The sequence below is a fragment of the Anoplopoma fimbria genome, chromosome 15, assembly GCF_027596085.1.
Source record: "Anoplopoma fimbria isolate UVic2021 breed Golden Eagle Sablefish chromosome 15, Afim_UVic_2022, whole genome shotgun sequence".
Classification (NCBI taxonomy): Eukaryota; Metazoa; Chordata; class Actinopteri; order Perciformes; family Anoplopomatidae; genus Anoplopoma; species Anoplopoma fimbria.
The window spans coordinates 16,614,081-16,686,169 of NC_072463.1; the positions used below are offsets into that span (position 1 = coordinate 16,614,081).

A 72,089-nucleotide genomic window follows, 5' to 3' on the forward strand; every position below is an offset into this window, starting at 1 on the left:
ATGTATCCGTAGTTTGCAGAAATGTATGATGGCAGCATTTTTTCCTGGCAAATAGGCTGCTCATCATCATGCTCTCTCTTCTGGACTTGGTTGCAACAACCAGTCGTAAATCAGTTTGCACAGTTAAAACTTAAGAAACGAACTTGTCAACTTTGTAAAGAGGAAGTTATTGTAGCTTCACCAGCTGTAACATTCAGTAACTTCCAAATATAACGGCTCTATGATAGAAAAAAAACAGCTATGATTGAATTTTCTTTTTAAATGCATCAAATGATGAAACAATGTTAAAGGGGGTCGCTTGTACTGATGAACCTACATAGAGTTATCACCTGAAACATTCAACAGGTGGACACAAACCTGACTCCACATGAATGATGTTGCTTCATAACTTCTGAATATAACATAATTTTCTTTTCAATCTAAATGAATCATATAGTTACAGTAACTGAAAGTTACACCTGGTAGTTATTGAGTGTGATTATTTAGATACCTCTAATCCCTGCATCTAGTTGGGGTGGTGCAACATTAAATCTACCTTAAGTAACGTATCTTCTAACAGGCCGAGTTTGACAAGCTGATGTAACTGGTTCCTGATTGCCAGGAGATACCAGGAGATGGTTTCTGCAAATTTCTCCGCTGCGGGACTAATAAAGGATTATCTTATCTTATCTAAATTCTCTGCATGTGCATAATTTGAGAAAAGCGTTCTCTCAAATATTTAGTTGCAGATTTCATAGTGCAATATGTTTCACAGCTCTCCCTTCCTTTCCGGTGTCTGAACTCTTGTGGTTGTTGGATGTTGAGCAGCTGGTAGAGTGTTAGACTGATGAAAGAGGGATGACAGCGGGGTGGAGGAACCAGAGATCGAGGCGACGTGGAGAGCAGGAGGGGGGGGTATCAAACGCTAGTCTAATGAGCCATCTGTAGTGGCAGCCCTGTAGAGGCCACTCTGACCTGCTTCACTTCAAAAATTGATAGCATGCAAGATGACACCCTCTCACCACCACAAATATCCCATTCTTAAGGTTACTTACATGGTATGGGCGGCTGTGGCGTAGTGGAGAGCAAGGTAGTTCTCCAATCAGAGGGTCGGTGGTCCGATACCCGGCTTCGGCAGTCGATGTGTCCTTGGGCAAGACACTTAACCCCAAGTTGCTCCCGAAGGCATGTTGCATGAATGTTAGTTAGAGTCTGATGGTGGCACCTTGCATGGTAGCCTGTCATCAGTGTGTGAATGGGTGAATGATATGGAATATACTACTGACTGTAAGTCGCTTTGGATAAAAGCGTCTGCTAAATGAATGTAATCTAATCTAATCTAATGGTACAGTGCATCATGTCGGGCCGATAATGTTGTGTTACAAACAACAACAAAAATGTCAGTTTCACCGAGCAGTGAATGTTTTTAGTTGGTATGAGCTATTAACATTTATAAAGTAATTATTTGTCTCAGCTGGGAGCTTCAGTGCTACACAAACTGAATATGAGGCTGTGAATACAATTACTTTGTCTTTTGGGTGTGTGAATGCAACCATTAAACAAATGCCATTTTTCTTTAGAGAGCCCATCTAACTCAGACATTGTCTTCAATTAGAGGAACAGTGTGTAACATAGGTGATTATACAATGAAGAAAAAATACTTTCTATTGGCTGAAATGAAAGTATGTTTTCTTTATTGTATAATCAACTGAAAATAAGAATCTCTATGTTTTCGTTATCTTAGAATAAGCCGTTTATATCTGATTCAAGCGAGTCCTCATGACGGAGCCAGCCGCAATGTTTTTACAGAAACTCAGAAGGGAGAAATAAATTTACTTCTGACTCCCATCAATGTTCAGAAAACACATGAGGGACCCCGTTGTTTTTGGTCTCCGGGGCCAGAAAGTAAAACACTAGAAAACTCTGTTGGTCTTGAGGAGCTGCTGCTTTTATTTCTGCACAAACTGCGACTTGCTTCACCACTCCATTCCCAATACACACACACTGGCTCTGCTAGTCTTTGAATGAACTATTCTATTCTTAAAATCACTGGCTCTTGATAGAGCCATTTCTGTTTTCAGAAGTTGCAATCTGCCACCTCACCGCTGGATGATGCGGTGAGGTGGCAAGTAAGTGAGGCAGGGTTACAACACTGCCAAATAATCAGTCCTCCATTATGGTCTTAATAATCACCCTCTGGGATACTGAACTGACAGAACGTGATGAAGACGGAAAGACAATTGGTTCTAAATACACCTAGGGGGCCCTGAGTTGTAGACAATCATAACGGTGTGAGCTTCAGGGACATGCGAGTCACTGATTCCAATGTCCATGAGGGCACTGGGTTCACTTTAAATGGTCCAATTTGATCAATCAGAGATTGTCGTTTAAGAAAAATAAGTATAATTTTACTGAATTGTACGAGCACTTTATCAATGAACCGATGAAGAAATCAAATATCGACCCAGTCAGCCCCACTTTCATGGAAACATGGTCATCAGCCTTGTCTGCTGTGCATGTGTAGGCTACAGATGCAGAAATAAGAATCTTCTCACAGCGGGGCATGATGAAAAGGACGAAGGTGAGGAAGCAAACGTCTGCCTTTACGCCGATGCAGAGCTGAACATTTCATGGAATCATTATGCTCCACGTCCTCCAACCTAATGCTTAGGTTGAACAATCCGGTGCTATTTTCTGTCTAAAGGCTGAATACCAAATGGAAATTGAGGGGGGGGATTAAACACAATGTGGTTTAAAATGTAACTTTTCTACTTTCATGTGGAGCCAGCGACAGAAAGAGAGAGGGAGGAGCGGGTGAGCTGCAGGCTAAGGAGTCGATTTGTCAATCGCAGTGCTGAATGGACGCCTCATCGATTGTGGAATTGTGATGATTACAGGGTTCGCTGCTGTGCGGTAATGCAATAGGCAAAGCCATCACGGCCTGTGCTGTTATCAGGCCGAATGATTTAGACCCTGCCTCGTTAATGATGGCCGTCCATTCTGTTCAAATGGCTGGGAATTTATCCGACGTGACTCTGTCACACATGAATAAACCGGGTAGCGCACACACATCCTTGGAGGGAACGTGTGCAAGGAGTTGGTGCACTCTGTTCTGCGAGTGCTGAGATTGCTTCTTGCATCCGAAAAAAGGCGATCCAAGCCCATAGCTGTGAATGATAGCAGGCAATTAGGGAAATTTACAGCAGGCTAAAGGCAATAGTGTATGTTTTTAATCAGGCCGTGTCTGAACATCCACTGTGCGGCTGTAGTGCCTCTGGCAGAGCATCATCTGGGTCTGTGGGACCTCTCAGTTGGTTTAAGTTTAAGATGAATGATGAGTCAGAGCACCCGAACCCTCTCACACTTTAATGCATGCCTCATGATGAAACGCTTGTCCATTAATTACGCTCATCAAAAAACGAGCCTGTGTGAAGTGTTTCTCCATGTTTCACAAAAAAAAAAACAGTCTTTCTTGGGATAACAGCATTGATTCACCACGGTCCCAAAAGTAATTAAGGCTCAAACATTAATAACTCTGGCGAGAGGGAGAAATTAAATGAAACACAGAGAGGATTTATTTCCCCATTCCAACTTCTATGGTGAATCTTATTTAATCTTTTTTCACGCAGATGTCTATTTTGAAAATTGCTGTTCTCTCAGTTTCTCTATTTTACTCATTTCCTTCCTCATTCGGTAGGACAAGCCCCAAACATTTCTGATCGATAATGTGCCAGCGGACAAAAATTATTGACTCTGTACCACTTTAACTTGCAGTTCCTTCGTTCAGGTCGATGAATTTCAATTCCAACAGCAAAGCATCTTTGTCCGAGGCTGTAACAGTCCAACAGTGGGGGCAGCAGCGCTAGAATATAATCTTCATCTAGATAAATGGCCGCAAACATGATATACAGATCCACACTGTACTGCCTTGTGTTAGAAGAATGCAAGAGTGGCTGCTAGTTTTGTCCTGAGGGTTAATTAACTGGCCATCCACACAAACGTCCCTTCCTCAAAGTTACAGCTGAAGCACCTTTATTACTGCTGCTGTGTTAGTGTGTCTTGAGAATAATGCCGGTGGCTGAGCTCCATTGTTGCTCCACACAGAACGTGGGAGTTGGTTATTATTTTGGAGAGCTGTCAGCTTGGTGTCCTCCCAACACCGGGTACCGTTAGTATTCCTGTGCTGATTCTGGCAGCAATTAGAGTATGGGTGAGTGGCTGGCTGGGGAAAATGAAGGTGTGGCTTGGAGAGGTAATGGGTGCTGACTTACAACAAATGATGATGGAAGGACAACATTAGCTGACAGAAGGTTCTGGGACTGGAGCCAGCTTGATGGGATCAGACACGCATTTGGCTTTCAAACTTAACATGGGGCTGCTGCAGGTGAACCTTTGGAGGTTTCGTGCACGGTTCTGCACTTCACGATTTTCATCCTGTGCTAGTGTTCATAGCCAATGCAGGGAGTGCCATGAATCATAGCATGGCAGAAAGTAAGGGTGTGGAGGTTGGGGGAAGTGGATAAGCATAAAGCATGTCGGATTATCATGCAGGAGACCCAGCTCTTTCCTTTTTATTAACTGTGATTCCCTCACTTTAACTAAGTGTTTTAGTTTCCTAACACCAACAGTACCTCCACAATATTTTACATGCCAGAACAATCTTTCCCTTAACCCTAACCATTGAACAAAGCGCACATTTTAAAAATGGTGGCATTGGACATGATCAAGTTCTGCAGAATCTTCTGATATCCACCTTCTTGTCTGGCGATTGGGTTGCATTAACAGGCCAGTACTAGTTTTCTGGAGATGCTAGGAGTGCCTCAAAATATAGTTTGTGAGCTGCTGCACTAACGCCTTGCTAGTGGACAGCAGTTGATTTTTTTTTATTCAACCGCTGTGTATGGGTTTTCAAGCTTGCAGTTTTAAGGGTTTTGATTCAGTCTCACCGCTCTAGTGGTGTATTATTCGACCTCAGCAGGCAGCTGGTTACAGCAAAGAAGCCCAGAAAACCCATTGAACACTACATGCACTGCACGAAAAGACAGACATACAAAGTTAGCAGCTAGCTGGTGACATAGCGGCACATTTAGCTGTGAAAGGAGTTGGTGGAGACCAAAAACAGAGATAAAATGAGAGAGAATATTCGATTTAAGTTCTTTAGGTGACAAAAACACAACTCCAGATAATTGCTAACGTTTTGTTTCTGTTTGATGTGTAAAAAGATTTTCCCCAATTGGCCAGGTAATGCAGGTTTTAAATAAATTACCTGATAAGAGTGCAGGGATTTGAAAATTAATGTTAAGCCTTTTTACAGCCTATACTTTGACTCTGATGTCTTCCCTATTTTTAGGTGTGTTTAGACCGATTTTCCCCTTGAGCTTGAATCAGTTAGTGGAATAATACAGTCTAGCTAATAATCCCCACCATTCCTCTCAGAAAAACATGTAATGTGGATAAACAGCCATTCAACTGCAAAATAATTTGCAAATCCATGCTTAGAGCTTGTGTGAGAAGTGAGAGCCCTCATCTTCTACAGCAAGATTTCCACTTTGGTAAATGCTGCTTTTATGCACATCATAAAATTAAACTTTACAACATAACAGCTGATGTGCACACACATGCATTTTTTAGTGTATCAATCAAATAAGAGAATGTGCACGTGACCGGGAGCTCACCCTGACGGAGATGTACTCTACTGGCGTAACACGGTGAAAGGTAAAGTAAAGAAAACACACACTAGCACATTTATCAACAACAGAGATGGTTCATTTCATCAAATCTGCCCACTTGTTAATTAGTTCGTAAAATTGCAGCGATGATCATAGCTACTGCAGTTTAAATCATGTTTAAGGTCCTAAGAGGTGCCAAGAAGGCCATACAGAACCGCTTAAAGTCTAACAGTTTCCTCTCAAGCATCTTAAACACTCACCTCTTAATGTGCAGGAGTGATGTGATCAGCTATTATTGTATAAATTAGATCATGTTACTACAATCTGGAATATTCAGAACACATCAGTGTACTGACTGTACTCCCTGGCAGTGTTCAGAATCAGCTCAGTTCATTTTTAAGCAAATATGTATATAGATCCATGGTCACATGGATCAATACGAGAAAAGGAAAGGAAGTGCTGTTTGATTGACAGAAGAAGAGCTGCTAGGTGGAAGATTTAAGGTCATTATCCGCTGATGATTCAAGAACAAAAATCTGATGTGCAACGTTATCTTAACCCTTAAAACTAGAATCCCATTGATTGTCACTGTGAACAAATGCAATTGAATTTCCTTTGAAACATGCCAACACCTCTGTGTGAGTTTCATCAGCAGCAGCGTTTTCCTTCAGGCAGTGGCCACACCACACAACCCAACCTTCCTCTGGACCGCAATTAAATAAAGCTGGGCAGAGCTGTGGGCCCTGATGGAATCATTAAACCTGATCTCCTCTAATTGCTAATATGTCATTAGGCTTTGTCAACTAAATGCTGCAGACATTACAGCTGGCTAGTGTAAGCGGGCAAAGAGGATAGCCAGCAATGGTTAGGAGCAGACTCACACCTGTGACTGTTTGTTACAATTTACGCATCACGGATATTCATTCATAACAGCTAACCCCGTGGGTGCCATTTTGATTTGTTGTCAAAGCCATTCCATATTCACAGGTGAGATAATTTTTCCTCTCCATCGACCCATTCCCCCGCTGTGTGGCGCCCATCAATAAGGAACCACCCATCAAGTCTCCATCTGGCCCGGTGGCCTTTAGCCGTGGTGAGGAGGAGGCTAGTCCATCAGTGACAAAACGCCTCACTGTCACCTGCCACTCCTCAGCTGAGGACAGAGGTGGGCTGGTGTAGTGGCATTTCCATAGTAAAACACTTAGAGCATGGTTTTAGTGTCACTTTGCGGTTTACTCATTATCATTCTTTATTGTAATTGTCTCTTACTCATTGTCTCAAGTGTCCGTATGTGTCTTAGAGTAAGAACAGGAAAAGAAGTTGCACCTCAGAAAGACTGCTCTCTCAAAGAAATGGTACAGGTGGGAGCTTCCAGCCTTCCTTACACTAACGTTTCATCTTTGCTCACTCTGAAATTGCATCCATAAAGTTCTTAGCTCTGTCCTGGCTGTCACCCTTTGAAGAAGAAGAGATGGAGGTACCTAGAACAAAGCTGCCTGCATCTTTGTCTTTTCTTTGTTTCCCCTTGTTTCCCTATTTTGTAGCCGGGTTGAAATTCAGGCATGGCTCTATGGATGGCCAGTTGGAAATATCTCATAAACTACTAAAGGGATAGCCATAAAAAATGTACATATCAATCTGAAGTACACATTGTTCCTTGATGATTAATCCTAATGACCCAATATCGCGCAATCCAAATGTTAGCATGCTAACATGCTAAACTAACACTGTGAACATGGTGTATATATATATCTGCTTAACAAGATTGTCATGGTGAGTGTGTTAGCATGCTGGTGTTAGCATTTAGCTGGAATCACCTGTGTGCGTATGTGATGCCTGACAGCCATTAGCATGGCTGTAGTCTCTAGTCTGTTCAACGTTATGCCCCCTAAAAAGTCAAAACTGAGGGGATAATGGACTATAGAAAAAGGCCCAAAAAGCACGCAGGTTATATAAACAATCTTTAATTTGCAACATATTCTCTTGAAGCACACGCATGCTCGGTCTGTCCCTGTCCTTTGCAGACATTGCTCTTGCTAATGCATGCGCATCCTGCTGAAAATGTCCTGCAGATGAAACACATAGCATGAACATTCACACGTGTGAATGCAAATGCATTAAATCGTCAAATTTCATTTCAATGACTAATTACAGCTGAACGGCACACATTCATGCATATGACCTCATCTTTTCTCCACCGGCACTTCAGTCAACTGTCACTCAAGCCAGCCTCATTTCCAACTTCCTTCCCGTTCCCAAGGCACTGACAACGGCCTCCGCCTCTGAATCCTCTCCTCTCGCCGTTTTTCCGGCCTTTCCATCCATCCCATAAATCATTTTAAGTGTGTGAGAAAAGTCTCATCTGCACCGCAGACAGATATAGTCTGTGCCGCCCCCCCTCAGTGTAATCCCTCCAGTGAACGGAAAAGCTTTATCCTGCCATTGTGCCACATGAATTGCATAGGGAGTTGTTGCCGTCACATGCCCAGCCCTGTAGTTCTTATCTTACAGTTGCTTTGGGTGAAACTGTGTCACACCTGTTATATAAGTATATTTACATTCAATTATTTCAAAGTGACACAGCTTCAAGGGTCAGGCGACTTTAGCCGATAAAAGTTCTTCATTGATCTTTATCAGTCACATTAGATGATTTGAATTTCAACTTCTATGCAACTTTGATGTGCCAAACTCCCAAATCTCCCATCTAGCATTACAGGAGCAGTAATCCACTGTGGCAAAACCTATGATGTATGAGAGGGAAAGGAATCGAAAAGACCTTATTTATCTATATTTGATTTGAGCAGCTTTTCAGAGAAAACTAAGTTTTACAAAGAATTGCTAATAACTCCTCCTCATGGGTGATTTATAACGCTTCTGACGGCATTCAGATGGCAGAGGAGCGGCCCTGCTCTGTACTGTACATAGTGATGTCCTTGTGTTATCGCTGCAGTTAGTGGTTCTACTCTCTCTGGGAGCAATTACACTACAAATGCTTTTATTGGGTCCTTTAATGTCGCACTGTAGCCACTTTATAATCACACTAAAAAAGCTATACTTGGGAGTTATTTTCATTTAAAAACAGAAACTACAGAATATGGATGTTGCTCACTTAGCATTTGCATTTGATGTTTTGAAGGTGTCAAAATGCAGCTGTTTTTCAGTCGAGTGAAGCATGATGCATTAAAAAGTAAGATTGTGGTTGTTCATTTACAGTAGTAGCTGTCTTCCTGCCAAGCGGGACTCTTAGGCATATTTAAGTATTTTTTTTGTGTTTTTGACAGGAACCCACCGGCTCACTAAAAGCTGCTTTTGCTGTGCTGACACATTACTTTCCAATTCATATATTTCACAGACAGTCAGACTTTTACAGAATAGTTAAAAGAAGAGTCAAAGTTTTGTTTAATGCCGGATAAACACAACGCCAAAACCACTTGGCTCTTCTGAGAGATGGAATTCCCATAAGAACTGGACGAAAATATGGTCCAGGCTGTTGTTATTGTACCTGTTTATGACCGTGTTTTGCTGTCAGCATCAGTTTAGTGCTAACTTTGATGGGATTGTCCTAAAGCATCAGACGCTACACATAGGACTTTTACTGCAAAGCTAATAAAGGCTTAACAGCCCAGCACATTAATTATAGTGTCATATAGGCTGTGTGAGCTGCTTTTTAGAAAATCTGTTTTCTAAAGCCATGCGTGTTCTTCGTTGCTCTACATACACTGGGTGCAAGCATGGTAGTTAGCACTCTGTGCTGGGCTGAGTGCAGTGTGTGCAGCTCGGGGCTACCAGATGGAGAAAGTCCTGTACCAGTCTGCCTGCTAATGAGTGCAGAGTAGCCAGAAGACACTGGCAGATGCTACATTGAGGGGGCGCTTCCGAAAAAAAACAACTTTTTGGGATGCACTTAATTTTAACCTCCTTGCATGGCCAGACAGTGGTTGTCACATTGAAAAGAATCATATTACTTTTAGGTTAATTTTACCCAACATGGTAGAAGAATCTAATATTCAGGAAGGCCAAGATTTAAATCTGCAATGCATCACACCGCCACGTTGAAGTGTTAATATTCAGCCCACAAAACCTTTATCTCTTTACATCACACACTGTTCTCATCTCCTCGCACTATCTGCAATTTGCCTAACTGCCCTCTTGCCTCCCTCAGAATGGAGTCGGTGGGACCCCTCCCCCCCCACTGCGGGATTATATGTCGCTCCCGCTCATAAATCATTCGCTTTATCATTTTTCCAGCCTCAATAAAACTCCTCTAAATGGAAATGCACCACCATCGTCGCCGGGGCTTACGTTACAAGAATAACCATATAAATCAAGTTTGTTTAAAAAAGCGTGCGTCATAACGTGGCATCAAGTTCTGCAGGCTACAGACGATCAGAAAGAGGTGCGCGCGCACACACACACACACGCACGCACGCACGCACGCACACACACACACACACATGGGAGGAGACAGCTAGTTTTCCTGCTCCAACCTGACTGGCTTCCTTCTGGCATCTGTCCATACCAAAGTGAGTTATCTACTGGGAGCTCCATCAGAGAGACAACATGGCTACAGGGAAGGTGTTACAAGTGTGACAATGTTGCTCTGTGTGTGTGTGTGTGTGTGTGTGTGTGTGTGTGTGTGTGTGTGTGTGTGTGTGTGTGTGTGTGTGTGTGTGTGTGTGTGTGTGTGTGTGTGCTTGTGCTTAGAAGAGGGGGAACAGGAGGGACTATATTTAGAGACACAATCTGGTATGAGGTTGGGCAGGATGCGCGGTAGACTGGGGTTATATAAATAGGATGATTAATATGCTCGATCATAACATCGAAACTGTGCTGTAAGTAATATTCGGCTAATCACTGTTTCTGAGAAGCACATCGGTTGTATTTAACATTTTCATGATTCTATATGGACCTTTCTGAATGGAATAAAAATCACAAATCATGCTTAGACGCACATAACTCTTTTGTGATTTAGGAGTACACGGGCTCTCCTCTCATATTGAATTAATGCGATTTTCCCAGTTGGTGCAGAGCAAAGAAAGAGCTGCCTCGGCCAAGAAATGTACATTTTGCATACATAGGATGAGAGATTGACAGCGTGGTGTGTGAGCCCCGAAGCACAAAAGAACCAATCAGTTAAAATGAGAGCTTTATTCAGAGCTGGCATATGGGAAGAAAAACCTCCCAAAAAGGAAAAATAATTCACTGCTTGACCATTTATCACAGAACTGAATGTGAAAGTGGTCAGATCGCCTCAACCTTTAAGCCCTGGTCCTGTGAGTGTGCCTAATATGGAACAAAAAAGCCACCTTCATTAAGGAAATAGTCTCTTTATTAGAACAAAGGGACTATGCTTGTAGTTTCCCCTTGTTTCCCTCTTTCCTCTCCTCTCACTGCCCTTTATCCTCGAGTTCAGAGGTGTTGATGAAATGACTGAAACTGGATGCCGCCACAGGGACTGAAGCTTTCTGAGGCTGACTGGGCCAGAGAAGGACGTGCTTCATTAGGACGACTGAAACACAGATGGCGGGGAGGCCGAGCGTTGTGCAGGCAGGTCGGGGGCTTTGACGTGACCAATCATGAGCCAAGCTCCACCTGCTTTCTTATTTGTCAAAATGAAGTGCAATCTTTTGTTTATCGCAGATGAACGAAATCAAGATTACAGTTGAACTTCTTTGAAACTATCCTGACAGACGTATTTCATACAGAGATGAATCACATTAGATCAAACGAGGAAAAGCAAAAATCAACCACAAACTAATGTCGGCTTTGATACAGCTATCAGAAGATCAGGACCACCACACATCAAAAGAAAACCCTGCTGTTTCCACAGAAACCATCATTAAACTTTAGCGAGTCACTCAGCGCATGCAACATCGCATCGTCCTATTGAAGTTTGACATTCGGTTGCTCCCCTGTAGAGTAAAGACAACAAAGACAAAAAGAAAACACCCAGTGCATCTAAACTGGCAAGAAAACACTGAAATGATGCCATGCAGGACATAATTTCTTGTTTAAGATGAACAGCAGTGAAGAACTTCTTGGATTGTGGCCCTCACTCGGGTTCAATCATGGTAGTGGCCCTCTCAGTGGCCGGCAGCGTTCTCTCTCAGCTACAGAGCCGGGAAAAAAGGAGGTTGAGCGGGGCTAACCACGTTCAATTGCCAATTTCCACTTTGCGATTGTGTTCCTCATCAGTCACAGAGTAGTCGGAGTGCACTACGGTATATCCTAGCAGAGACGTTGACAGGTTGACAGCCCGGCACACTATTTCAGCTACGTGACTTTTAGTCCTCCTCAGTGGGCTCGACTGAATGACAGATTGATCGCCTGCCTGATGGATGTCATATCCGCGCTGTACGTTGTTTATGGCTGATATTAGAGGGAGGTGTACTTTGTGACCGGTAAGGCCAGTGCTTGTTATCCATCTCCCGCTAATGAGTACTTTATTGAGCTTGGACACATTAAATAAGAAGCACTTTATCTGTGCTCTGATCGATCTGATCAAACTGAGATACTTCACTTTCTTAATTGCTTCAGCACTCCTCGTGCTTATTTACATATTTCTGAAGGGCACTTCTTCACCCAATGTAGAGGGAGGGTGCAGAGAAGTATGTTTATGGCGCTAAGAGGGTTTAAATATATTGGTGCTGCAAGTGTTTAGATGAAAGTCCCACCGTCAAAGAGAAAGTCCAATCAGCCAAATACATGTGGGAGAACTGCAATCGATCACACTAAAGTTCTATTTTAGATGTCTGCAGATAGTGGAGGACATTTTTTCTTTAAGTCTTTTCAGGAGGTTTGTACTACATGTGATGTTTCTCTGTGTAGTGGAAGTACAAACACATCTCACAGTTGGCCTGGGAGTAATCACGTGTGTTGCAAGTTGTCACGCTGGCTTTTCTCCAGCTATCTGCACACTTTTTTCCCTCTTCTGTTTTAAAAAGGAAATACATTTACATTTACATCCACACATGCATACACTTATATACAAACACAAATGCCTGTATCTATGCTCAATTGCGCATACATATGTACATACATTTATGTCTCACATGGGAGTCCAGGCATAATCTCACTGTGAAAATGCATTTGTTTCCTTTTAATTTCCCTCGTCATACATAACATGCTAGGAAAGAAAAAAAAAATCCTTCATTTCCATTATGCACTTTGAAACGAACTACATGTTTTCCGATATAATAATATACATATATTCCCATTATTATCACATGAATGCCTATATTGGACACATGCCAACGGGGTCACAGTCAAATTGAAGCTCCATTAACGTTGGTGGACCTTTATTGGATTTCTTGCCATGAAATACAGATATCTATGGGGCCCAAAAGGAAGAATCCTTAAGAACTTGGTGATCCCCACGTCCACTCATTGAATTAATGTTGCACAAAGAATCATGTTCCCCAGAGGATTAATCAAAATGACTTTGGTGGTGACGAATGACTTTGATCTCCTGACTTTTGCTCTAGTGCCAACATAAGATTGACAGATAAGGTTTAAGATTAAATGCCACTATTATAAAATACTAACCATTGGGTGGATTGCATGTAACTTGGTACAGACATGCATATCTCATTTAGAATGAATTGCAATTACGTTGGTGTTCCCCTGATATTTTGTTTTAGTTGTACTTAGCTCCACCAAGATGGCGACGTCCAAAAACACTTCCAAACTCCCACTTCTTATATACAGCTTATGTTTATAACCCAATACCTGTTAAACTACTGACTTTGTGTTTAGTGCTAGTTAGGAAATGTTGGTATGCTAAGACACTAAATTAAGATGGAGACCATGGTTAATATTACTTGCCAGGCTAAAGCCGAGATGAGAAGTGGGCTATGAAGGTCTGGCAAGCTGGCTTCTTTCTGACTACGCCCCAAAAGATATATTTTTTTTTTACATCTTGAAACTTGTATCTTCAGACTTGTCTGAAACCTATTTTAGACAATGTATCAGACTTCACACAGCTCTTGCTGGAGCTACAAAAGGCTTCATGTAATTGTTGTAAGTCAACTCAACATAAAAAGGCAACACAAACAGTGAAACATAACTGTCTCCCTTCCAGCCAGAAAGCACTCCCAAGGGTCAAGGTGCCCTGCTATGCACATCTGTCAAATGTTGTGACATTTTCATGCGATATGAAACTGACTGCAGCTTGCAGGTGCATCTCTTCTCTCACGCTTCTCTGAGTGAATCGAACCGATTTAAAAAATCCATGTGAGCTTGTTTAAACACTTTTATAAAACTGGATCTGATTACACTGCATTACATTCATGAATAACCAACTTCTCATTGTTGTCTTTTGCATTCATTACAAAGCATGCCAATCCACCCCACAAAATATTTACCTTTTCTTTTGCACTTTGATTATTTATAATCTGCACATTCACCTTTTCCACCAATGTTCTTTTTTCTCTTTCCTCTTTACTACATATTGCTAACTGTATAGCTGTTCCACATGCATGCATCGGTCCTTGCCCACATGTGTCACCACACTTCTGGCTAGACTGCACAGAGTAAATCTAACTTCGTTGACCCAACCAGTCCGGTCCATCTCACACACCCCTATTCTCTAGTCCTCTTTTTGCTCATCCTTTGCTTTGCTGCCGTCATCATCAGCAGGCCTACGTGTCACTTCAAGAACAGTTCCCATCCTCTCATTTTTCATTGTCACCCCCCGTCTGAGTGCATCCATCTCTGTCTGCGGCCCCTCGTCTGTCTCCCTCTGAATGCACTGCTATCCTCCTTTTTGGGAATCTAAATCTGTGTGTTATGTCTATAGTCCACTGAAACTCGTTCACTTTATTGTGCTCTGGCCAAGCAAAGGAAAATATTCAATTGTTAAAGCGTCAATCCTTTCTGTCGCTCAGTTTCGACACACAAACACCTTACCGTTCTAAATACAAAGTGAATTTATTGTGTGTGTGTGTGTGTGTGTGTGTGTGTGTGTGTGTGTGTGTGTGTGTGTGTGTGTGTGTGTGTGTGTGTGTGTGTGTGTGTGTGTGTGTGTGTGTGTGTGTGTGTGTGTGTGTGTGCATGGCATAACATCAGAGAGGAAAGGCTGGAGCAGTGCTCCCAGGCTCTATCAGCATGCAGCAGGCCGGTCTTTGTCAGCCCCATGCTGAATAATGTCTAATAGGAATAACCTGGGAGCCACAAAGACAATGAGTGAGAAAGGAACGGGCAGAAAGAGACTGACAGAGGGAGAGACAGAGATACAAAGAGAGGATGAGTTCACAGTGCAGTGGGAGTAAGTGATTACATATTTGGCCCAGAGTGTAGGGGGTTGAGTATGCACTGTCTGCTGGTAATGAACAACCGTATAATATATGAGTATATTAAACAACTCACAGTCTGGTGAAGATTGTGTTTGGTGATTTTTAGCAATGCGTTTAACACCATCCAACCCCTCCTGCTGGTAGGCAAACCGATGGATCCAAGGCTTTTTCTATGGATTAATGATTTCCTCCTGAAATGGACCCAGCAGGTTAGATGTAACACAGCTATTTCCTCCCCTAAATTCATAAATACCGTGTCTTGTCTCGCACACTTTAAACCTATGAGTGTCGAGCTCCAGTCTCGAATCACACCTTTTTCGAGTATGCAGATGATACAGCCTCGTGTTTTGCGAAAGAGAAAACTTCATTATATGTTGACAATTTCCTTGAGGCCAATGTGACTAGGGCTACACAATCTACATACACAGTAGCGTTTTTGCAACATTTTAGAAATAATTACATCCACGCTAACATGCATGAAAATTCAAATCGCTTGACGATTTATGTACACTGTGCGTGAGCCTGCCGGTATAATAGCAAGCAGATTGTCTACTCTGCAGTTGGTTGCTTGGTTAAAGAAAATACAACGGACTATTATTGTACCTCCTATACTAAACGGTCTTGTTTGATAATTAAGATCTAAAAAATTGGGTCAATACCTGCATTCAGTAATTTCTCCTTAGTCTGTTCAGGTGGCTGGAAGCCCCTGTTCTACTGGAGGGCAGCATTTATGCTTTCATTTGTTTACAGTTTATTTGTGAACCTCACAGGAGTTGTGCAGAACAAAATATGCAGTTAACAAAAGGTAAGTCCTCTGTCTAATGTCCATCGCATCCTTATAGCCGCAAACCCTGCCTTCAGACGTCCGTTCCGTAGGGCTGATAACGCCGCTCACAAAGCGATCAAATACCAGCTTGCCTCCTGTGCATGAAGGTAATAGTATAAAATGCAGAATTTAACTGCACAACAGCTGCTCCTATAGACAACAAGGTCAGCAACAGCTGTAATGATACATGTTGAGGTAGTTCCTCGGGAATCAAGGCGGATGTGTGTTTTCATCGGGAAATGTGTCACCTGAAAGAGGCATTACAAATCAGATAAGAACACTCTGTGACGGCTAAGACCAAATCAAAAAGTGAGTGTGAGTGTCTGTGTCATGAATAATGTGGACTCTAAAAATAGCAAAGGTTATGCGTTTTAAAATTAAAATGTATTAGTGCAGATGTAGCCAAAGACTAAATGGTAATAGATTTCTGAAGTAGTTGAGAAGCCCCACTCACAAATGTTAACAATGTACCTATTGAAAGAGTTAACACATACAGAATTCTACAGGTTTAGACTACTGCTGCAGTCTGTGATTTCAAAATTCATATTTTTAAATCATATTTATTTTTCTTAAAACTAGACTGTTGCCAAAACATTTATACATGAATAGCTCATACTACTACTACGTGCTACTGTGCAATTGGGAGCAGCTTAAGTTCAATGAAGGATGAACAACAGGGTGTTAGAGAGTGTAGGTGTGTGAAAGTGACCTGTTACATCAGAGGTTGGACCGAGGGGGCGTTTGGAGGGAGAGAGCCTTTCGATTAGAGGCCAGCGTTCATCTCACACTCTAAAGTGAGCATTGGTGCTTTGCCCAATGTAGCTCCCCAGTGGGCTGGCTTCCTTAAGTACCCAAATAATCCTCTCTCCCTTCCGACACACACACACACACACACACACACACACACACACACACACACACACACACACACACACACACACACACACACACACACACACACACACACACACACACACACACACACACACACACACACACACACACACACACACACACACACACACACACGAAGCATGCTGGTGTTGCCGGTATGCAACAGAAGGAAGGAGAAAAGTGAGGAGAGGAAAAGAAGATGACAGACAGATGAGTTAATATCAAGAAATAAATCACGTTAAATCGCTCCGAGGATGCCATCCAAGACGCTTCATTGGAAATGAGTTTCATTTCAGGTTTTCTAACAGTGTGCTTCTGCTCACCTGTGTGATTGCTTTCACACGGTCCTGTTGGCACACATCTGACTTTTTCTTCGTGTCTGCCCAAACAGGATCGGATTGTAAATAAATGGCGAGACAGCCTTGAAAAGATCTGCGTCACTAAGGTTTGTAAGCCGGTTCCTGTGACTACAATCATAGACAAATACAAAAAACATATGATCCAAGAGGCCCGACAAACCCAAACATGTGCGTCTGTCTAAAGGTTGCAAGAAAATGCGTGATAAAATGTATTAGGTTTGTGTGTAAATCCATTTGAGCAGGAATGCAGAAGCAACAACAGAAGCTAGATGACGTCAATGCAAGTCATATATTCTCTGTGTCTGCATGCTAGTGTGTGTGTGTATGTGTGTGTTTGTGTGGAGGCTAAACAATGCTACCGCTCAGAGTATTAATGTCTCAGATGGAAAAAAAAAAAGGAGGGGTGAAGCTAAAAAGGCAGACGGCGTGAAAAGGGCATCCAGCGGAGCAGAGCTGCAGCAGCATCCTTACAGTGCCTAACAACAGCAGGGCAATGAGAGCGACACACACACACACACACACACACACACACACACACACACACACACACACACACACACACACACACACACACACACACACACACACACACACACACACACACACACACACACACACACACACACACACTTTTTTGGGAAGCACATCAGATCAGCAGGAAGACAAAGCATGATGTTGAGAGAGGCACTGCAGAACACAACAGCTGACGCATTATTTCAGGAGGCAAATGAGCGCTGTGGTGTGTCAGTAATTGTGTTTCTCAAGCCAGTGAGTCCGCCCACACAAGCTTACAGTGCAGCGTGGAGAGTGCTTTATTCTATTCTCCTGTTGCTATCGTTTGTGTTTAGTCCTCCCGTGTGAGCCCCTCCCTCTCCCCCCCCATCCGAGTCTTCTTTGCTAAACCTCAGCTTCTAATGTGTTTTTGTGTATGTGTGTGTATTTATCAGTAGTAATTGTATTTTACTCACCAGGTTAATAGTGATGAAGACAATTACATCACTATAACAAAGTCAGAAGAAGCTTAACCGGTCAACAGTTAAACCACTTTGGGAGGTATAGAACTTTAAGACATTTTTTTTTACATTGTCAACAAATCTCGATCACATTTTTTTTTACAAAAAAGAAGAAAGCTCCCACAGGTTACTTCTCATACAGTTTGACGTCATGATTATCCACTTGACTTGCTAGTTCACAAATGTTGCATTAGATAATACATAATACATAATACATAATAATACATAACAGCCTACCTCACTAAGAAGGTAAGCATGGCATGCAATGGGTCTGATAGAGAGAGAATTTTAGGAACGCCCCAGCAGGACTGCAGGACACAGCCTGTAGCATTTAAGCATGTTTAAATTTGAATTAAGGTATTTTACATGGAAAATCTAAAAGGGGACTTATATGAAAAACTCACTTTTTTCAGTGGTTGTGCACATAACTCTGGGTATCTGGAGTGCCAACCAACCCACAAACTGAGAATTAAGTGGACCCAGTCAGTTTTTTGTGGGCTGCCTGCATCACAAAAGATGGGCAATTTTTTCGGGGAGGGGTTCTTAAAGAGACAGGAGCAAAAACACAGCGTTACAGAAAGTATATTCAGACAGACCGTGTGAGGAAAATTATGTGTTTTTCAACATTTATGCAAGAAAACATATCATAGTAGAAAACCCAAACTACAAGTATGTCTGAAAATGTTTGAAATATTTTGAATCAAAGTTGATAGCCCTAATGCACCACTACATTGAGTACAGTAGGTCAAAGGTGAACCAGGAAGCATGTTATGGACTGTGATGGATGTTTACAGCGGACAGTTTGGTGAAACATTTGACTGTTCGGCTTCTTTTTCTCTTCCTGTGGTTTATCTATGCAAAACGTTATCCTCCAACTCTCCGGGCTCCTATCCCCATAGGATGTTTTTTTGATGAATACAATGTCATAATTATAAAGAAGATGGCCGAAACCAACTATAAAAATGAGACCAAAGTTATATGAAACTGGAATTTCCATACAACTCAACATTATGCATGCTTCTGTTCACATGTTCAGTATGTTGTGGCAAAACAAAACATAAATGATCAAGATAGAAGGCTTTTTTTCTTAATACAAAGACTTTTGGATGATAACAAAGTAATTTTTTGTGTTTGTGTGTGTTTGTTTGTTTGTTTGTTTGTTTGTTTGTTTGTTTGTGTGTGTGTGTGTGTGACGTCAGTAGATGAGAAGGTCCTATCAGTGCCAAGGAGGATCCGGTGACCTCTCTCCTGTCACAAACCACTAAGAAGCTTGTTAAATGTGCACTTTCATTATGTCTTCCTCATCTTCCTGTACACACACACACACACACACACACACACACACACACACACAAAAACACACAAATAACATCTTCACCACTCCTCTTGCTTTATGAATATTCATCAAACAGCGGAAGATGATGTCAGCCTTTTTCCTTTTCCCTTTCTCCTTTCCAGCAGCCGCAGTAGTTTTCCTGAGTGCTTTCTTGGAGCGCTGGAACTTCAATGACATTGCAGATCAAGAGTCGGAGAGGCAGAAACCAGATGCAGAAGCAGCTTAGGGGATTTCTCTTAATCAATCACTGCCGTTTCATCTAAGGTGATCTGTGCACACTTTGAGCTTTTAGAAGAGTTGCTTTGATGGACACTAGGGGTGGGATTTTGCAAATGTAGTTTCGTTGTTTGGATGTTAGATCGTCGTCAGTGGCGAGAGTAAGCAGAACACGGTTCTCCCCAGAATGTGAGAGGTTTTACTCATCGGGCTATGAATCAGAGAGTTCAGGGCTCACACACCCACAGAGAGTTACCTAAGCTGCTCTATTTTTCTCTGCTCTTCAAATGATCATTTAAGGGAACTTCTATCACTATAATTCGATCACACTACAAAAGCACTACTCCTAGGAGCTGTACAAAAAGAAATTCAAAAGTGAAAGCTGAATAAAACTACCTGCATAATGAGACAGTACTTTCACTCATCTGAGCTCATGTTGCAGTTAAAACCAATAAAACATTCACATCCACCATAACACAGACAACACTTAATGACGAAGTAATGGTTTCCTATTGTTTTACCTTGCTTATCCACAACAGGTAGGTTGTTTCCCTCACTTCACAAAGTAAACGTTAACTCTTCCCCATTAAAGTAAATATTACAGTCTTGATAAATAGGTGCTGCAGCAGGACTCAGGGATCTTTATCCCAATGAGGCTGGCAACAGCCTCTCTCATACAAAAAAAAAAAAAAAGAAAACACAGATGCAATTGTGCTCGGTGATGCAAAACGTGTCCAATTAGATTGACTTCTCCGACAAGGGAAGAAATGCTCCCTCTCCACTGTAACTATTCCTCCAAATCAAATCACTCAGCCCGAGCTGAACCTGAGAGCAGGCGCCTGTGACACTCATTTCCAACACAAACAGGATCCACTCTGCTTTTATCGTCCACTCGTAGAGTTAGTTAAAAGCAGAAGTGCTGACCGCGGTGCTGAATCCAATGGCTGTCTCATTCATGGGGCTGATTCATGGCGGTCATTATTGGGGCGGACAGCCTCGTTGCCTGCGTGAACGGCCCCGACCCGCAGACTTTGCTCTAAATCTCACTGGCTCATAAAGGCAAACGCTTAAAAGACTGCAAGATGGTGTCAGAAAGCCATTTAAAAGAGATTACAAAACAAAATAAAAGGGAGATAAGCTGGAAATGAATAGATAAAATAGTAGAAAAGTGAAAAAGAGAATTAAAAGGAGGGAAGACTGTAGTCAAAGAAAACTAAACCCAAATAAAAGTCAGAGAGGTGAGATGTTGTTGTGGTCAAGGGGAGAGACTGAATGTCATTAATGAGCCTGTGCTTACTCTGACTCTGACAAACACAGAGGAAGTGGAGGTTGGGGAGCTGGCAGAGAGGAGGCCGATGACTCTAATTGCATCCCTGACCCGACTTCTTTTATCATCCCAGAGAGGGCTGAACTCGGTCTCTTTGCTTAAGAGAGAAGCCGGGTCTGCCTGCTGCCTTCAGTGATTTACAATCTTCTGGCCTTCACCCTCATTCAGCCGAGCGCTCAGCAACTGGTGCAGTAAAGCGAACACAAGCACAGTTGCGTGCACGTACATTACTGTATTTAAATAAACTGCAATGGAGAGTGCATGCAGACTTTCAGCACAATGTGAGCCAAATCTATGCTTTAGCAGAACAATAGTCTTAGTCAAAATATATTGGCATAGGCATGTCTGTTGGCAGCCTTGAAAAAAGGAATTGCAACTTTACAATATGCTTTGTTATTCATCCATGTTATTATTTATTATGCATTATGCATTTAAAACAAGGCATTTATAGCTCAAAATGTACTTTTGTTATCATCATACATAATAAAGTTTATTGTTACAACTATAAAATACAGACATTTTAATCACCAAAATTATTTATACTGTATGACTTTTCAATGAATAGGTTTTTAAAAAATAAAGATTGTTATTTGCAATAGTCATATCAGTTTCAACTTTTTCGCAACCACTTCATTAACCTTTTAGGCCACACCCACCTTAGTTACAGTTGCTGAGCCAGGCAATATATTGCCATTTATTTAGCTTACAGTCGAAGGCTCAACACGCAACATGCCAGGTAATCTCACATGTTTTCACACTGAACTAAACAAAATCAGACTTCTCATCGTAGCCAACCACCATAACCGTTCTAGCTGATTTAAATATGGACTTGATGGCTACATATGGGACAGCGTGCTAAAAGACTGACGCTAAAGTCTGCAAGTTGAACAGGTGAAACGAGGAAGTATTGTTCTTGGGTTGGGAATGTAACATTGGAGTCCACAAAGGTGATACTTCAAGACTATTAAACTAAGATTAATACAAAAATAAATTGCGTGTAGATCATCAATGCAGGTTGGATGTCGGCTGTAGGAGGGGAGAGACAAAGTGAGCACATGAACCCGACTTTCATACCAGGTGAACTAGCTGACAACCTGACGACCGCCTGCTGAGAATGTCCAGGACAGCCTCCAAAACAGTGGGAAGGGCATCACACTAGTTAAGTGTTGCGGTTACAAGAGGGTTTGAAAATCAAGTCGTTTGCATTTGATTGGACAGCTTCAAAGTGGGCGGGGATTACAGAGGACAGTTGCCGTTCAGGTGAGGGGGTTAAACGAATAGTCAACTGAAACCATCACAAATGCAATTACTGCACCAGGTCAAATGACATCGTCCTCACAACCAATAAAATGCAGCCAAAAAAAAAAGAAGGAAAAAAACTGACAAAATGCGCCATAGTAATCTTTCAATGCCAGCCTCCACTTTTGTATAATCCAACAGGCGTGTGCTTTCCCACGTCCCAACAAAGCACGTTGACAGATAAAATTGCCCCTCATCAAATAGTCGGAATTACTAAAGCAACAAACAAGAGTCATTTTCCTCAGGAGACAGCGGGTTGTCAGAGAGAGAGACGCTCACTTTTGGCCTGTCAAAGATGGCTGTGCACGGCTGAAATTCATTTTGTTTAATTTTCACTCACTTTAAAAGCTTCATCTTCCGTGTTGTTCCATAAGAAGCTTTGAGTCAGTGAGCTGCTGCCAGTTCAGATTTGCCCCCATTTTCAGACAGGAGTCTTCCTACGAAGCTACAAATTAACTCTGAATCTGTGAGCGCCGTAATGGGATTATGAGCAGGAACTCAATCATACCAAGAGCTACATTCTCTCCTCCTGGTTTGTCAACAGTGGGTGTCAATCAAAATCTTCAAGACTAAAAAAGAGGGAAAGAAAGTAGAGTTGTTGTTTTTACTTGTGTGAATTATCATTCTTGTCTTCCTCTCACAGGTTTAATCACAACTCTCCCTTGCCGTCACAGCTCAGAATTTTTTTGCATCCCCTCTCTCTGGGCCACAGTCCCAATCCTATCAGGCCGAAACAGGAACAAAGACCCCTCGCTTCCTACTCTCTCCATCCCTGCTTCCACCCCTTACCAATCTAAAAAAGATAAAAAAAATAAATCCCCTCTTGGTCCTGGTCCTCACCTCTGAGCGACCTGCCAGAGCTCATAATCCAAACTCACTGTGAAAGGCAAAAAAGTCCCGGTAAACTCCAATGTGGCGTGTAAAATATTCATGTCGGGGTGTTCCAGTTGCTGTTTCATTCTGTATTTGAGTAAAAAAAAAAATGCTATATCAGGTTTATGGATTTTAGCAACTGTTTGGCTTTTTTCTAAACCTCTGCGGACGTAGTGCTTGGTCAGATGGAGTTCTTACTTTGTGACAAGAAGTGATAATGGCTGAGCTTCATGCCTCAGCTATTTTAAATTAAATGCATAACAGTTTGTCTGAATTGTCTCAAATAACCATGGCTGCAAAATACATAAGATTTTATGTTTTATATCCCTTAAAATTGTTTTATTTATATGCATCATAATGGAGGTTGAGGGTTGAGGTTATTTGCTGACCTTTAAACAACCACCTCATCACTTTCCCCTCCCATATATACTGTATGACCAACACATTCTGCATTGCATTTGTCATGATGTCTTTTCTTTGGATTTTTAACACGAGGAAGAATATCTTGCCTGTTTGTTCATCTGTTCAGCTCTGTGGACTATAAACTGTATTATGTATTTATTCCAAACAAACTGAAACGTGTTCCTGTGCTGCAGACAGGACTGTAGCTATGTGTTTACTGGGACTCTGGGGGATTTAGAAAAATGGGTAAATTATACATTGTAAAATTTTAAATGTACTTATCTCAGGTATTATACAAAACTACAGATTCCAGTACTTTTAAAGAATACATGTTCAAATTTGAGTCTTATCAGGCCAATAAACACATTAGAGATTAAGTACATCTCTGCCCGTTTAAGATTAATGTAACAAATACATATTTATAGAACAGATAATTGAACAAATTATTCAATCATTACATATTAAAAATCCAATTAGTAAACAAATAGCGACATTCTTTTTATGTCATTTTGTTCTGAGGAGGTAAAAGTGTATTTTCTGCCCCCCCTCCCCACACTTCATGATTACAGGGACCATACAAATTATTATCCCTGACCACACACACACACACACACACACACACACACACACACACACACACACACACACACACACACACACACACACACACACACACACACACACACACACACACACACACACACACACACACACACACACACACACACACACACACACACACACACACACACACACACACACACACACACAATCCCCCTCCACTGGGTTGAGGCTCACACGAACACAGATGAACTAGATGTTCATAAAGACATCAGATTTATTGCTGATTTTCTGCTTGATCTGCGTTTAATGTAGAAGACTGTAAAGTATCAGTGAGGCCAATTTCCAGAAGCAAATTACTCGCTTGGGCTAAGTCCTTTATGTGTTTTCTGAGTGCTGAATTTAAAGACCATTAACATTCTGTTGGCCCCGGACTTTGAGAGATCCCTGAGAGTTCCCTTTCGGTGTTGAAACTGTTGACAGCTCAGGTCTTTCTGATGCCTGGGCTTGAAATGAATCAAGTACATTTGCCTTAGGTGTGTGTGCTCCTGTACCCTGCAGCACATTTTCTATATCAGCCAGGATACTATGGTGTGTGCTTCATAAGCATTTTTTTAAAAATGGAAACACCTTGTTGATGCTCAAGAACGTTTGTGATTTAAATGAACATAACCTGTTTTTGATCTCATAGTTCACTGACAGAAATCGTAGAGCATGAGCAGATTAACACCCAGCCAACGAAGGGCAGTTGGTCAAGGATTATTTTTACGAATGCAAATTTATGAAAGGACAGTCAGAATACTGTATTTTGATATATATATATATCCAACTCCTCAACACTTATCATTTCAATAATTTAGCAGTTCCAGCCTTCGTTAAACCCTTACTAGGGCCAATTTTAATGGTTTGTGTTTTTCACTATTGTGATCGACAAGGACCGTGTTCGTGTTTGCTGAACTGCTGAACTTTTAATGCAGTAAATTTAACTCATTTTTAGTTTAATGCAGGCAGAGATTAAATGTAATTACAAGGAACTTTCATTTTGTGTTGATTTTAGTGATCCCTGTTGTCAAAAGCGATAGTGTTTCATAGAACCAGAGTCCCTTTGAAAATAACTAAATGTAATGCAGCAGGAACTGACAGTCTGCTCCGCTCAGTCCTGGTTTCTCTGATTTTGCAGGTTATCTGTCCTCATTCTGCCTCTTTTTTCCCCCCTGTACCCGTATAGTTCATCTCCATACAGTGATGCCTGAATATTGTCTGTCTGGCCTCGATCCCATCAGCTGAACATCATGCGTCCACATCCATCAATCCAATTAAATCCTGGAAAAAGCTGGAAAAGGAACATTTTTAAATGGTTCGGTCACTCAGTATTCGTTTCATCAAACCATCCACTCATCCATTCATATGCTTTCAACCCACTCAGCTGCTCCCTGAATAAATAAAGGTGTTCAGTACCCACCTCACCTCTGGTGCCTCCAGGCCCAAAATTATATTCTCTAGTAATACTTTGCCTGATCGTCAAATACAGCACACTGACATATTCCTCATCGCAGTATATTGACACCAGAGCTGCATCAATTGACTTTCAAGGTTTTGGTTCCTGATCTCATTTGTTGACATTTTTATGGTTCTTACCAGCACGAGTGTCCGACAGATATCGGATAAAACTCCCTGTTTCTCCAAAACATACACTGAACCAAAAAAAGAACGTTATTCTGGTTCCTCGTCCTTCTCCAGTCGAAATATCAGTTGATCTTAGCATCACTTAAGCAATACTTGTGGCTGATACCCTAAGGATCATTAGGGATCTTTAAAAAGATCATTCTGTCTCAATACAACTTGGATGTTATTTTTGTGACTTTGGCGATCACAAAAACTTAATGGATGAGATCTTTGAATGTTGCTGAAAACTAGTCAGAAAGGGCAAGAAACATGAGCGGATAACACCAAATGGCAGTTACATCTTCAGATTTTCACATAAAAAAATAATAAAGACTCTTTGCTGCAGATGGTTCAGAGTAGGGCGGCTTGGCTGGTAGGACCAGATGAACAAATAGGAGCCGACACGGCGCACGCTCGAAAAGTTACAGCAAGTCTTTGTTGTTTCCCTTCTCCACCTCCACTCCTTCAGTTCAGTCCAGGACAAGAGACAGCGTGGCATTAGGCCAAGAGATCCAAGCACAAAAGAGGAAGAGAGCAGACAAAGGATGTCCAAACCAGATAAGGGGCGGCGACCAGGCGAGTCTTGCTGCCAACATTAATTTTGAACTTGTTTTTCTGACAACCGCCCACATGGTTCTGTAGAATGATTGTAGATGTTAAGTAAAAAGTTTACAAAGACTCGAATTATGTGGTCGTCTGGGTGCAACACCGCAGGCCTCATTGAAGAGAAACTTTTTGCTTTACTACTATAGCTCACACACTAAAAAACATGAGTACCGTGACAATGTTCCAAGCACATTAGTACTAAAAATGTAGGTACTTGAGCTTGCTGTGATCTTTACTTAAGCAGCATTTCCTGCTACTTTATCCCTCCACATTTCAGGGGAAAACGTTGTATTTTTTAACTAGGGGACAGACCAATCCCACTTTTTTGGTAGTGTTACATGAACTTTGGGCATCAGCTGATAGAATGCCGATCCGATACCAGAGTTTAATTATAAGCTGTATTCCTCTCTGTGTAGAAGAGACTGTGATGATTATATAAACATTGCTCTCTTAACTTTGTAAAACAAAAAAGGTAAAAGTAAAAAAGAAATATGTGAATTTACAGATTTGCCATGTATATTAATGGTATCCGATTTGAGTCAATTTGAGCTATTTGAGTCAATATCATTTTCAACATCTTCATTTACTTTACACAGATTTAACATACAATACATATGATCGGTATATAAAATATGATCCAGTGGTACAGATTCAAAATACTAAAATTATATGAAACTGTCATAAGCAGCTCCACCTCGACCAACTACATAAATTACACATCTCAGCCATAGTAACCTATTATAATATATAACCCTAACATTTTTTATGCATCAAGTACCCATTTGTCTAGCACCTTTTTTTTGTTGCTGAAACACACTTTTTTTAGTGTGGGATTTTAACTGTAAATTTGAATTTTTACTTGAGAACTACTGTCACTCAAGTTAATGAAGTGAATAACTCCACTACTGCTGCTGCTACTCCTGGATACATTATGGTGGTGATAGATGTGTTTTGTACAGGACAAACTGGCATACTCTTACACACACACACACACACACACACACACACACACACACACACACACACACACACACACACACACACACACACACACACACACACACACACACACACACACACACAGATGGAGGGGAGAGCAGCAGTAGCCTACAGGAGAGCGAAGCGTGCAAAAAAACAAAGCAGCCCAATAACCCCACCACCACCACCACCACCACCACCACCAGTGTTCCTCTAAAGCACGTCAGAGGCATCAGGCTATGAATCGATGCACACAGCGGGGTGAAGCAAACACTTCTGTGGGACACAGCTAGGGGACGGTACGGGTCTCTACTGACTCGGGACTGACACTCCCACACACACACACACACACACACACACACACACACACACACACACACACACACACACACACACACACACACACACACACACACACACACACACACACACACACACACACACACACACACACACACACACACACACACACACACACACACACACACACACTGAAATATTATCCCGGGATGCTTCAAGTGCACAGCGCGCTGCAGGGAAACCATCAGGTACTGTATGCAGACTTTATTCCACTTCATCATGCCGCTGTATGTGCTTCTGAAACAATGTGACAACTAAAAGAGGAGGGAGGGGGGGGGGGGGGGGTTCAACTCAGCGGCGAAGTCAAGTGCACGCGTTTTTTGTTTGCGAAGTGGAGAGAAAAATAAAAAAAGCAGTTGCAAGCAGCGCCAGAGACTTCTTTTTGCGTGGGCCAGTGTATGCATATTTAATGGTTGAGTGGGCAGCAATAATTCAGAGCACTGGCTGTCTCACCAAGTGGGCAAGTAGAGCAGGAGGATGAGAGAGAAAGAGACATGTAGCCGATCAAAAGGAGAGGGCTTTTTTTTTTTTTTTGGTGGTGGTGGTGGTCAAGTTTGCACTGGATCAGCTGGACTGGCTGGTTTTGTTCTGATAGTGGAAACAATAGAAAAACAATGGGACATCCCTGAGGCAGGCCTGTAACTATAGAAATCATTTATCGACTTTTTTTTTTTTTTTTTATTATTTAGGCCGGTTGTCCTGAATGTTTTGCAGCCTCCCTCTCTCCCTCTCTCCCTCTCACCCCGGGGTACCAGTAGGAGTCAGAGATGCAGGCAGGCACCGTCCAGACGCTCATATACAAAGCCAGCACGTTTCACTCTGTCTGCAGCGGCGTTGAGCGGTGAGCACCACCACCACCACCTCCATCATAAGCGTTAGCAGCAGCAGCAGCAGCAGATCGGGGAGGGTTTTTTTTTTTAAGAGACACATCTGGAGGAACCACGACGCATGTGAGCATCAGCAGTCGACGGAGAGTATGTTCTCACCGGCTGGCTGCAGGTCGCTGTCTTGTCTGTTTTTGTTTTTTTCTGCCGGTGGCTCGTCGGGAACATGCGAGGCTGTTGAATGAGCGGAGGTGTCGCCCGGAGCGCTGTCCGAGGTGCTGAAAAGCCGCCCGACGGACCGGTCGCTGTCCCCCTTTTTCCCCCCTACCACCACCACTGCCACCAGCATCACCAGCACCTCCTCCCAGTCCAGACGGTACGCATGAAGTGACGAGAACGCCGAGCGGCGCCACATCGGCACACCAGCTCGGCGGTTAAAAGCGGCGTGTCGTCGTCGTCCCCCCCGGTCCCCCTCTCCCCTCTCTCCCCCCGGCCAGAGTAAATGGGACCGCACGTCGTCCGAGCGTTAGAAAGATGGAGAGATTTGTCCCCCTGCTCGTCCTCAGCTGTCTCTGCGTCCCTCGAGTCACAGCGGGTAAGTTGCCTTTTTTTTTGGGGGGGGGGGGGGGTTCACAGAGTGGGAATTTATTATATTATTATTATTATTATTATTATTATATTCCCATGGAGGGATTTTGCAGAGATGTGAGAGATATTCTGCCGTCTTCACACTGGAGCTGGAGCTTTAGGTTGCAGACCGGTGTTGTTGTGAGACGTTGCGTAGTCTGTGGTGTTCCCTGGAAAGGGAAGGGTAGCTGGGTTTGTGTGTTTGTGTGTTTGCAGGCTACTAGGGGCAAATGTATCGCTTGTCACCTAAAAGGAAACAAATGTCATTTGAGCAATTCACACCTGAGAGAGCTACGAGGCTTCACAGAATGCTGTCATGTGGATTGATGGAGTGAGTGGGGCTGAAATGACCTGTGACCAACACTATGTTATTGTCTGCCTCAAAGCAAAGCAGTGTGTGTGTGTGTGTGTGTGTGTGTGTGTGTGTGTGTGTGTGTGTGTGTGTGTGTTAGTAAGGAGTGTGTGTGTTCGATGTAAGCCAAGCTGACCTTTGAATCTCTATTTGAGGCAGGTACTTTAATCTGCTACACACACACACACACACACACACACACACACACACACACACACACACACACACACACACACACACACACACACACACACACACACACACACACACACACGCGCAAGACCTGACCTGCTTTTCTATCGATGTGAATAATTGAATATTGTACTAATCATTACGAGATGTTTAGCCCTTAACTGTGACGGACTGTAATTAACTGCCCCTCGTCATTGGAAACACATGATTGGATTAGTAAGGAGCAACAGTGGTCCTCTCACATAGATCCATGGAAACGCCACTCAGGCGTGCTGTGCCTGAATGCCTGTGTGTGCTGATGTACAACACTGTGTGAGTGCATCTATAAAAACGTGCCTTCTACAGCACACACACACACACACACACACACACACACACACACACACACACACACACACTTTGACCACTCTGCGATGGCGTGCCTCACTTCACTCCTGCCATCAAAAATGCACCTCTGGTTCGCTCGGCATCCTCCCACTCCTCAACCTTCCCAGTGGCGATGGATTACTGTACTGCTCTTCACTCTGGCACGCACACACACACACACACACACACACACACACACACACACACACACACACACACACACACACACACACACACACACACACACACACACACACACACACACACACACACACACACACACACACACACACTCATCCACTTTAGTCCCTCAGCACTTCTACTAGTAAGCTGTGGGATGTCTGTAATGGACGCTGGCATATATTGCTATATTTTCATTGTCCGCTATAATAAGCAGCAGTTATTATAGAAAATAAGTTATTTATAGTTTTTTTTTAAAGAAGCAAGACCATCTTGTTCTTTAAAAAGGTGTAAAAACCTTTTTTTGCACCCTCTAGTTTTTCATTGGCAACATTTTATTTTGACTGCCTCGATTTAACGCTTCAGAAATGGTATGTAACACACACTACTGCAACTGTAAGCTCAAATTGCTTTGTTATATCCATTTGTAAGAGTTTCTTTATGAGATTATTACTCCTCTTGGGAAATATCCATAACTGATACAAAGTTAATTAATGCTTGATAGCACAGTACAACATAGCTATAAACATACACAATGATATACTGCACATGTGAATACATCCTTACAATGAGTTAAGATTATTAACATAATGTACAAATGATTCATTGACTTAATTCCAACTGTTATATGGTGTTATCGAGCATGTATAATCTGCTTAATCTGTTATAGATGCGTTATTAGTAGAGTTACAATAAGAGTTCAACACACGATTATCAATCAAAATGTCAGCCTACATTAGTTTGTTATATACCATTAATTAAGTGTGTACATGCTGCTTATAAATAGTCTAAAAACAAAGTATGAACTTATCACCTTTAACCATTGATTTGTGCAATATCACAATGACGCTAGTATAATGAAACACAATAAAAAGGTTCAAACAACAACCGGTACAGGATTTTTCTTACCATAGTCAATAATAACTCTGTGGCTAAGAGTCGACAGAAGAAAATAAGAAAACAAAGAGCCAGGTTACATCAGCCTTCACGTGCTCACTGGTTTATTGTGTTTAAATTACAACAAGGACCTGGCCTAAAGGTCCATTCTGGTGCTTGAGCTCGTTTCAGTTTGATCTTCATCAAGCAAACCCAGACGAGAAGTCCAGATAAGAAAGAGGATGATTTGAAATCCTTTTCAACCGATTGTCCGATGACAATTATTCACCTGTTCTAGGTTCACTATACATGTTTATATATTCTACAAAGCTACACTTAAACGGATATACATTGTTTTTGGTCAGCCTCTTTTTTAGGTGGCTAAAATACGTTTAGCTGCTGCCCCCTCAAACAACCCTTTTGTCAAATAATCTGAATAATCCCTTTAAGTCTTTGTCCCTTTTGACTCTGATAAAAAACACAGTGGTATCGAAACGCTACTCTGTTGCACTATTAAAGGCTGCAAAATCAATTAGCGTGCTCCAGTCCCTTCTTTTGGAAGAAATAAAAAGTCCTTAAATTGCTCCGAATGTAATAAAAAGGCATAAAATTCCCCAAGTAGTACTAAGAAAAAAATGGAGATATTACCATCTACCTTTTCATGACAAAAGGAGAAAACATAATTCGCTTCATCTCAGGCCTTTTTTTTGATTTATGTCAACTACCGTTTCCAGAACAAATGATGAAGCCCAATGAGTTTCAAATGTTTATGTTACCATATTCAGAAAACTTGCAGCCTAAAGAGTAACTGCATTCCTCTTGGATTCACAATTCATGTCGATTCAAGATTATTCTAAGACTCCATCAGACACCTCCACCAGGAGAAGCAGGCCAAATCGATGTCGAGGCGGAGAGGACTGGCAGGCACCATAAAATGTACACTAAAGTGACGTCTTTACTGTGTCTGTGTTTATAGTGACTCATAAACAAACAGGCTGTTGATCCCAGGATAGGAAAGGTAATGTTTCCATTTAAAATGTAAATCGACTCTCTAACACATTCCTATAAATGAGGCCATAAATCCTCGCAGACAGATTTCCTTGGCCCCTAACAGTTCTGAGTTTTGGAAAAAAAAATCAATAATAAAAAAATCAATGATTCAATCATTACACTGAACAGTGATGCAAACAGTGGCAAGGCTCCAGGCTGTTTGGGAGACGCTTATAATAAAATTGCGAGAAGAAATGGCTTTCAAGCGCTCAGAGGTTATCTTTTTATGCTATAAACAAAAAAGAGAATCGAGGAACACTTTGGCAACCACCTGCAAGGCGATACATTATCTGGGAGTAACAGTATATTATGTGTCAAGTGATAAGCAATGCAGCCTCCTTAGAGAAAAGTTAGAGGCCACAGCTGTGAGAGGCAAAGTTTGTAAAAACTACTCATCTACACCAAATTACCACCGAACAAGAAACAGAGTTATATCTCTCAGCAGACAGCCAGTCAGTCAAAGAGATGCCGATGCAGCCATTTATCACAAACAGAGTTGTTTCCCTCTAGTCAATTATGCGAACACAATTAGCTGTTTGTCATTATAAGCTTTTTGTTATCTTGTTTGCTGTTTTTCCTGCATGTTTGTTTTTTTAGTTTTTTTAGAAGCTTATCACAGTGTACCACATAGTCACAGCCTTTTCTTCTTACAAACATGTTGCATCAGATTTGAGGGGTTTACACAGGGGAAATACCTTATAATGTTGCAATCACATGCAACAATGCTAGAAACTCCACTGTGTTTGGTGACTTTAGGAACTTTTTATTATTGTGTCATCCTAAGACACAGCAAAATCATATAAGCCATACACAAATGGCTGCTTACACATTTTAACAAGAACAAGAAAAAAAAGGAGCATTTGAAGATCAGATTTTCTTAACATATCTACAACAAAATCCACTAACCACTTAAAGAATATGCCCTTTGATAACAGTCCATCTTTGCTTCTTTTCATACAAATTTAGCGAAGTAAAAAATTCAAGTTTTTGAATGTCTATGAACCAGAATATTTCAGGGTTTTGTCGAGCCATTTCATGAGAAATGGACACTCATCATAGAATGTACCATACAAAAGAAAATGAGTCACCTTCCACTTCACATTATCTTTTATCTTTTATTCAACCTCCAAAACCAGAGGAAGAATATATCAGTTCACAACACTGCAAGAGACATTTGGCTTCTAGATAGGATGAAACATACAATTCAGGGCTATACTTTTGTGCTTATCCGTACTTTATTTTAGTGTTTGACACAGTAACTTTCTCCAAACTTAAACAAGCCACAGGGCTGCATGCACACAGGTATTAAGGCAAGTGTAGCTCTGTGTGTAAATGCACAGCAAGCTTTAGAAAGCAAAGATGAAGCTAGAACTGACTCATAAGCCTGACTTGACAGAGCTGGCCTGTCCCCATTCAGTAGCTTTTCAATGTCGAAGCTGCCCCGTATTTCTCTTCACCCCGTCACGTGTTAATTGTCACCTGACGTGCTGAATTAAAAGAACCAGAGATGAGAGTGCATTTCCATAATGTCCTGTCACAGTCCTCTTACATAAGTGCAAGAACAACTACGTGTCAGCCTCTTATTCGCTTCAAAAACCCACCTCATTTATTATGTTTTTAAGCTTTTATATCTGGTGGCAACACAAGGATAAAGACCAAACAGCAGGAAACAAAAAGAAAATAATTCAGATTTGAATCTTTCTCTCCTCAAGAAAAAAAGCGTTTTTGATACATTTTTTGACAGGCTTTTATATAACTATGTAACCAGGGCTGTTTTTTTGCCGAAAATGGAATGCAACAGGCGTGAGAGGACAGATTGGTGCGATCATCTGTACACGGGGCCTGTGGGAGAGAGAGAGATGACAAAGCCAAAGCACTGACGCGGCAGTGGCAGCTTGCTGACGCAGTGTGTGGTCTGTCCAGTGACTCGTCTGAATGTGTGCAGGTGGAGGGGGGGTCTGAGCTGCCGTTTGGAGGAAGACAACGCCATAAAACGTACATGTGAAAGATGTCACAGACTCATTTATGTCCGCAGGAGTGTGTGTTCTGGTACTGTTTCGTCCCCATGCCTCATTTATCAAAGCATTTGTAAAACAGGTTCTAAATGTGTGCGCAGGGATTTGTCCGCTCAATCAAGAAAATTGGTATTAATCAAATGAAAGTACTCTACGACAAGGCATGTTAACTCAAGAAAATCCTATATTGGCTGCATAATCCAGATGATGAATCTCCAATGTGGTCAGTTAAACTCTGTGCTAGTTCAGAAAACACATGTCCTCTGCTCATGCTCCACTTTAAAATAATCATAGGTCTAGACCTTCACTGGCAGACTGTACATTTCGTATTTGGTTTAATAAAAGGCATGAAGAACACGGATGATCTCTAAACTAACAGTATATTTCTTTTGCTGAGTTTCTACTCTTTTTTTTGCCTACCCATATAGTTTTTTTTTTTAAATCAAACATTTTGGAAAAAAGCGGTTTCCTCTTTTCCCCTATCACCCCATGAGTCACCAATAGATATATTTCTAACTCTGAATCAACAGGATAAACTCTCATCACTCACAGTAGATGGATTATAAAAGGTTTTACAGTGTACCAAACTTAAGGAAATGTGATTCTCCCTTAAAGGCTCCTTGAAAACCCTCTAAATAGCAATTTAAAGGGTTTCTTCCAGACCCTGATGACAGCTGAGCAAATGACAAAGAAGTGAAAAAAAATGAAAGAAAATGCATGAAAGCTTCCCAGCATGCACTGGATCAAAGGATTTATCGACAGTCTTTTTATGTGTGTTCCAGCGTCGATATTACATTTTATATTTTGTTCTACAACAACTCCAATAAGTCAACATGTCATGTAATGCAAATAAAATGTGCTTCGGTTGAAATGCTGTTCGTTCCATTTATAATTGGCTAACTTTCACACTCTTATTGTTTCATAGCTGAAAAATCACTGAAATGAAATTCAACTAAACAAAGCTGTATAATACAGCATCTTCTGATATATAAATACTGTAAAGAAACTATATGGGGAGAAGTAAAGAAATTTGATTGATTTCAATTTGCTTCTTAATTGTTGCATTTGTTTTTAACAGATTAAAAGGAAAATATACCCGTCTAGGTTAAATCAATTGAAACAAATGTTGCTTAATGCTATTATTAATGCAGATCTATTGGGCTTACATGTTTGACAGTAGAGTCAGTTGACCAGGAGTGGATCTTAAAGTATGCACATAGTGAAGCACAAGAAGAAATTGATAAATTCATAGCATAAATTTGAGCATACACGTGGTTTGAAGCCCCTGGATCCCTCCTCCTCCTCCAGCTCTCCTCAGCAACCCAGCAGAGTATTACACGATGCTGTTTTTATTTGCCACTCAGCAGACTCATCCTGTTTAAAGCCTGTGGCGGCCCAGATGATGCGTTTTACATGCGAGCAGTCTGCAGCACAGGTGGGCCCCTGAAGGAGTTTACCTGCTGCTCCTTCACTAACACACAGACACTGTTGCGCATTCGTCTCCTCTCATAAAAGTTTTGTCTCCCGTTCCTGAAGTTGTGTCTGACACATTTGATACGCTTGTGCAAATGTGACAGACGCCTACACATGCTAAGATTTAAACATGCGTGTGTGTTTGTGTGTGTGCTTGTCAGCGAGTATGTCAGTTAGTTTCTGGTGATCTGGTTTCTGGTGGGGCTCAATCCTCAATCAGGGGCCAGGAGTCACTCACACAGTATGTGTTTTCCTTATGGGAATACTTTCACGATAGAGACACGGATGGATAGAGAGAGAGAGAAGGGAGAGGGTGCAAGCGTCGGAGCCACAGGAGAGGAAGAAGAACCCAGAGAGAGACGAAGAGAATGCTAGGGGCAACAGGAAGCGGCGTGAAACATGGAGGAATCTCCCCCTCCACTGTTCTGTGACACCAATCCTCCCGGACTGCTACTGTAGGCGTTACGTTACCAGCTGTGCCCGAGTCCTCTAAGAGAGAGACAGAGAGAAGCTACAGTGAGTCTGGAGAAAAGAGGACATTTATGTATCAAGCACTAATATAATATTTATACAGTAGTTGTCTATCAAGCTGTGGGTTCCTTTAGTCATCGTCGGGTCCCATCCAAACTCAAATAATCAACCTCACGGCACTCCTTTTGCCTTTTTGAAGTATCTGGCCTGCATTCTCTCTTCACACAATGCTGCATCGATTTTCATACCCTGCCTTTTGACATTTAATTAGAGGAAAGTGTGTGTGTGTGTGTGTGTGTGTGTGTGTGTGTGTGTGTGTGTGTGTGTGTGTGTGTGTGTGTGTGTGTGTGTGTGTGTGTGTGTGTGTGTGTGTGTGTGTGTGTCCATCTGATGGAAAGAGAGGGAGAAAGATTCTGTTTTGCAATCCCACCCTCCCCCACGTCAGCATATCTTGTGGCCAGCGGGGCTGGAAAATTCATTTCCTATGAGTAAATAACTCATTTCTATACAAAAAGGCACAAAGAGACCCTCAGGTGTGATTATTTGACAATGCCGGGCCGCTGTGTGAACGAAACAAAGATAACTCACAGGCTCTGGTTGTCATGCCGCACATGAAGAAAACATGCACATGCAGCCTTCTTGCACGCACAAACAGAAATAAAGCAAAGAGCGTTGGAGAGACAGACGGAGATGAAAAGAAAGCGAGACAAAAACAGATAGTGTGTTTGTGTGTTTGTGTGTTTGTGTGTGTGTGTGAGGGGGAGGTTAAGCACCAAGTGCCAGTTACAGTCAGAGAAAAATAGGCGTAGAATTCAATAGAGGATGAAATAGGTGGATTTCCTGTGATAAGAAGGTGATGGAAAAAACTGTTGTATGAAACAAACAACGGGACAAAGAAGAAAAGGAAGAAAAGAGGACATTTATAGAGGAACTCTCTTTTGTGGTTTACGTAAGAAAAAGAAATGTAGAACGGGTTTGGAAACAGTAGGCGATCTCTTATGAAAAAGGCATTATGGGAAAATGATCAAACATGGCACAGCGTTACAGTGTGGCGCCGCTGCACTCACATGCATTAGCACTTCCGTATAATTCACCAGATGTTATTGCCTATAAATGACACGCATTAGCGCTCTGTATTCAAGTGTGTGTGTGTGTGTGTGTGTGTGTGTGTGTGTGTGTGTGTGTGTGTGTGTGTGTGTGTGTGTGTGTGTGTGTGTGTGTGTATCCACAAGGACTACGCCATGTGCCAAGGTCTCCTCTGACACACACACAAGGGCAAACTCCAGATCAGCAGAAAAAATCCTGATGGCTCTATCATGGCACATTAACTATGGATGAGGGGGAGCCGCCGCACTGCCAGCTACATGTGCTCTTAACCCCCTAAAGCAGTGGTTCTCAAATGGGTGTACGTGTACCCCTGGGGGTATGTGAAGGCACTCCAGGGGGTACGTGAGATTTTTTAAAAATATATTTAAAATTAGCATCCATTCAAAAAGAAAATTGTTATTTAATAAATATTCAATAAAATATAAGTGTAAGTTCATAAACTGAATTTAATGCAACAATGCAATCGTCAGTGTTGACAGTTTAATAAATCAGACACTGATGGCAGAGCGCTTAGTATTACATCTTTTTTTCAACCAAAAATGCTTTGCGCTGGTTAGGGGGTACTTGGCTAAAAAAGTATTTCACAGGGGGTACATCACTGAAAAAAGGTTGAGAACCACTGCCCTAGAGTACACCGCGACCACATCTTGCACAAGCTCTGAGACTCAATTGCATGTTAGCGGGAGGAAACAAGCGGCAAGCAGTCGTTACTCCCCCCGCGCTGTCGTTAGCGGCGGCGCGAGAGCCGCAGCATTAGTCAACATGTGCTAATTTATAGCCGATAATTCCCCAGTGGCCTCGCGCTTTCTAGCCGTTATAGCTGTAGCACAAAGTTTTACGTCTTCCCCCTTCCTTCAAATGCATGATATTCACCCCCCCCACCTTATTACACCTTCCATACAAAGTGGCTGTTTACTCATGGTTAGCCGTGAAATGAGCTAAAGTGGTTTAAGGCGCTAAATGTGAATTAGTAAGTGTGCGGTGATCAAATGAAAGAGCAGGAAGTACCGAACCCCCGAGGCCCGCGCTTCTGAAATGCCAGATAACGGCGGCGTGTTATGTAGCTAACGGGCAGTTTTCATGCTAGTTCACAACTCATTAGCATCCCGTGGAGCCGAGCCGGCTGGAAGGCCTTACTCTGAGAAATGCATTTACAAGTATTGCAGAGCTGTAAAAAGGTGGTACAAATCGGTAATATCTCCCCACAGGGGCGGGATGGAGGCTGGGACATCGTGCTGGTAGCTTTCAGGATATCTCAGCCTCAAAGCCCCTGCTGTCCGCTCAGGTGTCGCACTGAATCAGACCGTTGCAGCTGACTTTAGTTCATAGAGGGCAGTGCAGCTGAGCAGGTTTCACTCGCAGACAAAGATTTCCTCGTACCTTCAGTTGAGGCATCTAGGGCAACTTCACCAAAACTCAGAATCAAATAGGCCTTTTATCACAGCAGATGTTTTCACTCGTCAAAGTGTTACGGATAACATTGATGGCTTTGTTCTGTTCAAGTGTCCCAGTAAAGACAATATGAACTGAAAAGGGCCGAATGGGGAGTTCTGCCTTTTTAACATCCCCCTCAAAACTTTAAGACCTTTATTATTTCAGTTGAAATCATGCTTACATAGTGTATAATCCCAGATGGATTGATAAATGACCACAGACTTGCAGATACACAGCACACCTGCTGTATGGAAGTGCTGGTTGTTTTCTAAAGGTCAGGACAAACTGTAATGAAGCGGCCATGTGTAGCCATGCTGACTGTCTTTAGCTGATGAATTAAGAGATAAGAGACCCAAAACTCAATCTTCCTCTGGTGGATTAATCCGTCCCTCCCTTAACCCAATTATCCCTAGTATTAGCGTATGATCCGTCTACCTGATATCTGGATAATGACATCTGATCACAGGCCTTTGCACTTACAACTCATATTGATAAGCGTTCACGTTATCTCAATGCTGCCCACGTTGTGATTAGATCTCAGCATGCAAAGTAAGTAGGTGGAGCTGACCGTCAACAAACAACGGGATGTTTTTCGACTTCTATCTGCATTTAGACCGAACATTAACACGAGTTTTAATCTTATCCAGATAAAATATCCAGAAACAGATTGCATGTTAAAAACCAGGTGTAAATGTGGGCGCTTAAACAAGATGAATGGAAAACTAATAGGAAAGAAAACTAATCCCATAGAGACCAATTAGGAAACTTCACATCTTTCCATGTTACCTGTAATATTAGCCACATATAAATCCACTCTCATCAAAGCAGTGAACACAGAACAAACTGAGAGGAGAAAAGTAAGGAGGCAGAGATGGCAGCCGGCCAGAAGGAGGAGTGATCCTGTCTTTCTGAGGTCAGAGAGATGAGGAGAACGTTCATTAAATAATGATAGGCTTCATGGACCAGGACTGTTCACCGTATGTGTGTGTGTGTGTGTGTGTGTGTGTGTGTGTGTGTGTGTGTGTGTGTGTGTGTGTGTTTGTCTCCTTGACTGTATACAGTCACTCCCGGTGTGTTCTCTAATGAGCAGGGATATTAAGGAGCTGTCAGCCCTTCACACTTCTCAGCATGGGAAGAACAACTAGCTGTCACTCTGATCATCATTGGGCTAACAAAGAAACACACACACAGGCACGCACACACACACACACTAGGGACATCGGTCATGGCTCAAAGTCACCCCCATCTCTCAGTGTGAGGCAGACTGTGTGCCACCGTGATGAGGGAGAGTTTATGAAGACATCTGTCTGGTGTTTCATTAGAGCGGACTCTCATGTCATGTGGATATTTTAGGGCCGCGGTCACGGACGCCGTCCGCTCTCGTCGTCCCTGGGCGTAGCGCGGCCATATGGGGGGAGAGGAGACGGACAAAGAGAGACAAAAAGTGAACAGGTGGGACGTGAGGACACTCAGAGAGATGGGTTCACTTTGTTTTGCTTCGCTTTTGGTATATTTTTAACTCCCCACCTTACAATCTCCAGCAATCTATATTTAATCATCTTTTTTTAATCGTTGTCTCCTCCATAAAAGGAGACTTATGAAAACTCCCTTTGAAAAAGTCACACTTGTGCACACACACACACACGGGTATCTGAAGTGCCTATCAATCAACAAACTGTGGAATAAGACAACCCAGTCAGGTTTTTGTGTACTGCCTAGATAATAAAACATGTGATTCAACAAGCAATTCAGATTTGGCTCCCTTTTATATGTCTCATGCAAGAATATATTGCCCTCTATCTAAGGATCTCCATCCACGGCTTGAGTCAAGAATATTACCTTCCATGATTCTGAAATTGACTAGCAACTTCCAAAAACTTATTTTTTCTACAAAATAACCTAGATATCCATTCAAATATTAGAATGAACATCCAATTGTGAATGAAAAATTAGCAGCACTACTGCGGCTGTCTGCCTTGTGTGCACTGTATGACAGGAGTCACACAACACCACTTTCATTAATTGAAAATGAAATATAAGGTTCGGTCAAGCTGAACGAGGAATAATTAAACAACAACTGTAATGATGGCAGAAAACTCGACCACAGAGAGTGTGACACCGTGTCCTAACAGGACGATTTACTTTATGTCATGTAAACAAACAATGTACCTATTAGCTGTGCGCTCCAGATCAGACTGGAGACGTAACCACTTAAAAGATGGTTGAGTTGTAATTGCTATCTTCAGATGCTGTATTTATTACACAGAAAAAAACAAAGTAGTTTATTCATTCATTCATTCATTTTCCGTAACCTGCTTATCCAGTTAAGGGTCGCAGGGGTGCTGGAGCCGATCTCAGCTGTCAATGGGTGAAGGCAGGGTACACCCTGGACAGGTCGCCAGTCTGTCACAGGGCTGACATATATAGACAGACAACCATTCACACTCACATCCACACCTACGGGCAATTTAGAGTCTTCAATGCACCTACGCTGCATGTCTTTGGACTGTGGGAGGAAGCCGGAGAACCCGGAGAGAACCCACGCTGACACGGGGAGAACATGCAAACTCCACACAGAAGGCCGTCTAGCCCGGGAATTGAACCCGGGCCCCTCTTGCTGTAGTTTAATGTTGCGATATTTACTAGAAATTACATACAATATTGCCAAGAGCAAATAGGAACATTTCATGCAAACTCCCTTCAGCCAGCTGCCACCTTTTTTAAAATTGATGAGGTAAAGTATAGATAATTCCTCCTTTCAATACCAATCAACTGTTCCTCGTCCATTGTGGCATTTTCAAAGTGAGCGACAGGAAAATGTAGAAAAAGTGCATCTAACCAAAGTTCAGCTCAAAACCTGCCTTCAAGTTCCTGAGAAATAAAATCCTACCCATTTAATGTATGTACCTGGCAGCATTTTCATTTGTGTCTATCTTTAACCCGTTATTATTGAAGTCACTGAGAATTGAGAAATACTTAAAACTTTTAATAAAAAGTGTTTTGCATAATGTTACATTTTGTCTTTGTGTTCACATTACTGCAATCAGCTGATATGACTTTTTTCAAATATATAAAAACTCTATAATGTTATACACTTTACTCTGGAGTAGATTCTGCAATTAGCAACCTATGTACTGAATCGAGAATTTAAATTGAATTAAATCATGAAATACTTAAAGATTCACACCCCTATTAAAAAGACAGACACTAAAACTGAGCATTTCTGCCAAAGGATGAATAAAGATATATTCAGACAGACAGTATGAGGAAAATAGAGTTTTGGGGGTTTTTTTTACATTTAAGTAAACTTATTCTCGAAGAAACCAAAAATAGTCGTAAAAAGGAAAATGAGCATGTTATGTGTCCTTTAATCACAGCGTCACAGACAGATCAAGGTGTGTCCTCCAGGTGAGACTTAAAAACACACTAATTCACTAATACTGCCAGCAGTCAATCTGTGATGAAGGATGGAAAAAACAAAAGGAAGAGCTGCACTCTTATTTATTATTCAAAGTTACAAACATCAATAGAAACATCTTTATTTTAAGGTCATCCAGTGGGAAAGGAAGCTCTAATTTCAAAGGGCTTTGCAGCAGGCAGCTCCATTTTAAGAAACAAAGAGAAAGTACTCTCACTAATATCAGAAATATACAGTCAAGGCTTTATTAAAAGCTAACCGGCTCTGTGCTGAATTATAGGATTCAAAAGACATGAAGTGTGGAGGGTTTGCCACTTTTAAATTTACTTTTAAATGAGGAGGGGTGCCAGACAATAAAGCAAATACCCAACAAATACCCAGTAGCAATATATATAAATATATATATATATATATATATATATATATATATATATATATATATATATATATATATATATATATATATATATATATACCAGTCAAAAGTTTGGACACACCTTCTCATTCAACTACTTTGAAGAATCTAAAATATAAAACATATTCTGGTTTGTTGAGCATTTGTTTGTTTACCACATAATTCCATATGTGTTCCTTCATAGTTTGGATGTCTTCAATATTAATCTACAATGTAGAAAAAAATAAATAAAGAAAAATAAAGAAAAACAATTGAATGAGAAGGTGTGTCCAAACTTTTGACTGGTACTGTGTGTATATATATACACACACACACACACACACACACACACACACACACACATATATATATATATATATATATACACACACAAATAATATATATATATATATATATATATATATACACACACACACATACATATATATACACATACAAATCACCAAAAACCAAAACTACATATCTACCGGGTAGTCCTACTCACGGTACCGTCGATCAGCCGGTCGTCGTCGGGTTTAAAGCGTCGGCCTTCTCTCAGCCAAAACACCGGTAAACTCCTGCAGAAACTCCCAGCTGGGAAATACAGATCCAGGTTCCTGACATAAACACACTCCTTCAGGTTCACCAGAGTTGATGAGTTCAAGGACGCGGACTTTGCAACGCAGTGTGATGCCTTCACTGACTTCCACACGCCGGCGGATCGGAGACACACGTTTAGATTACCGTGGTCGTTTGTTTTTAAGTGTTTTGATTGGATCGTTGGAAGACTGTGGGCGTGGACTGTGTGGTTGACAGGTAGGAGGTGATGGGATTACATTACATTACAGTCATTTAGCAGACGCTTTTATCCAAAGAGACTTACAATAAGTGTATTCAACATAGGTATTCAAGAGAACTATGGCTTCACCAGAAGTCATAAGTGCATCTCCTTTCTTAAATAAGCATCTAAAAGCATAAACCAGAGCAAAAGTATAGTGCAGAAGCAAATTACTACGAAAACAATAATTGCAACAGACTAATACGAATACAATAAGTGCAACAAACTAATACGAATAGGATAAGTGCAGTAAACGAATACGAATACAATAAGTGCAACAATTCTACGTGCAACGATTCTTCTGAGGGCTGTAGCCTCTCAGGTAGAGTCTCATGGGTTGGTCTGATGTCAGGTGATTATCATCTCTGAGATCAGAGATGGGCAGAGGGACAACAGACTGGTCCTACTATCCTTCTTGATGATACTATTATATATTCATGTAGTCAACGGCTGTCATACAGTACCAGTCAAAAGTTTGGACACACCTTCTCATTCAACTACTTTGAAGAATCTAAAATATAAAACATATTCTGGTTTGTTGAGCATTTGTTTGTTTACCACATAATTCCATATGTGTTCCTTCATAGTTTGGATGTCTTCAATATTAATCAACAATGTAGAAAAAAATTAAAAAAGAAAGAAAGAAAAACCATTGAATGAGAAGGTGTGTCCAAACTTTTGACTGGTACTGTAGTTAACGTCAAAATCAGCTGACGTGTTTTTTTCTGTTTCTTCACAGTCTAGTCGAGCCCTTTGAAGACTTACACTACATCTGAAGATCAGTGAACATGCCTGTGGATCTGCAGGAGCTTTATGGAGACTTTGTAGAGCCCCCCGGGCCCAATCCAATGCAGGACAGCCTGTGTTACAAAATGTACCTATCAAGCTGAATTAGGGGTAGTCTGGGATCTTGTGTGTTTTGAGCTTGACCCATACTGGGGAACACTGGTGCTTTCACACCGAACGTGTAGGGTGCAGTTCTGGCGTGTTTGCGCATTTGGTTCAATTCTTTTAGGGTGGTGTGAAAGCTGTTGGTGGAAAGGATAACGATTTGAATTGCAGTCATTACATTACAGTTGCTGATCCCAGTAACGCATCGTTACTTTGACATTTGGCCTTCATGTTGTTGGCTGTCTCACCAGGACTTGGATGGAGGGTTGATATCAGTTTGGGCTCTGTGTATTCCCTGAACCTGCCGGGGAATGAAAGTAAAGTAACATGTAATGTAACGGATACTGTCGCTGCTGAATGTAATCAGTTGAATCAGACCAGAACTAACAGACATGAATATATATTTGTTATTTGGTCCGGACCACATAAACCAAACTATAGATGTGAAAGTGTCATAAAAGTTGGGACATCTCAGCCTCCGCTGCACCACTTTTTAAAAATTATTTGTATCTATTTATTTTTGTCTGGTTGTCACAAGTCTCCAGTCCCAACCTTAGAAATTGCAATAGTAAATCACTTAACTACCCCTTTTTATTTACGGTTCTCGCCAGGAGGAAGAAAACATAGATATTTGCAATTCTGAAGAGCGTTTTTTGTAGGTGCAAACAAAACAACATGATGTGTCAAAAGTCACAGAAATGATGTGTTCCCCGAGGGGCATTCGGAGCTTAACGTTCAGCTTCCACTGTGTGTTTTGTGTTAAGAGAGAGAAAGACAGTAAGAGCAAACAAACCGAGAGATAACAAGTTTGATTTGTGAATTATTTAGTCCCATCAGTCTCCTCCGCCCAAGACGCCCGCCCCTCAGGACACAGTAAACAAAAGCGAACCCACTCCAAACATCAGACTCCCAGCTGATGAAGAGATGCGACGGGTCTCCATGCTGTCATCTGCTGTTAGTCAAGCCATCCATCAAAACGCTCAGCTGGAGGCGGGCGGAGAACGTAACACAGAGGCCCTCCCGGATATGGTGTGCTGTCTCTGAATGTACAGTGTGTATACAAGCGCCACGGCGGCCCATCATCCTTTAATTACCAGCTGTTTGATTTGTACCCAGTTGAAGGGCAAGTGAGCGTTAACTGATACTCAATAACTCATTGACTGCATTTGGTGGGCTGAATTAGATTTATAACCCATTAAAGACGGAGGAGCGGTATCGCAGAGAGTGACCACTTCTCCTCGTCCCCATTCATCTCTCTCAGTTCTGCTTCACATTACAAAAAATCGATCACTCCAAAAGGCCTTGGTGACTCAGAAGACTTGTTGTCTGCTAGCCCGGCTCTGTCCAAATTTAACAAAAATCCCTCTACCAGCACCTCTGAAGCTCACTTAGTCCCACATCATGTCTTGTATGGTAAACGCACACGGAAGCTAATTGAGCTGTAAGGACGGAGCTGGGCTAGCTGTTTAGCATACCGGCATGAGAGCGGTGTGAATCAATACCTTGTCACCCAACTGCAATAAAAGCAAATTTGACTGCATAAATAAAATAAGCATTGTATATCAAATTAAAATCCATTAAACTGAATAATATTGAATGTCCTCATTTAGATGATGGGATAAAAAAAGCCGATGTCTGAACTTGTTTGGGCACTTTCCTCAGGCACCTAAGTTTGTCACAAAATCGGAATTTATGTAGAGCATCTTCAAATCGACAGATTCTATCGATGGATTCTTTATTTCCTGGCCTTCCTTTTAGAAATTCTTCATTTTTTAGGCAGCAGTTCAGACCTCTGCCAGCTCCCAGTTTTAATGAAATTTAATCAGCCCCTCAGGCGTCTAAACGAAAACAAAAAGTAGACTTTGGTATTCATGACTGATTACATTTAAATTATGTTATGAGCCATCTGTAGCCCCACAGTGCATACCATCATGTTTTTGTTTTACAATATATGGATATTGTCACACCCGTACTGCAAGGCAATGAAATAAACGAACCATTTAGTCCATTATGGCAGAAACGCTCGACAGACATTTTGTGAGAAAAGAAACAGAAGATGAAATTGTATCAAGAAAGAAAATCCATTTCACACTCATTTGAATAAAATCTGACGTGTTCTTCTCCTGTGCAGGCACTTTGATCATCTGGCCTGCACACACTCATTTCAGACTGTAGCCCTTTGGTGCGTGCTGTGCAGTCTGATGCAACACGTACTGTTATTAGGGAGTCTTATTTTGCAGCAGCTGAGGCCACAAAAGTTCACGAGAACACAAACACACACAATCTCACATTTCATTATTTCATGGAACCAAGTCATTATTGTCAAATCTTTCAGCCTGTGACCTTGCCCTCTGTTGTCAGTTAATCATACTTGTTTTCTCACTCTCATTCAGAACTTCACAAAATCTTTCAAAATATTGAAACAGGTCAGTGGACACACTTTGAGGACTTCCTGTCGGTGGAAAGACTTTCATTCGGTTCCACTATGAACACAATGTTTTAATTAGAAATGCTTCATCATTGTTGTTTGATCATGCAACATATTGTGTTTTGTCTGGCATTAAAGAGCTCTTTCTACCTTTGAAATACTGCAGTAATGTTCACTTCACATGGACTAAACCCAGTGTAGAATTGGGAGTTTTTTCATCCAAGTTTTTTGGAATTTGAATAGTTTGAAATCTCTGTAGTCATTAGGTTAGCTCATACAGACAAACTGACAGACAGACAGAAAGTGATAAATCTGCGGGTGAAATTCTGAAAGATGTCTTTATTTCTCATTGGCACTGTTATGTTTGGTTAACCTCTTGTTGGTTCATGGTCCAGTTGCTTTGGGCGGTCTGTCTTGAAGACTTTCTTCATCAAGGTGTGTGCTGTGTTTCAAAAAAGATAAAAGCATGCTGGCTGCACTTAGGCAGAGCAGCCCTTTGAGCTAATTGATTATGTCACCATGGAAACAGACTCACAATGAGAAAAAAATGCTGAGCAGGTTCACAATATTCACCATCTTAGTTTGGCCAACATTAGCTCACTCTCCCCTAAACACAAAGAGCAGCTGAGGTTGATGGGAAGCTTTGCAGGTCTTTGGTCATTAACCAAAAAGTAGTGCACAAGTTGAACTTTTGTCCTGCTGGTGGCGCTAGAGGAAAAATCTAAGGATCACCAAAGTTTGTACAATTCATCCTGAAGGGAACCAGAATGTCTGTACCAAACTTAATGGAAATCCATCCAATAGTTGGCGATACGTTTTACTCAAAAACCACAAATGTCAACCTCGTGATGGTGCAAGAGGGCAAGGATTCATCCTCTGGGGACCATGAATGTCTGCACAACAATTCATGACAATCCATCCCATCCATTTCCAAATCTGATTAAACTGAATTTAAACTTTCAAAAATGTATTTCAACCTTTTAGATCTTCATGAATGGAGACACAAATTTGACCTCACAAATGACAACCTTTTGGTCCTTTCATATACATCCAGTCTGCAGTGTCTGAGGCTTTGTTTTGTCTTTCCATACTCGTTGATTGTACCTTACTTACTTATGGATTCATTTATTCACACCACTGAACTTGGCTTCCTCCCATACTGGCGGCCATTTCTGCGACTGACAGAACTTCTCATTTGCTTCATACCGCAGAAGATAAAACAGGCTTTTGTTTCTCTCTCTCTCTCTCTCTCTCTCTCTCTCTGTTTGCAGATAGCTTGTCGCCTCCTGTCAATGTGACCATCAAAGCGGTGAAAGCGAACTCTGCTGTGGTGACATGGGACATCCCCGAGGGAGAACCCGTTATTGGCTTTGCCATCACACAGCAGGTGAGCAGCGCACACACAGCACAGACTGGATATATGTATGTAAATGCACTAACAACAGGGTGGGTACAGAACGCAAACACACAGACTAATTAAATGAATCACTGGCTGTTTGCTGCCATGTGCATTTGTCTTTACCGTGTCGTTCCCATGCTCGGAGTCAGAATGCATTATGGGAATTATCACAGACGCTGGATCCTGTCGGACTGCCTGTCTGCTCTCTGACAACAGCAGACACTGACAGCTATTTGACGTGTGTGAAATGTGATATTATTTGCTGCCATCGTGCTCACATAAACACACAAAATCACACACACACACACACACACACATTTCTCAGGTTAACACATAAACACACACATTAAACACCTTACTTTACAAGCGTGACTGTAGGGACAACAGCACACACGTATACACAGGAGTTGGGAGTGATGTGATTGAGGAGGACAGCTTCAGGGTCAGTGTGGGTCACAGCGGTGCAGAGGCCTGTGTGCAGAGGAAGTAGAGATGCTGTTGAAGTGAACTGTAATGTTCTAAAGGTGGAAACAACCAGCAACATTGTGCTCTTTTCAAAAAGCAACTGAAGTATCAGCAGGAGTATATATCTGCCTATATTGTGATTGTTGTTGATACATTGTACCGGTCTTTTTTCTTCTTTTAGGTAGCTCACTTTTCCTGTACTGTTGCAATACTCGCATGCTGTCTGATTGATTTTTCAAACTAGTCGATTTCTAAAGGAATAGCTTGACACAACGATGAGAAGATCGATGCAGCTCTTGCTTTAAAAACATGAAGCTGCAGCAAGCACCTGAAAGCACCTGGCTCTTTTCCCCTACTTTATGCTAAGCTAAGCTAACCAACTCCTGACTCCAGCTCCATATTCACCGTACAGACACGAGAGTAGTTTCAATCTTCCCATCTGTCTCTCTGCAAGAAAGTCAAATAAACGTATTTCCTAAATATTAAATAATGAACTAGCGCCCCTTAGTGAGTGAATGTTACACTGTTACCACTGTTACAGAGCACGATGACAGGACACAAAACATCCATCCCCCTGCTGTAAACACCGTTCACCATCCTCTCCCCTGTCACACTCCCAACAGAAGAAGGACGTGCGCATGCTGCGATTCATCCAGGAAGTCAACACCACCACACGCTCCTGTGCATTATGGGACTTGGAGGAAGAGACAGACTACATTGTGCATGTCCAGTCCATCAGCATGTCTGGGACGAGCCCGCTGAGCGAACCCCTGCGCTTCCGAACGCCGAAGGAGGCCGAGACTCAGGCCTCTAAGAGTAAAGGTAAAACACACACATCAACACAAAGGTAAAGTGGCACCAAGACAAAACACACACACACACACACACACACACACACACACACACACACACACACACACACACACACACACACACACACACACACACACACACACACACATATGTGCTCAGTCATCCACCATATACACACTTGACAAAAAAAACTGCAAACTTCCTTAATCTGTTTCTGTCCTTTTCGAGACAGCGAGTACAGAGGGGACTTGGCCTTTTGACAATATCTTGACTGATTTTGTCTAAAGACTAATAAAAATCAATAGACACGCAAAGCGTGAAATGAAATTTCACGCTTTGCGCAAGCTCCCCCTGCTGAACGTAACTCGGGAATCAAACCGCAGAAGGGGGGGGTCATACTTCGTTGTTCATCGACGCGCCTCACCCTGCATGCACCCGGCACAACTGCACAGTAAACCAAAATGAGGAGAGGCATTTATCAGACACAGAGAGGAGGCAGTCAGAGCTGCGAGGGACGGAGAATCGATGTGCTTTTGGCCGAAGCCTGCTCCATCTATTCTTTCTCTCATTTACACTCATCTCTCGTGTAAGCTATACTCCGATACAACCCAGGGTGAGGAGCCAGAGAGAACTTCTGTTATGGCAGAGACGTGACGAATATAAATACAATCATTGTAGAGCACTCAAGACTCCTCTCACCACTGAGGCCCAATTAGCACAGGTAGTGTTGTCCGTGTGTTGTTTCAACGAGGGGAAGAATTTGCTGTAATCAATAACTACACCAGCATCCGGACAAACAATGGGTTCATTTTTTTCTTCATATTTCATCCTTTGTGTACATGCACCTGTTCGTTTCCTTTAGTTTGCAGTTGTTACACTCTCTCCTGCTGTTTTTCAAAAGCCGTGAAGACACAACAGTGGCTCAAAGAAGAAGTGTCTCATAACACACGCTCTGGAGAAGAAAAAGAAGTACATCAAGTTATATTGAGGTTGTTAATAATTTATTTTATGGGGGATAGTGGCAACAGGAACATTTTACACTCCTTAAATGTTCTCTCAACGGGATTCAGAGCATCGATGTAGCAAACTATATTTGCTATGTAAAGATATAGTGGAGTAATGTACCTGAGCAGAGAATGAAGTCACTTTACCTCTTTGTGTGCTGTAAGCTTTTCTGTGCTTTGTTGACAGTCCTTTTTCAGTTTTTTAATTGGTGGAGGAAGTATTCAAATATTTTTTTTACTTAGTACTTACAACCCTGTGAAAATACTCCACTACGAGTAAAACCTTACTCAAGTAAAAGTATGCAAGTATTATCAGCAAAACAGTTAAAGTATGAAAAGTAAAATAATCGTTGTCCAGTGATTGTCCCCTGTCTGTGTTTTACTATATTTATATAATGTTTCTGGATTAATATTACTGCTGCATTTATGTGTATGTTACAGTTTAATGCTATGGATGTTTTAGGTTGTGCTCATTTGAACTCCCTTTAATCTACATCAATGCATCACATTCTCATCATCATTAGTTTGTTGCGTACTCGAAACTACATATCTCTATAAAGCTCAGAAAACCCAGTTTTCAGCTTTGCAACAGTGCATCTTAAAGGTGATCCAACAGGCTGTTTAAATAGTTGTTTTAGCTTAAGAAGTAGGAGAATTTTCTCAAAACATCAAGGAACACTTCATCCTTCAGTTTACCAGAAACACTCAAAACAACACATGTGGACAAACCTGTTTTCCACTCGACAGGAAGAGGATGAAAAATTGTTATCTGAAAAAAGCAACTTAAGCTGTCAGACAAATGTAGTGCTGTAAAAACCCTCTGAGACGTAGTGGAGTAGAAGTAGAAAGTAGCATCAAAATGGAAATACTCAAGTTAAATACAGGTACCTTGAATTTGTACTTAAGTACAGTACTTGAGTACTGCTTCCAGACTTTATGCTAAGCTAGGTTAGCCAGTGGCTTCATATCTAACCTATAAACATTAGAGTGGTAGCAATCAAAAAAAGTGTTTTTCGGAAAACGTTGAATTATTACTTTAAAATGAGCTGGTCATCGCTGCGTCCCAGAGGAGGCCTTTCCACTGTTTTAAAATGAGTAGATGCCTCCAAGAGACAGTTAGAGGAAACAGCACTCTGCTTAACTCATCCATTTCCCAAAAATGTAACATTTCCACATTTTGGCAGGCACACACACACACACACACACACACACACACACACACACACACACACACACACACACACACACACACACACACACACACACACACACACACACACACAGTGAGTGACAGTCCCTATCCGCTGCAAAGCAAAAGAGATTTCTCCGCTCTCCCCCACACATTTCCCACCATGGGCACCTTTCACAAAGAAGGTCTCCAAAGAGAGCCGGTCTGTGATTCATCATCCCTCGCTCCTACAACAACAACAACTTCACAGCTTAGCTCTGCACATCCTTCTCTGTCTCATTTGCCCCGCCTGCTCAAGGATGTCTGCTTAATTAGCTGAGCTACGTTAGAACCTTTTGATGACAGATGAGCAGAGGTTCCTCGTGTCAACATTTTGTAAATCAGTGGAAAAATCGGTTGAAGTCAGGATCCACGGCACGCCGTCAAAACAAATTTCACTTTCTGTAAGAGCCAGACGTGATTTGCTCAAATCGTCTGGGATATGTTGTGCTTTTATACTGAAGGGCTTTATTTTGCATGATTTTCTTTCCATATCACCTGCTCTTTATTCTGCACATTGATGACAGCAAAAGTGTATAATGGTTATTGGAAAGGACTGCTGCACAGAATGAAGCAAAAATAAATAAATAGAATGCCTTTCAGAGCAGATAATTGTCAGAGAGAGAATCTGTCACAGATAGTCGTCCATTGTTCCGATATGACAGCGAACGTCCCTTGAAGAAAAAGGGGAGTTTTCAACATCCTCGCTTGACTGCCAGCGCCTTCTGTTCTGCCATATCATGCTGATCTCGGTGGAAAGAGCAAAGGATGAGCCTGAAATGTGGGATCATTCCATCTTTCATCTAATTTCCCCTCAAAGGAAGCGAGAGAGATGAAGGGGAGAAACCACATAGAGTGCAGTGGTAGTCAGTAATACTGTGTATTTTTGCCTGGATGTCCATGTACACTCTGTTTGGACAAGTTACTCAAACCGGACACACAAACATGGTCAATCAAAGGCTCATCGGTCTCCTCTGATCTGATAAACAGAGAACTTCCTCCCCCCTTGCCCACAGGAAAAAATCCCTAAAACTAGGATCGGGGGAAAAGTTTATTTTCAAAACAGGGCTGCAGGAAAATAGTGTGAGATTTCTCCCCAGACAGCATCCCTCAGCATCCTTCTGTTACGTCCCATAGGATGAACTAAACTTACACTTTGTGGCCACTGAAGTAGAAGCAGCCACATAAAATATTGAAGGAAGAATCCTAAATGGCTTTGACACCTTTTAAGGACAAGCGTAACATTTTTGGTAAATACACCTATGCGCTTTCATTCCTAGAATGGTATGATAGGAGGGATCTGTGTGTTAAGTCAGGACATGTTTGGCCGAGCTCAGCATAAACAGTAAGACCCTGCAGGAAACACCAGCAGGGTCTTACTGTAGCTACCAATGAACACATAAACATTATGTCTGTTGGTCTATGTTTGTGTGGTTTTCTGGGAATATGTGGACCTGAAGGGGAGTATACATTTTGCAATCTAAAGTTAAACATCAAAAGACAGATAGTCTTATATCTTTAAACAGATTTAACATGCAAATGAACGTCTGAGAAATACATATATTCATTTTACAAACATCAAACAAGTCATTCGTGGTGGAATGTAAAATTGGGACATGCAGCTGTTTTTAAATAAATCAAATATTAACATAATATATGAAAGAACAGCTAAATGTATCAAACATGGAAAACACAATCAAATTAGAAGAACAACTTTACAGAAAGGTCAAGCCCAAACTTTGCAAAATAACTTAATTTAAAGTCGCAGTTTACTTCATGTAGGTCACAACCTACAAAGGATATGTTTTCTGGCCAAATTGTTGCTGGAGTACCATTGATTTGATCTAATGACATGACATCAGTTTCACAAAGTCATTATGAGAAAAAAGAATGTAGGTCCATCCACGGTTATAGTGATCTCCATCTGTAGGAGATTCGGTTTTAAGTATGAAAAACTGAATATCAGATTATAAAAGCAAGAAAGGCAACTCTCATGTCAAAATGTGGGCCGAAATCTTAAAAGTGAACTTGAACTTTGAGGCCGTTAATTCATACAACCTTGTCTAGCGATTTGTCACGGTCCATCAGAGGTGTTCACGGCTGACCGGATAGCCCCAGTGAGGCCGGCTGGCATCAGTGTCAGGCACCTCTGAGCTGTTGTGCTTTGATTAGTTAATACTGAGCAACAGAGGCCAATCGATCTGCAGGATTGCTTGTTGCTGGAACCTACTGGAGCGTGGGGGTTCCTGCCACATTTGGCCCCTCCAAAATGCCACATACTGCATCGAACAAAAGAACAGGAGCGCTCCCTACGCTGCGGCACACTTTAAATCAAACCCTTTGACTTCCAAAACTTTCAGCGGTGCAAAAATAAAAAGCTCCTGGGCGTCGTTACCTTGTCCGATAGAAACCTGCCGATGTCTGCATGCAGAATTTTGCAAACACGGAGAAAACGTGCGCTACTTATTTTTCACATTTCTCCTGATGGTCATAGGACTTCAAAGACGATGATGGGATATAATTGAGGCTGAGGAGAATTGATCCAGAGTGCTTTGATTAACTCTTTTCCTTGCGCTCTGGTACTACGAAGGATCCACAGTGGCCTAGAAAGAAGCCTGGACTATTCCCTTCATGTTCTGCGTCTCTGTGATCTTTCGGCTCCATCGGTCGCTCACAGAATCAGTCCTATTAGTGATCACATCTCTATAGCCGCTCATGCATGCGTGTGTCTGGCTGTGTTCATTCAGTTCAAGATGCCCGGCTGTATAAAGTCAGTCATTTGAAAATCATGACCCTTCTGAATCCCCCCCGTGTGCTTCAGCTCCTTGGCATTTACATCACTGCACCTGCAATTTAACACATAATAGCAACAGGTGAAGGTCTACCTGACAGAAGAGAGACAGTATTCCTTATGGATTTACACAGTCTAGACTGAGATCTGAGCATTCAGGGAATGAGACAGCTGTGAAATGGTGACACCAACCTTTGAGAGCTGTGTGAGTAATTTCAAGAGAGTCGACGTCGAACTGCAGCTGTCTCAAATAAAAGAGTGTACGTCAATGAAACCCCAAAAGGATAAAAATGAGCTTCATAGTTCAATCAGGTCTGCTGCTGCTCTGTTTGTGTGCTAAGAACTTATAAAGCAAAGACAGAGGAAAGAACTTAATCTTCTCGGGAAGAGTGGAAAAGGACGAATTTGAGCCATATTGGTGGATGTGAGGTGACCTACTGGAGTGTCGCCGAAAATGAACAAATGAAGAAAACTCTACATTCTTTCCACTTTGATTAGTTATTACCATAACCATAACCATACCATCAATAACTGCAAATTGTCAAAGGTTAAATTATGACGATAAGAAAGTGGTTTGAATACTCTAAAGTCATTGTTCAGTTAGTCTCACAAGAAGGCCAAAATAAAATATAACTTAATGATGAGAAAAAGTTTAAGCATGCATCTCAGCTCTCTAAGCAAAAGGAAAAACTACATAACCCTCCTCCTTTTCTGACCACCCTCCTTCAATATTGATTGTCATTCAGTCCTTTAAGAAAGAAGAAATGGACGTCAGTAGTTGTTTACCATTTGATATCTGACTGTTAAATCAGCCGTGTCACAAATTCTAAAGCTATTAAAATTCCCAACTTCTTCTCTAATTGCAGCACCCTGATCTCTCCATCTCTACGGAGAAGGTTGATTCATAGCGATTGTATCCTGCACAGGTTCTGTGTGCTCGTACTGTGATAGAGCAAGCTGGCAGTTCTTACTACAAGAGAGCAGTGTGGCATAAACACAGTGATGCTGACTTAGTTGCCTCCAAGCTCTGCGTGCTTGAAGTGTCAGTCATAAGACTCAGTGAAACTCCGGATTTCATAGGAAACTATTTTGCTGATATGTTGGAAGCATTTTGCTGTTCATAGCCAATTAGCTCCTCGTCTTCCGAAACAACGGCTCGCCTCAAGACTTGGAAACATCTTGATGCAGAATATAACGGGGCTGCCATGATGCAAAAGCCTTCTGACAGACCACTGAGTTTAAAAGGGAAATCATCCAAACTACAGGTCAAGAGAGGTCACCTGAAACCACATCAAGAGAAAATTGAAGTTTAAAGATCGATGTTAATTATGGGCTCTGATGAAGAATAGCAGCAAACTGACCTTGTTCTTTTACAGTGAGGCAGTATGATAGGACATTTTAATGAATAAGTGTCTGGAGCAAATGATTCAATGATAATGATAATCATTTCTCATTTCTCTACTGTGTTTCAGTCATAATACAGACTTTGACATTTTAAGTCAATCATAATCCGCTCTCGCTAACAATCAGTCAAACATGTCGCCCATTGACTCCTTCAGACGAAGTGACGATGGAAGAAGTGGGCCAGAGCACCCAGCTGAGGGCGGGGGAGCTCATCATCATCGTGGTGGTGCTCATCATGTGGGCAGGTGAGGAGCCAACCGTTTCATCAAAACCAGGACGACACAGCTTTCACACACCTCGCCTAACAATATCAGTAAACACAGAAGCAGGAGCCTTCATTTGTGTTCTCCTCCCCTCCTCCTCCCCTCCTCCTTTCCTCCCCTCCCCTCCCCTCCCCTCCCAGGTGTGATCGCCCTCTTCTGTCGCCAGTACGACATCATCAAAGACAACGAGCCCAACAACAACAAGGACAAAGCCAAAAACTCCTCCGAGTGTAGCACTCCTGAGCATCCGACGGGGGCTGTTGCGCAGTAAGGTATAACCCACCCCTCTCCTCCTCCCTCCCCCAGGGTGCCTCCCCCCTACAGCGACGCCGGGCAGGTGAATGATCCCGGCCACGAACGGATTCTTTTTTCCGCCGACACTTCATGCACAATCATAGCGTCAAGCTCGGCTTTAGCAGTGCTTCCACGTGACAGCATTATGTGCATGACTTTTGCAACATTCAGACAACAAAACACGCAAGTTATGGTTTCTTATATGTTCTTTTTATTTTTTAAATCAATGCACAGAGGCCCATACCATATCCATTTCCTGTCTTCAAACCTGTGCTAAAAAATAAAATCTTTATCCCTCTCATACTCTCTTGCTGCAAACATCAGTAAAACATCTGCATCCAGAGGCATCCTCATGCTCATTGAAGACGCTCATTGTTTGATTCCCGTGAGTCATCCCGTCTTTCTCAGACCTGTCATCTTCCTCTCTCCTCCCACAGTTCCCCAAGAACAACAACAACAACAATAGGATGCCGTCCGTCAACATCATTGAGGTGTGACTGCCAGGACGCCTTCTCTTTACCCCCAAAAAGTCTTTGTGTTCTCACAAACAAGCGGGGCCCCTTTTGAAGCCCATCTGCTTGTCAGGATGATGCTGGGACTCATGGGCCTCCTCGGCAACCGCTTATTCTGCTTCGGTGCGGGGGGCCCGTCGCTGAGGCCGATTGACTCTGGAGGATCTGGAACGACCAGGCCGGATCCGCTCTGAGAGTGGAGTCTGCGGCGAGAGTTCAGAGGCCGCGCCGTGCTGGATGACTACAGTACCACGGGGCAGCAGAGATTAGGCTCCGGCGGTGGAGGGACTGCAGATAAACCAACCCCCAGGGACCAAAGCCCATGAACAGAGCCGGAGACCTTTTCATTCTCTCTCTCCCCCTCTGTCGCCTCTCTCCTCTCACCTCACGGACATTTCCCATTACTGTGTGGCTCTGAGATGCATCAACTTAGTCGAAAAATGGTCCCCTGTACTTCAATCTAATCTTCCACACCTTATTTCCCCTCATAATATTCTGTTTTCTACGCTTTCAGAATTGAAGACACTCTAGATCATTCAAGTGTATTATTGATTTATTTTTTTCTTTAATTCCAACAAGGTGCCACCAGAGCAGTCCTGTTGTTTTGTTGTTCTATTTTTTTTTTTTTTTCAGATCTCCCCCCTCAGGCAGAAACTCCTGTGGGAAATGTTTTCATTCTAGCGAGCTCATTTCCCCCCCTCAGGGAATCCAGACGCCACCTGGCTAACTTTGGGAGCCATTTCTTAGATGTGCTGCGATGACGCCAGAGTTGACTCACCCAGTCGGAAAAAAACAAAACACTGCTCATAATAAAAGGCATCTCTGATCTGAACACGTACAAACAGTGACGATCATCTTGGTCCCATCATGCTTTTGTCCTCTTACTTCTCTCATGCTTTCATTATAGATTTGTGAACTGTTACATTCCACGTCCAGGATCAGCCCTTTAGTATTCCCTTGTGTCTTTCTCTTTTGAGGGTGGTGAGTTTCAAAGCGTAATGTGATAACGGAGTGGACTTTAAAAGGGGGTCCGGACTCTATGGATGTCTATGGAGAAGTGGCCTCTACAGAGACACTGAGGAGATCCCTTATATCAGCAATAACAGCCTTCAGTGAAGCACGGAAGCGAGGACTCAAACTCGGTAGCCTGTTTTCGTCCAAAAACTCGTCCTCCCAGCATGCAATGTTCAGACAGTTGCACATCGAATATGAGGGGGATTAATCCTGAGCCTGGTCTGCAGGTGACCCCTCAACTGAACTTTCAGAGCAAAGTCTTTCAGCGCTGTTGTATAAACTTTATGGAGAGCATGGAAAAAGATTCAAAAACTTTTCATGAGCCCAACATTCAACACAGAGACTTCCTTATGACATCATGAACACATGTCACCAAGACAGAAGGGCTTCTATCAAGACTTTTTTCACAAATCAAAGTCAACATTTGAGTTGAAACTCCAAGCTGAGGAGACTAATGAGGATAACTGTTGCCATACGGTTCACTGTTCACTGTATACCATAAGGGAATCTGTTTGTAAGAAAGCAAATGATGTGTTCGAGGGCTGATTCAAACTCAGTAGTACTGCCTTAAAAACAATTATATCTTATGATTTATCTAATAAGATGGAAGGCCCTGTATCTCACATTTGTGTCATGTTCATTAGCTTTCACATACTATTCAAATATGTCTGCAAAGTAAAAAGGAAACATTACAGACGACATGTAGACCCGGCTGAGGTAAGTTTGAGAATCTGGAAGAAACGGTTGACATTGAATGTGTAAATACATTTTATATTTCATTCTTGTTTGGTGGTGTCAGCTTAGAGAACCTTTAATGACATATGACTAATGTGGAAAAATGTATAGAACCCTCATGTAAAAGGGTACTGCTACTGTGGAAAATGTAGGCGATTTGATTTCTGTTCATACACTGCTGTTAAAGTCTTTTTTTCATAGCACTCCTCTACTGTTATATTTCTATTAAGTTATGTCACTGCACTGTTTATGTGCGATAAGAAAAAGACTCTTTTTGATGAGGTAAACTATGAAATAGCTCTGGATACTTTAAATAATCATCCAAACATAATGGAGAGCCTTTTTAGCGGCTGGAAATCGGTATTGACAGGCAGGGTGATAAACACATTGTCTACCCTCGATCTGAACAGGCTGTTTCATTCTGGCTGTCCACTCACTGTAAACTCAGACTCAATACATGTGCGTAAACTCACACAACAGGTAACATGACCTGGAGTGTGGTGGACGAGAGGGCCTGTAAAGGTCGTTGAGAGATGGCAGTAAAGGTTGTCGGTTCAGCAGAGTGGGTAGAATGATGACTGATGCAATGGAAGGCTTCTATCACACTCCACCTCCCTCTCTTTCTACTCCTAACAAGAGAGGGAAATCTCAAGATGGCGCTCCTCCATTGGGGCGTCGCTTCATGTCAGAGACAGGAGCCGGTTTTAAGTCCCAGATTGGGAAAAGGGAGAAAGAATGTGGCCCCTCTGAGTAACACAGACCCTTAGCTGTTGCCAGGACAAACTTCAAAAACGGTGTGCTGCTGCTGTTTCATCACCAACCGATAAGCACTACACCGAAAAAAAACTTTCTGCAGCTGAAGCTTGAATACATCCCCCCCCCTGGAAACACTGCACCAGTAGCTGGCTCTACATTCGATAGGCATCCATCCACACAGCAACGGATAATGATGATCGTCTCCCCGGATGGTTTATTTGAGCTAGAGCCATGGCTTAAGTGTGCCAACAGTATATTTCTTAGACAAAAACCCCTATAGGTATTCATTTTCTTCCTCTCCTGTTGCTTAAATGAGGAAAACTTAAGAGGTTGCCTTTTGAAAATGCTGTCATAGGGGTCCAGCTAGGAATACGGTTCTCCCTCTCAGAGTTGAGGGCCTAAGGACAGAGGGTGCTGTATGCTGCACAGATTTTAAAGTCAAATTTGTGATTTAAAATAATGGGTTAGATAAACAAAATAGACTTAAAAACCAAAAACTGATTTGACTCCAAATTGTGGTGCACTCCTTTTATATTGCCCCTGTAAATACTGTATCCTTTACTACCAATATAAATGCAGGGCTATTGTCTGCATCCGCTTTTGTGGTAGGTTGTTGTCCAACTATAACGTTACAAACTCGTTTGGCAAACATGTTTATTCACTTCCTTGCAGAGTACATCTTTCAATTCAAATTCTCAATCAAATAAGTTTATTTCCCTAAATGTCTGACTCGTACTTGAAGCGTTACAGCTTCTGCATTCAAGCATTGTGTTTGACACATAGATGATAATCCAGCAGCCCTCCGTTTGATGATGAACAGCTGTGGATTATAATTTGATTTTACACAGACACGGGTTTGATATTGTTAAAGAACTACACAGAGATCTAACACGTCGGGCGAATTAGCGGTGGGTATGTAATAAGAATCCACACATTTCATACCATAAAGTTGATACATGGATTAACTGTTCCTACCACTAAAGAAACAAAGATATTTACAGCTGTAAGGACACCCAGCTGATATCAGCGTTTCCGGTTAGACCAGGTTACGTATAAAAAAGGTTTTCTTTAATCTACTTGTGAAGACTGTAAGAATTCAACATTCCACTTGAGCCTTGCGGTGGAAAACACACCGAGGACTTTCTTTCAGCGTGATGTGTTTTTATGTTTATGTATTTATGATACAATGCCTGAATAATACCGTATGCGTGGTAGCAGTAATGGACTTCTTTGCGATGCAACACTGCAGCACTGCAGTTCAGACACTGAATTTTTCAAAACAACTTACACAATGTGTATTTTGAATTAGACTCCAAAGACGGCTGGAAACTGAACACATCATTTCTTTTGGGGTTCTTGAAATAAAAGGAATGAGATCGGCAAAGAAGCATGGTTTAGAAAGAAACTGCTTTATTAGTGCTATCATGTTTATATTCACTGTATGAAGTGTACAGGAGTCATCGCTCAATGAGGGCTAGCATGGTTTAACTATTATGCACAAGGTTACACGACTTCAAATTATTAAGAATATGGTGTTTGCTTACTTGTGTATGCTTCAATCAAATAAAAAAACTATCTAATATTTTCCACAAAAGTGTGTGTTTGATCTTAATTGTTAACAATGGCATTAAGTGATGACAAAAAAAAACTAAAAACATGAGTTTTCCCCAACCTTTCTGTGAAAAAAAAAGTCAGGGTGGTGAAATGGTTTTTTTTTTTTTTTTTTTTTTTTTTTTAAATAAAGTATTCCAGAGAACCAAGGAAGAGTGGCTTATTCTTAGTGAATAATACATGTGAACCTCAGGCATCAGCTGTCAAGAGTTTTCTCCATCAAAAAAAAATAAAACAGCAAACAGACCTACAATTGGCCATCTTACTGTTACTGGGGAGGAATGGAGTTCAGTCTAAGAAAGACAATCCTCGTGAAGAATTGACCAAACCACATGGTTTCAGGCAACTGCGTCTACTGTCGAGTCAGCAGCTTGTGCAAGAAATCGTGCCAACGACTTTGAAAAATCAATGACACTTAAATAGCAAAACACAACAAATCACTTGGATCATGGGCATCTGGGCATCTGTGCATCGATATAGACCGATGGCTGGCTGCACTGTTTGGCTGAGCCGCCGAAAAACAGGCAGGAGGGTTTTGTAGATGCCCGCATGTCTTCTATTTTGTTTTTCGGCAGCACACACTTGTTTTGACAAAAAAAAAAAAAAAAAAAAAAAAAAAAAAAACTCACAGCCGCAGGAGAACTATGAGGCATGTCAGGTAAACACAAACAGCTCCTTCACTGCAGAGATCCTGCTCAGGACTCTGGAGGGGCAAAAGAAAACATTGTTGCAAGGTGTGTAGAGGTGCCACGAGGCCTCTCCTGGCACCCACACCTCTCTGCCTTCTGGATGGCTGGCTAGGGACCGGCCGCCCCGCTATCTGTACAGACAGGAGTACTTCAACAGCCTGCATTATTTAACGGATGGGATCTGTGCTGATAAGTTCCATGTATTTGGGTTCCTTTGGGTCACTTCTGTCAGCCTGTACCTGTGCAAAGTAAACTGAGGGGATGACAACTGTAGTGTTGAACATGCAAGGCTTTATTATGAGAAGAATACCTCATCAGCAGCGATGTCTAAGCCACTCAGCACTTTTGGCACTTACATGTTTTCTTCTTTTTTTTTAACAATATTACAGGGTTTAAAGACACCTTCAGTGCAGATAATCCTCCAAGCAGCTGAGAGTACACTGTGATCACTGCCGCTCTGCAATTAAAAAGGTCAGTTCACACAAATAGCTAAAAACATTTTTACAGTGCACCCTTTAGTGGTCATGTTTAGTTCCTGCTCAGGTTTTTAAATAACCACCGAGTCTTCTGCTGACCTCACAAAAAGGAGGTACAAAGGAATTTTGTTTGTGGTGCTCATACATTTTTGGAAAGAGCTCAAAGGGCAGGGTTTCTGGGTTTGTCACAATTCACAGACCTTGTGTTGTGGGGAACAGTTTTCATCCAAAACCATTATATATTCCAAAAAAGGTATAATAAAAGTATTTAAGTGCCCAGAGGTCTGTGGACTATCCAGATTAGCCGGGACACATTTTTCCCCCAGTACACTTTAGGGTATGGTTGAAAAATGTTTATAAAAAGAGGGTGAACTGACCTTAATAAACAATCACTTTCCTGCTAACACCATGCCAACGTGTGAGGCACAAAAACAAACAATTTAAGCCTTCCCCTACATGGAATATATTAAATCACATTATAAATGCAAAGTTGTGTTCACTGTCATGTCATAAAAAGAAGCAATCCAATATTTGTGTCAGTTTCCTCGATTTTGAGTTGTAAGTGCAGGGATATTCATTTACACGACTCTCTAGAGGTTTGTATGCAGGGCTGGACTTAACATTTCCAGCTTTACATAATACACGTACACAGCAAATGACTCTTCTTTACACTTCTCTATACCTTACACCAACTTGTTCCCCTCCAATCTTAACACAACAAGTTGTACAAGGATGGACTACGTAACCGTAAAACTTCATATAATGTCATCCAATATGCCTGGCCAAATTTTTTTTTCAATTGTATAACTTTGAATTCGGCTAGCTTTTCAGAAATATTTACAGAAACAGATGTGAGGTTATATTGGGTCCAAGAGGCAAGAAATCAACAGGAACAGATAAGAAAGGTTTCAGTGCGGGCCTGGACGGTTCTAATCACATACATGAATGGGGAATACATTCGCACTCACAACGAAGAAATAAATGTACAACATTTCAAACAGTGGTACAAAACATACTTAAATACATATAAAAACATGCATAGTTTCAAATATAGTAAAAAAAATGCAAGGAATTTAACATGCTTGAAACCCTTGAGTGCTTGTTCCTAAGCATAATTTGCACAACATCAAAAACATGCATTCATTTTCTTATACAGGGACATGCATAGTTGAAAGAAAAAAACTGACAAACCAGAAACACACAGAGCAAAGATTCAACTAAGAAAGAAGAACAGTGCAAACATTGATACGAGGTCCAATATGTACCTGGTGTAACATTGGGTTTTATAGGACCAAGTCCAGCATGTGGAGTTCTTATAAAGGGTTAAGTGCAATCGGATTACAAGTCTGTCAAATCCCAATTTAGGGAAACTGACTCCTGTGAAACATTTTTGGGACCTCGGCAAAGCGCTTGTGTTCTGGACCATTCTTGGTATGCCATTCATGGAGGGTCATTTTTGGAGTGTCGTTTCCAAACCGTGTCTGGTAGTTCCTACAAGTAAGCACAGATCCAGAGCCACATATTTCACGTTGGCTAAAACAGGACTTACTTAGGACTCTTTTAAATCCACACCTCTTCATACCTACAAGGAAACAAAGCGAGAATGCCGTACCTGCGTGTGAGATCAGAGGGATGCTGCCACCGTCTTCCATCAGTGCCTGGTTTCTGGTCAGCCACGTGGGTCATCAAGGTCATCAGCTCAGTCATGACATCTTTAGGAAACAAAATTCATTTTTATCTATACCGTTTATATATTTATATTCTTGCATTGCTACGTAAACTTCCATTACCGGCCAGCCTACCTTGATTATCTCCTTTATGCTCTTTCATGTGTCTGGTGACTGACTGGACATACAGCTGCTTCTCACGCTCCCAGTCCCCCTTCTTGTCAAAGATCGCCGGCCTGAAAGAGACATAACCTCTATACAACAATACTTAACCAAAGTCAGCCCTACAAGGCATCGTATGCTTAAGACAGCAACCTAGGAGTATAGTGAAAAGTAAATATGCTCAGTGACTATGGGCCTATTGAAACAGAGAGGCAGATATGTAAAGAAAATATGAGACTTTTATCAAGCATAGACATAGTTGTTCTTCCAACCATTAAGCCACAGCACAAAACTTCCACATTGTGTTTTATGTGGTCACGCTGCTCCCCCTAGTCATGACGGAGGCTACTACAGTACCTTTGAATCCTGGCACTGCTAACACATTTGGCAGTCTCTGGGACTCTGTCCTCATCTGGGCGCGGCACGTTGGGCCTAGCGGTCTGCTCTGACAGAGGACACGCGCTGCTGTTTTACCGCTGGAGGTCTGCTGACTGAGAGCCACAACAACTGATTTCACCTTTAAAAAGAAAAAAAAAAAAAGCACACAAGTTGTGTATGTGAACATACAGTTTGCACACTACAAATTGCACCAAATGACCTCAGTAAAACTAAACTAAATATAGAATAAAACATGACTGCATGTACTCAGGGTCACATCATCAGCTTACCTTAACTTGGAGGGGTAATGTAGTCTCATAAGAAGTGTCTAAAGTGTCGTCCTCTCCAGCAAGTGCGGCTTGAGAAATGGATGACTCAAATATGGGGGAACCAATGTTCCATGCCTCTTCAACATCACCTTCTAAAGGCTCTACATGAGAGGTATGAGACTCCAACACTGGCCCGCTCACAATAGGAGACACATTGTATTGAAATGTGTTTCTACTTGGACTTTGGCAGCTCTCTACATTGCCATAGGGATTGAGACACAAGATGTCTTCAACATCACAGTCAAAGGCAGGTGCAAGGTTTAAGAGGACCTTCTGACACACCAAACGGTCTGGTACGGACCCCTTATCAACGCCTGGCTCTGCTGAGGACCCACATGCCACATGCTCCAAGTGTAGCTGGGAACCGGCACTTTCTATTACTTCACGCCTGACAGTTTTTGTCTCATCCAACAATTCGGGACTAGAGATGGAAAAAGGTGACACTGAGTCCTCTGTTGCAGGAGGGCTGCAGTAGTCCATGAAACACCCAAGGTCCGGCGACAAATCCTGTGGACTGCAGTCCTTTTTTGCTGGAGTCTCATAGCCATCATCAGAGCTTGAAAACTCCAATTTTCTTTTGTTGGCACAAATATTTACCACTTCAATTTTAAAATTTATAAAAGGGTTTGAGGACTTGATCTGTTGGAGACCGGCCTCTTGCTCACTGAAGATCATCCTAGAATATATAGACAGAGGTTTCAAGGGCTTTCCCAGTTCAAGCCCATTGAAAACGTTGTTTGTCGGGGTTTGTGTATTTTTATCCATGTCTGTTGAAAAGAAGAAAGCACATACATCATACCATCAGTTAACTCCCAACAATAATACTCTAAATATGTTATTTTAATTGTGAATTGAAATATGTTTAGCTCAATAAAAAAAAATAAAAAAACTCATGATCAAGACTTTCAATAAAAACTAAAAAAAAAAGAGACATATATATTTTTTCTTTATATCCATAATCCTACATAAGTAGAAGCAAATTACTAACTTAAACCAAATCCCTAAAACACACACACACACACACACACACACACACACACACACACACACACACACACACACACACACACAAGAGAATGCATTTGAAATTTTAAAAATAAACAAAGAGCAAATAGTTTCCAAAGTCACCAGCTGGGTCAGGGTGGTGTACGTGCACGGATGTAACATGTGGCTGTGTTTCCTCTGCGGCTCATCTTAAATGGCGGACTCTTCAAACGCACCAGTGAGCGCGCGTCTAGGGTGGCGCACTGATGAAGCCACCACATGTTCATGAACCTTCCTAATAAAGGCCAACTGTGAGCCCAGCACACCGAGCACCCATGCTCCGCCAACGCGCGTGCGTGTGCGTGTGTGTGTGTGTGTGTGTGTGTGTGCGTGTGTGTTGCACGGACTCACCTCTTGTCCAAAATCAGCCAACTGAAAACTACAACTACCTGTAAACTACAACTACCTGCTGCTCGTCACCCAAGTGTCAATCTCTCTCGGCCGCGCGCACCAGAGCTTGATACAAGAGCGTGAACGCGCGGGTTAAATAGGGCGCTGTTCAAGGTCAACGTTCTATTTTCAGCCATGCACCCCCTAACCAGCGCCTTAGGGTGAAATAAAGATGTAACACACAGCGCTCTGCCATCAGTGTCTGATTTATTAAACTGTCAACACTGAAGATTGCATCGTTGCATTGAATTCAGTTTATGAACTTACACTTATATTGTATTGAATATTTATTAAATAACTACTTTTAAAGTTATTTTTGAATGGATGCTAATTTTAAATATATATTTTTTTAAATCTCACGTACCCCCATTTGAGAACCACTGCTCTAATGAAAGGTGACTGACAACCAGTTCTCACTATAAGAGTTTAGGAGGGCATCTGTGGTTGTCTGCTCTTATGAGGCAAAGAAAGTAGTCTAGCGAATGCAATTGGTGGTGAACTAAACATATTTCCAATAAATAGGTAATGTTTATGAGAGTATATTAATTATCTTAACTAGAAGACAGACTACAGGTCTGTTCCACTATGGTCGCTGGGATGAACAACTGTAATAATGTTTTTATCCGGTAGTTTTATTCATTTTATCCTCCTTATTTTATTGCATCTTACTCTGCTTATTACTTTTGGACTCACATCAATGCTGCACCTTTGGGTTGGAGCAAGCACACTTTGACTTGGTTCAGGCTTGGTGAATGTTGATGATTCCTTGTACAATATCCCAGTTAGACTTGGTTCACCCGGATATTGAGGCCTTCACATGTTTTGTTCAAAAATGAAGAACAAAAATACCACGGGTGAGCCTGATCCTGATATGCACAGAGTTTGAAACCACTGTAGAACCGAACTTTTCTGCTTTCTGTGCTTGTATTTGTGATGGGGGAACCAACACTTCACAATATGATCTAATGATAACATATACCCAGTTTATTAAGGCAAACAGACTCTGCATGCAAAGATCAAAGGGCACTTAAGAGGTCTATTAAAATTACACTGACAGCAGATAGCAATGCAGCCTCTCACACTGCAATACAAATCTATCTCACACTCATTGTATTAATTGATCTTCTATTGCTCTACTATTAAAACGGTTTAAGTCACAACAATTACAATGGAACATATTTCCACTTACCCACCCAGGTTTTATTTACTGGGGACTTGAGGTTTATGCAGACACCCCAGCACAGTGGAGGTAAATAAAACTGGAATCTGTCCAGATGTGGGGCTGATGATTATCTGGAGTAACCAGGACATTGATACTGTTGACATTTTGTATTAGGGAAAAAGTTTAACTGTGATGTTGATGAGTCAATGAGAAACAGTGAATTACACCCACGCCCAGGTTCACAAATGAATAGGTGTTTCAAAATTATGAAAGTGGTGTAAAAGCGCAATTCATAAATCCTTATAGCTTTTAAGTCTGAGACACACTGGTAGTCCAGAGGACTCCTTAGTCACCAAGACCTACTCGTTATTCTACTTCTCTTCTAAAACAGTTATAATTGAATGCCCCATTACAGCTACATGTGCCACTTCATTGAGATTATAGATTTATGGTGCTATCATTCAGCCCTACTCTCACACTCTCACCTCAGTAGTTCATCCGACTTTATCCATTTCTATGATAAGTCTCAAAGAAGGCCGTCTCAGTGTAGTTCTCTTAATGTTTCTGGTACAGCTCATTTTCATATGTTGACCTGCGCCTGGTTTCTCTTTTATGTGTCTGGGGACTGCCCCCGAAGCTTCTATTCCACCTCTCTGTCAAGGATGACTGGCCTGGAACACAAACACTAGTGCAGTAATCTACTATAGACACAAATATGAAATGTAACAGGAAATATACAGTCATCTAGAATACTCAGTGATTTTTATCAGTTTTTTGTTTGATACACATCTTTAGTAATCTTTTTTTCAGACACACTTTTAAAATGTGTAAATGGTCTTGTCACACAGAGATGGGGCAACTAAAGAAATGACAAGTGCTCTCATCACGGCAGTTGACAGACTTCTCCATTTCAGTGTAGTGTAACATGAAAAATCCTGCTTTCACTAAGGTAGATTTTGAAAGACAATCTGTACTCTGCTCCTTTTGGGAAGGCAAATAATCACTTTGAAGAGCATGAGAGAATCTTCCATACGTTTTAGATTTAAACTCAGAAATGATCACAGTAAGTCAGGCTTAGTGTCCATATGTGTCTCAGTGGGTGTTACTTAGTGTAACCTATAGTTACTTTAAGTCCCGCAGGATTCCAGGTGAGAGATCAGTTGTATTGAAGTCAAACTACATCACAGCTCCGACTCACATCACCGACTGACAGAGAGACTGAGACCTTTAATGATTTAAAATGAAGTCTCTTTTCAAACTTGTGCATGTTGGCCTAAAGGTAAGATCAGGGTCAAGATACATTTGTAAACGCACGTGATGGGCTCCGTTTTTAGACTTTCTTAAAAGCTTTGATTTCTTTTCTTTTTTGGCGAGTGGATATTCAATGCTGCTTAACTATTGTTTCCTGCGAGTCAGGCTGCACAGTGTACGACTTCCTACTCTGCTTATCTCTAGCGCACACACGAAAAGACACAAACACACAAACACACACACACACACACACACACACACACGTTCAAGAATTCCAAATCCACACTCGCATGACTTCTGAATAACAATCTCCCAACGGAGTTTGGACTAGATTTCCCCAAAGGTTAACCTCTTTGTGTTTGATAAATCACAAAGATATCACTATTGTCTTGGCCACTATTGTACAACACCCATCATGCTTCCTTTTTTTGAAGGGTTCACATAATAGCAACCCACAACTGAAGGATAATTAGCTCTTATCCAAACAAAACATCACTCTACCTCATCCAGACCAAGCACAGTCTTTGGCTCAGCATGTAGTTGACTAAAATGCCATCTTGATCTCTATGTAAATACCCAAATAGGGATTCCTCATCTGCTGCATTTATTCACAGACAACCACAGCTGATGAATTGACCGGAAAGCAAAACTTCCTCTTTCACTTGCTGACGACAATCAAAACAACTGGTAGCGTTTTTTAATGCAAAACAGTGTGCCATGATTTTCAATGAATGATTCCATAATAAAAATTTCATAAAGCAGACAGAGTAAACAGGACGTATAATTCATGAATAAAAGACATACAATGACTGGACAAAACCACCTCATAATCCAATACAACTATATCGTGACTATATCTCGCTCAATAAACAAAATGTATTTGATAGAAATGTACATTATTGTATCCAAACCCTGTAGCGTATTAAAATAAAATTTAAAACATTTTTATATACTTTGGCATATAAATATTCTAATTATATTTTATATTATGTTATCCAGTATGAACATTCCTAAGAATTTATACCATATCCATCTATTTCTATCAATCTATGGTTATCTGTCGGTCCATCTATCCATCTATATCTATGTATCATAAATACAGGCCTGCTTAAAACCGTCTGTATTTCTCTGTGCAGGGAATGACTGAGATATGTCGTCTTCAGATAGACATTAAGAGGAGTTGCTGTAAGGCTTCCGTACGCTTCTCTTAGCTCTCACAGCTTTGGTTAACACTGACAACAATAAGGGGGACCTGTCTGGACCCTTATAGGACACTGCATTGATACTTGGCTTTGGTCCTTAAAAAGTGCACTTGAAGCAATATGAGTCCACCTGCTTCCTCAGCCTCAAGAACTACTCATCTGTGAATCAATACATAACAGTCAATTATTATAAAGGCTGAGACTGTTAAAATACTGTTTGTTTGCGACACGTGCTACCGAGCTGAAATTGTGCTTTGTCAGACATAACAGAAGTTTGAGCGCACCAAATATAAGACTGATAAAAGGCCACTTGTGGACAATATTAGCGAGGGACAATTATTAAAGACAACTGTGGTGGATCGTGTCTTAATGAGTTGAAGCAGCCAAAGAACTGATGGCCAATAGATGTTTCAGCTACTAACACAGTCCTTGGTAACAGTAACATGTTTGACACTCTGACTTGAATTAATAACACAAATCAGATATCTCAAATATGGAGGCACATTCTAAGTTACTAAAAATGTATCAAGTTATGACACGCTCGACCAAATGAAAAGAGAAATGAGGAATGTCTTTCTACGCGTTCCCCGCCTTCACTTCAGCAGCTCTTGGGTCCCCGTCTACACCATCACAGCAGACTAAATTATTTGGTTGGCTCAAGCTGAATTTCCTATCAAGAAGAAATAAAATGATCACTCAAACCTTGCCTGATGAGTGCAATGCATGCCATTTAAATACTGTGATAAAAAAAGGTACCTGTTTTTTTTATGTTTGAATTTGTAAAACAGGAAACCAAGGAGCCCCAACAGCAAGACAGCAAAAACAGGAACACAAACAGCAGTAGCCACGCCTGTCAGGAGAAAAGAGAGTTTATATTACAACAGACAACATTGATGTCACCTCACATTAACAACGTCTCAGGTTTGGGCTGCGAAAGACAAATAGCAAGAGACTTATCAAACATCTGCATAGATTACCTACCTTTTGGTTTCGGAGACCTCATGAGGATTTTTACAGTGCAGTTGGCTGTAAAAACAAGACATCCTTACATCAGAACGTTAGATAAATTGAAACACACGTTTCTCCTCAAAACAAAATGTATGAGAACACGATTAATATCTAAGGTACAACTGGATGAGACAATCTGACACAAGGTAAAGGGTAGAACAAAGTGACAATATGAGTTTAAAATACCCTTCACAGACAGAGTCAAGACTGACAGGAAAAGATACTCACGCTGACAGTGAGTCCTGTAACCGATCCCCTATGGAGAAGAAACAAAGGGGCAATACAGGGAGTTTATTATTGACAGAAAGACGACATTTTAAATAAATATATGCAGCTTTATGTTTTTAGTAGCTTTGATGTCAAAGTTTTTACAGCTTATCCATGGGGCCATTATCTGACTCCCAAAGGACAATAAACCTAACTTTTCAATCCCTTAAACACACAATATAATTTGGACTGAAACAGTTTGCCTCGTAGAATTCAGAAAATGATGAGTGAATTGCTGTATTTCTTTTCCCATCACTTATATTTTTGCATAATAATAGCTTATCTAACGAGCCTCCCAGTGTGCAGTGCTATTTTTTTGTACGGTAAAAAGAGTAATACCTCTGAGATGCAGCTTTGTGTGAAGGTGATATTGTCCAAGCATTTTGAGGTGATGAGCTCGTTGATGCTGTGTCTCACCACCATATCAGGGTTGATCCCAATGTGATTTGCAAGCACATGTTTCTAAAGTCAATATGGAGAGGGGGGAAACACATCAGTCTGTTACACAAACCATACAACCCTCAGGTACATGTCTGAACCAGGGAGGCTTCAGTTTTATGTTAATCCAAACAAGCTCAGCCATCAAACTGCAAGTAACTGATCATTTATTGTGAGTCATATATTTATCAGAAAACTATTATAGCTCGTCTAACTTACACCGTCCGCCCAAGAGAACTCGCAGTCGGATCCACTGACATTTGTGACACGAGGGACGTCTGAGATGCTGTACACTGTTTGCTCAGAAGACAGTGAGTATGGAGAGGCAGTGCAGTCAATGCTCCATGCCATTTCAAGTTGGAGAAAGCCGACTGGGGACAAACAAAAAAAATACACCAGTAGAAGCATGAGCAGGTTACAAAATGCTCTAATATATTAACTGACATAGCAAACATGCACAGAGAGTAGTCATGCCAACACTGCCACTTAAATGATAAACATCAATAATCCATTTATAGTTGTGCTGCCCCAGATCTCTTTCTTTTTATTTACATTTAAATTGAAACGTGGCTTTTGAATTATTCTGAAATACACATGGGACTATACCATTCAAAACACGCAATGCTTTATCTACTGCACAGTAACAAACTCTATCTAGATTGTCAAGATTGTCATTGTATGTGTATTTATTGTCTGTGTCTGTGTAGTTGAGCTGCTGCAACACTCGAATTTCCCCATGGGGATC

At 41.6% G+C, this 72,089-nt stretch overlaps 2 protein-coding genes across 2 annotated transcripts; one reads left to right on the top strand and one right to left on the bottom strand.

Moving 5' to 3' along the window:
• The first annotated feature begins 29,014 nt into the window (after positions 1-29,014).
• Positions 29,015-56,750, top strand: fndc5a (fibronectin type III domain containing 5a). Its single transcript, XM_054614364.1, is given in 7 exon segments — positions 29,015-29,075; positions 47,804-47,979; positions 49,080-49,278; positions 55,852-55,941; positions 56,100-56,211; positions 56,213-56,231; positions 56,691-56,750. Coding segments are annotated over 7 exon segments (717 nt in total).
• Positions 56,751-61,738: 4,988 nt separating this feature from the next.
• Positions 61,739-66,094, bottom strand: LOC129103773 (S100P-binding protein-like). The gene is made up of 6 exons (XM_054614365.1): positions 65,978-66,094; positions 64,544-65,349; positions 64,233-64,392; positions 63,849-63,965; positions 63,659-63,758; positions 61,739-63,537 (listed from the first exon to the last, which is right to left on the bottom strand). Exons 2-6 carry the CDS (start codon positions 65,345-65,347, stop codon positions 63,408-63,410), a joined length of 1,311 nt encoding a protein of 436 aa, XP_054470340.1. The 5' UTR covers positions 65,348-65,349; positions 65,978-66,094; the 3' UTR covers positions 61,739-63,407.
• Between the last annotated feature and the right edge of the window lie 5,995 nt (positions 66,095-72,089).

Coding starts and splice junctions, on each gene's coding strand:
- LOC129103773 (XM_054614365.1), bottom strand. CDS start 65,347: ATGGATAAAAATACACAAACCCCGACAAACAACGTTTTCAATGGGCTT. Junction 64,393..64,543: donor CATTACCCCTCCAAGTTAAG/GTAAGCTGATGA, acceptor TTCTTTTTAAAG/GTGAAATCAGTTGTTGTGGC. Junction 63,538..63,658: donor CCCTCTGATCTCACACGCAG/GTACGGCATTCT, acceptor GCTTACTTGTAG/GAACTACCAGACACGGTTTG.